Raw genomic sequence first — 72,089 nt, 5'->3', positions numbered from 1 at the left:
ATTGAAACCGCAAGATTTCGTTTCCCTTCCCGAAAGGAAATGGAATTTCCTTTCGGGAAGGGAAACGAAATCTTGCGACCCCGAAAAGAAAGACTTCAAAGCGCTCAGGAAAGGAGATAGGATGAAATGAAATGCGCCTGAAATAAACCACAAAAACCAGACAATTGGGACATTTTGTGACTACAAGAAAATGGTCGGGGAGGAAATGAGGTGCAGTGCAAAGGACCCAAACAGGCCCAAACTAACCTCCGAGATGTTGCAAAAGCAGGGGAAAACATCAAGGAGGAAGACAGGGCTTTGATGGGAAGATATGAGTGACATGGCATGGATACCGAAAAAAATAAAAAAAAAAATTTGCGAAATTTAGTGACTGCAAGAAAATGGACCCGGATTGCATGAGATGAAGTGCAAAGCGCCAAAACAGGTCAAAAGTAACCTCTAGATGTTGCAAAAGCAGGAGAAAAAATCAAGGAGGAAGACAGAACGCTGAGGGGAGGATAGGAGTGACATGGCATGAATACCAAAAAAAAAAAAAAATTTCATCGCCACAGTCAAAGCCATCCAAAGGCATGGGATGCCGGAAGCTGCTGGGATATGGACCGAAGATTGCTTTCTTGATTCCCATTGAAACCGCAAGATTTCGTTTCCCTTCCCGAAAGGAAATGGAATTTCCTTTCGGGAAGGGAAACGAAATCTTGCGACCCCGAAAAGAAAGACTTCAAAGCGCTCAGGAAAGGAGATAGGATGAAATGAAATGCGCCTGAAATAAACCACAAAAACCAGACAATTGGGACATTTTGTGACTACAAGAAAATGGTCGGGGAGGAAATGAGGTGCAGTGCAAAGGACCCAAACAGGCCCAAACTAACCTCCGAGATGTTGCAAAAGCAGGGGAAAACATCAAGGAGGAAGACAGGGCTTTGATGGGAAGATATGAGTGACATTGCATGGATACTGAAAAAAATTTAAAAAAAAAAATTGCGAAATTTAGTGACTGCAAGAAAATGGACCCGGATTGCATGAGATGCAGTGCAAAGCGCCAAAACAGGTCAAAAGTAACCTCAGAGATGTTGCAAAAGCAGGAGAAAAAATCAAGGAGGAAGACAGAACGCTGAGGGGAGGATAGGAGTGACATGGTATGAATACCAAAAAAAAAAAAAAATTTCATCGCCACAGTCAAAGCCATCCAAAGGCATGGGATGCCGGAAGCTGCTGGGATATGGACCAAAGATTGCTTACTTGATTCCCATTGAAACCGCAAGATTTCGTTTCCCTTCCCGAAAGGAAATGGAATTTCCTTTCGGGAAGGGAAACGAAATCTTGCGACCCCGAAAAGAAAGACTTCAAAGCGCTCAGGAAAGGAGATAGGATGAAATGAAATGCGCCTGAAATAAACCACAAAAACCAGACAATTGGGACATTTTGTGACTACAAGAAAATGGTTGGGGAGGAAATGAGGTGCAGTGCAAAGGACCCAAACAGGCCCAAACTAACCTCCGAGATGTTGCAAAAGCAGGGGAAAACATCAAGGAGGAAGACAGGGCTTTGATGGGAAGATATGAGTGACATGGCATGGATACCGAAAAAAATAAAAAAAAAAATTTGCGAAATTTAGTGACTGCAAGAAAATGGACCCGGATTGCATGAGATGCAGTGCAAAGCGTCAAAACAGGTCAAAAGTAACCTCAGAGATGTTGCAAAAGCAGGAGAAACAATCAAGGAGGAAGACAGAACGCTGAGGGGAGGATAGGAGTGACATGGCATGAATACCAAAAAAAAAAAAAAAATTTCATCGCCACAGTCAAAGCCATCCAAAGGCATGGGATGCCGGAAGCTGCTGGGATATGGACCGAAGATTGTTTACTTGATTCCCATTGAAACCGCAAGATTTCGTTTCCCTTCCCGAAAGGAAATGGAATTTCCTTTCGGGAAGGGAAACGAAATCTTGCGACCCCGAAAAGAAAGACTTCAAAGCGCTCAGGAAAGGAGATAGGATGAAATGAAATGCGCCTGAAATAAACCACAAAAACCAGACAATTGGGACATTTTGTGACTACAAGAAAATGGTCGGGGAGGAAATGAGGTGCAGTGCAAAGGACCCAAACAGGCCCAAACTAACCTCCGAGATGTTGCAAAAGCAGGGGAAAACATCAAGGAGGAAGACAGGGCTTTGATGGGAAGATATGAGTGACATGGCATGGATACCGAAAAAAATAAAAAAAAAAATTTGCGAAATTTAGTGACTGCAAGAAAATGGACCCGGATTGCATGAGATGCAGTGCAAAGCGTCAAAACAGGTCAAAAGTAACCTCAGAGATGTTGCAAAAGCAGGAGAAACAATCAAGGAGGAAGACAGAACGCTGAGGGGAGCATAGGAGTGACATGGCATGAATACCAAAAAAAAAAAAAATTTCATTGCCACAGTCAAAGCCATCCAAAGGCATGGGATGCCGGAAGCTGCTGGGATATGGACCGAAGATTGCTTTCTTGATTCCCATTGAAACCGCAAGATTTCGTTTCCCTTCCCGAAAGGAAATGGAATTTCCTTTCGGGAAGGGAAACGAAATCTTGCGACCCCGAAAAGAAAGACTTCAAAGCGCTCAGGAAAGGAGATAGGATGAAATGAAATGCGCCTGAAATAAACCACAAAAACCAGACAATTGGGACATTTTGTGACTACAAGAAAATGGTCGGGGAGGAAATGAGGTGCAGTGCAAAGGACCCAAACAGGCCCAAACTAACCTCCGAGATGTTGCAAAAGCAGGGGAAAACATCAAGGAGGAAGACAGGGCTTTGATGGGAAGATATGAGTGACATGGCATGGATACCGAAAAAAATAAAAAAAAAAATTTGCGAAATTTAGTGACTGCAAGAAAATGGACCCGGATTGCATGAGATGCAGTGCAAAGCGCCAAAACAGGTCAAAAGTAACCTCAGAGATGTTGCAAAAGCAGGAGAAACAATCAAGGAGGAAGACAGAACGCTGAGGGGAGGATAGGAGTGACATGGCATGAATACCAAAAAAAAAAAAAAAATTTCATCGCCACAGTCAAAGCCATCCAAAGGCATGGGATGCCGGAAGCTGCTGGGATATGGACCGAAGATTGCTTTCTTGATTCCCATTGAAACCGCAAGATTTCGTTTCCCTTCCCGAAAGGAAATGGAATTTCCTTTCGGGAAGGGAAACGAAATCTTGCGACCCCGAAAAGAAAGACTTCAAAGCGCTCAGGAAAGGAGATAGGATGAAATGAAATGCGCCTGAAATAAACCACAAAAACCAGACAATTGGGACATTTTGTGACTACAAGAAAATGGTCGGGGAGGAAATGAGGTGCAGTGCAAAGGACCCAAACAGGCCCAAACTAACCTCCGAGATGTTGCAAAAGCAGGGGAAAACATCAAGGAGGAAGACAGGGCTTTGATGGGAAGATATGAGTGACATGGCATGGATACCGAAAAAAATAAAAAAAAAAATTTGCGAAATTTAGTGACTGCAAGAAAATGGACCCGGATTGCATGAGATGCAGTGCAAAGCGTCAAAACAGGTCAAAAGTAACCTCAGAGATGTTGCAAAAGCAGGAGAAACAATCAAGGAGGAAGACAGAACGCTGAGGGGAGGATAGGAGTGACATGGCATGAATACCAAAAAAAAAAAAAAATTTCATCGCCACAGTCAAAGCCATCCAAAGGCATGGGATGCCGGAAGCTGCTGGGATATGGACCGAAGATTGTTTACTTGATTCCCATTGAAACCGCAAGATTTCGTTTCCCTTCCCGAAAGGAAATGGAATTTCCTTTCGGGAAGGGAAACGAAATCTTGCGACCCCGAAAAGAAAGACTTCAAAGCGCTCAGGAAAGGAGATAGGATGAAATGAAATGCGCCTGAAATAAACCACAAAAACCAGACAATTGGGACATTTTGTGACTACAAGAAAATGGTTGGGGAGGAAATGAGGTGCAGTGCAAAGGACCCAAACAGGCCCAAACTAACCTCCGAGATGTTGCAAAAGCAGGGGAAAACATCAAGGAGGAAGACAGGGCTTTGATGGGAAGATATGAGTGACATTGCATGGATACTGAAAAAAATTTAAAAAAAAAAATTGCGAAATTTAGTGACTGCAAGAAAATGGACCCGGATTGCATGAGATGCAGTGCAAAGCGCCAAAACAAGTCAAAAGTAACCTCAGAGATGTTGCAAAAGCAGGAGAAAAAATCAAGGAGGAAGACAGAACGCTGAGGGGAGGATAGGAGTGACATGGCATGAATACCAAAAAAAAAAAAAAATTTCATTGCCACAGTCAAAGCCATCCAAAGGCATGGGATGCCGGAAGCTGCTGGGATATGGACCGAAGATTGCTTACTTGATTCCCATTGAAACCGCAAGATTTCGTTTCCCTTCCCGAAAGGAAATGGAATTTCCTTTCGGGAAGGGAAACGAAATCTTGCGACCCCGAAAAGAAAGACTTCAAAGCGCTCAGGAAAGGAGATAGGATGAAATGAAATGCGCCTGAAATAAACCACAAAAACCAGACAATTGGGACATTTTGTGACTGCAAGAAAATGGTCGGGGAGGAAATGAGGTGCAGTGCAAAGGACCCAAACAGGCCCAAACTAACCTCCGATATGTTGCAAAAGCAGGGGAAAACATCAAGGAGGAAGACAGGGCTTTGATGGGAAGATATGAGTGACATGGCATGGATACTGAAAAAAATTTAAAAAAAAAAATTGCGAAATTTAGTGACTGCAAGAAAATGGACCCGGATTGCATGAGATGCAGTGCAAAGCGTCAAAACAGGTCAAAAGTAACCTCAGAGATGTTGCAAAAGCAGGAGAAAAAATCAAGGAGGAAGACAGAATGCTGAGGGGAGGATAGGAGTGACATGGCATGAATACCAAAAAAAAAAAAAAAATTTCATTGCCACAGTCAAAGCCATCCAAAGGCATGGGATGCCGGAAGCTGCTGGGATATGGACCGAAGATTGCTTTCTTGATTCCCATTGAAACCACAAGATTTCGTTTCCCTTCCCGAAAGGAAATGGAATTTCCTTTCGGGAAGGGAAACGAAATCTTGCGACCCCGAAAAGAAAGACTTCAAAGCGCTCAGGAAAGGAGATAGGATGAAATGAAATGCGCCTGAAATAAACCACAAAAACCAGACAATTGGGACATTTTGTGACTACAAGAAAATGGTCGGGGAGGAAATGAGGTGCAGTGCAAAGGACCCAAACAGGCCCAAACTAACCTCCGAGATGTTGCAAAAGCAGGGGAAAACATCAAGGAGGAAGACAGGGCTTTGATGGGAAGATATGAGTGACATTGCATGGATACTGAAAAAAATTTAAAAAAAAAAATTGCGAAATTTAGTGACTGCAAGAAAATGGACCCGGATTGCATGAGATGCAGTGCAAAGCGCCAAAACAAGTCAAAAGTAACCTCAGAGATGTTGCAAAAGCAGGAGAAAAAATCAAGGAGGAAGACAGAACGCTGAGGGGAGGATAGGAGTGACATGGCATGAATACCAAAAAAAAAAAAAAATTTCATTGCCACAGTCAAAGCCATCCAAAGGCATGGGATGCCGGAAGCTGCTGGGATATGGACCGAAGATTGCTTTCTTGATTCCCATTGAAACCACAAGATTTCGTTTCCCTTCCCGAAAGGAAATGGAATTTCCTTTCGGGAAGGGAAACGAAATCTTGCGACCCCGAAAAGAAAGACTTCAAAGCGCTCAGGAAAGGAGATAGGATGAAATGAAATGCGCCTGAAATAAACCACAAAAACCAGACAATTGGGACATTTTGTGACTACAAGAAAATGGTCGGGGAGGAAATGAGGTGCAGTGCAAAGGACCCAAACAGGCCCAAACTAACCTCCGAGATGTTGCAAAAGCAGGGGAAAACATCAAGGAGGAAGACAGGGCTTTGATGGGAAGATATGAGTGACATTGCATGGATACTGAAAAAAATTTAAAAAAAAAAATTGCGAAATTTAGTGACTGCAAGAAAATGGACCCGGATTGCATGAGATGCAGTGCAAAGCGCCAAAACAAGTCAAAAGTAACCTCAGAGATGTTGCAAAAGCAGGAGAAAAAATCAAGGAGGAAGACAGAACGCTGAGGGGAGGATAGGAGTGACATGGCATGAATACCAAAAAAAAAAAAAAATTTCATTGCCACAGTCAAAGCCATCCAAAGGCATGGGATGCCGGAAGCTGCTGGGATATGGACCGAAGATTGCTTACTTGATTCCCATTGAAACCGCAAGATTTCGTTTCCCTTCCCGAAAGGAAATGGAATTTCCTTTCGGGAAGGGAAACGAAATCTTGCGACCCCGAAAAGAAAGACTTCAAAGCGCTCAGGAAAGGAGATAGGATGAAATGAAATGCGCCTGAAATAAACCACAAAAACCAGACAATTGGGACATTTTGTGACTGCAAGAAAATGGTCGGGGAGGAAATGAGGTGCAGTGCAAAGGACCCAAACAGGCCCAAACTAACCTCCGAGATGTTGCAAAAGCAGGGGAAAACATCAAGGAGGAAGACAGGGCTTTGATGGGAAGATATGAGTGACATGGCATGGATACTGAAAAAAATTTAAAAAAAAAAATTGCGAAATTTAGTGACTGCAAGAAAATGGACCCGGATTGCATGAGATGCAGTGCAAAGCGTCAAAACAGGTCAAAAGTAACCTCAGAGATGTTGCAAAAGCAGGAGAAAAAATCAAGGAGGAAGACAGAATGCTGAGGGGAGGATAGGAGTGACATGGCATGAATACCAAAAAAAAAAAAAAAATTTCATTGCCACAGTCAAAGCCATCCAAAGGCATGGGATGCCGGAAGCTGCTGGGATATGGACCGAAGATTGCTTTCTTGATTCCCATTGAAACCACAAGATTTCGTTTCCCTTCCCGAAAGGAAATGGAATTTCCTTTCGGGAAGGGAAACGAAATCTTGCGACCCCGAAAAGAAAGACTTCAAAGCGCTCAGGAAAGGAGATAGGATGAAATGAAATGCGCCTGAAATAAACCACAAAAACCAGACAATTGGGACATTTTGTGACTACAAGAAAATGGTCGGGGAGGAAATGAGGTGCAGTGCAAAGGACCCAAACAGGCCCAAACTAACCTCCGAGATGTTGCAAAAGCAGGGGAAAACATCAAGGAGGAAGACAGGGCTTTGATGGGAAGATATGAGTGACATTGCATGGATACTGAAAAAAATTAAAAAAAAAAATTTGCGAAATTTAGTGACTGCAAGAAAATGGACCCGGATTGCATGAGATGCAGTGCAAAGCGTCAAAACAGGTCAAAAGTAACCTCAGAGATGTTGCAAAAGCAGGAGAAAAAATCAAGGAGGAAGACAGAACGCTGAGGGGAGGATAGGAGTGACATGGCATGAATACCAAAAAAAAAAAAAAATTTCATTGCCACAGTCAAAGCCATCCAAAGGCATGGGATGCCGGAAGCTGCTGGGATATGGACCGAAGATTGCTTTCTTGATTCCCATTGAAACCGCAAGATTTCGTTTCCCTTCCCGAAAGGAAATGGAATTTCCTTTCGGGAAGGGAAACGAAATCTTGCGACCCCGAAAAGAAAGACTTCAAAGCGCTCAGGAAAGGAGATAGGATGAAATGAAATGCGCCTGAAATAAACCACAAAAACCAGACAATTGGGACATTTTGTGACTACAAGAAAATGGTCGGGGAGGAAATGAGGTGCAGTGCAAAGGACCCAAACAGGCCCAAACTAACCTCCGAGATGTTGCAAAAGCAGGGGAAAACATCAAGGAGGAAGACAGAACGCTGAGGGGAGGATAGGAGTGACATGGCATAAATACAAAAAAAAAAAAAAAAATTTCATCGCCACAGTCAAAGCCATCCAAAGGCATGGGATGCCGGAAGCTGCTGGGATATGGACCGAAGATTGCTTACTTGATTCCCATTTAAACCGCAAGATTTTGTTTCCCTTCCCCAAAGGAAATGGAATTCCTACTCCTTTTCTCTCATCTGCTTCTTCTTATTTGTTTATTTTTAACCTTTTCTGTCTTTATAAAGAAGCATCACTAATGAATTTATCAACTCTAGGTTTGAGGTCTCTTCAGTAATCAGTTTACTTAATACAATTCTCTTAGGCAATCTTTGGATTATTCTTTATGAGATATTCTGAGTTAGAGAAAGGATGATGGTATAGGGTATTTTAAAAAGAGCTCTTTCACCTAAGACTTCGATTAGATGCTGTACTGAGGCAGATGCCTTTGTTCAGTACCCAGAAAATGAAGTTATTGCATTTATTTAACAGTAATTGTACAAAAATATATATACAATTTAATGAACATTTGCAATGACAATTGAACTGTAACACTATTTTTTCTCTGAGTCAATTAAAATATCTCATCTTACTCTGTGTCATCTCTTCGTCCAAGTAAATCCATGTAAATGAAAGGGGGTTTCCTTTCCATGCATTACTGCAGACAGATTCTTAGGAAAGCACAAAATCCCAAACCAAAAACAAACAAACAAAAAAAACCCCTAACCAAACCAAACCAAACAACAACAAAAAAAAAAAGCAATACCAAAACAAACAAAACAACAAAACCACCCACCCTGGAAATGTAATATTGAACAACTGCCAAAAATTTAGATGTGTGGCCATCTTTCAACAATTTCTGAAGGTTTAAAAGATCAAACTTGATTTAGTACCACATTGCTGCATTTCACAAAGGTTTTCATAAATTCATTTAGGCATAGGACAGAAATAAGCCTTAACAATTGCCAGTATCAAGTGTAAAGTGCATTCCTAAGGGTGGAAGGCCAGATGGTATGAAGTGCAAAGGCCAGTTAACCCTTCCATGTCTAAACTTTCCCACACATCACAACTGAACACTTGGGCTAGGTGATCTTGGAGAAGAAGGAATTTGAAGTATGTTTTGAAGGAAGAATCAAAGTGCTTGATTAAGAACATGGAGTATCCTTTATCTTTCAACTGTTTTGTAGATCTTCAACTTCCCTTCAATTCCTGCAAATCTGTGGGACTTCTCTTACTAAAGTTACAAGCCAGACTCTTAGGAAGGATAAAGATCCCTGGGAGACTTCTCACTTAGTTCACCAAGAAATAGGTCAATGAACAAATAATTTGCAAAAGAATGAGTAGAACCATTTTGTGACCAGCCCTGAATACACTTAGAATACTAAAGTTTTTTTCCCCCATTTAGTATTGCTTATTTATAGGAAATAAAATTCTGTCATCATTTTATAGCACTATTTAAGATTTATGGTATTCTTATTTCTTGCCATTGCTACTGTTATTGCAGGGTGATTGAAAATTAGTTATGAAACATTTTCCCCAATGAAAACTGAGCTTGATTTTTTTTTCTCTCTTTGGTGAGAAATAATCAATCGTTGCATAATACTTGTACTGTAACAGCATAGAAGTCAAACAAGTCTTTAAAATTTCCTGGTCTGAGATTAATACTAGGTTTTAGATCAATATAAATACTTACATCTTCTTAAGTGAACATCATGATAATGTAGGAAAAGCAAGGTGCACTGTAGGAGAGGTTAATTAGTTGGCTGCTGGACTGGGACTATTGTTTAACTAAAAAAACACCTCTATATGACACACTGGTTGTTCAGATTAGGAAGGAGATTTTAACCTGCCCAAATATGATGTAGAAGGTGTTTGCAATGAAAACTTTCTTTTTGAACAAAATCACAACTAAATGCTTAGGTGCAACTCAGTAAATGATTGTATATTTTTATTATTTTATATTTATATTATATAATATATTTTATATTTATATTATATAATATATTTTATTCCTATTTTTTGCCTTTTTTCTGTCAAAAAAAAAGGTCTTGAAGTGAAACCTTCTCTTGTGACAGAATTTTTCACTTTCAATAAAATCCTGGGTCAAGATGTGAAACAAAGGATTGTTTCTTTCCTGACAAAAAGTGGACAGGTTTGTGGGAAGCAGACTGATAAAAAGAAATTATGCTCTGTGCTAATGTAAATTTTACCTCTCTTTTGTATGCATGACTAGAATAAGTAAAAAGAAGCAAATGGATTTATGGCTTAAATTTGTAAAGTTTTTACTTGTTTTCTATTCAGGACAGTAATGTAAATTACATGATTTATTCAGTGTGGTTATAAGAATAAGTACATTTTTTGTAAAAGGCTGATTAAACTAAATAGCTTCATTTGCCCTCAGCAATGGCTATAATGAACAATAATAGAGTAGGCTGAGTTTGCTGTATTTTGCTTTGGAGGGTTTTTTGTAGGCTTTTTTTTTTTTTAATTGTACTTTGTGACAAATGGCTTTGCTTGAATAGCTTGCCTTGTTTGGTGTGATTGGTGTCCAGACTAAGTACATTAGGAAATGATGATACTTATCTGTGTGGTTCACATGCTAATTAAATTGATTTTACCAAAGCATACAAATGTCTCCCATTATTTTCTTTTCTCTCACCTTGTGTCAATACATTTCTGTAATAAATCAGAAAATCTTTATTCAGCAGGCAGATAGTATTTGACAAGTGCAAAAGATGTATTCATTTCGACAATTTTTACTTTTTTCAGAGACTAGCTTGCAAAGGCAGAAAAGTATCAGGAAAGAAAATCTTTCCTATGCCAATTTTTTTGGTTTGTACATCATGAAAAGAAAAGATAAACTGATGGGCTGCTTATTCATAAATTGAAAAGGTAGATTTATATGACAGCTTAAATGAGGTCTGGCAAAATCCACTTTTAAGCTTGGGTTTGTATATTGTGAGAGCTGTTTGGCTAATCAAACAGAGGTAAGCTGTTTCATGAATAATTCATGGTTCAGTGTCTGTGAAGGAGCAGGCTGTAAATACCTGCAGCAGAACTCCAGTGACACCATAATTAGCAGCTGGCATTGGCTGGCTGATGATGTCACCTTGCTCTGACGTTGAATTAAAACATGACCTGCTGATGAAGTTGTTGGTGTGTAATATTTCCCCTCTCCAGTGGCATGCACTCTTTTACACAAAGGAGAGGGGTGGGTGGCCCTGCCATCCATTAAACCCAGCCCAGTAACCCCTGCCTGCACCCCCCTTTACCTCTCAACACTCTTTGTCATCCTACATCCTCCTTTTCTTCTTTTGTTCACCATGATCATCCTTCCAACTTCCTACTAACACCATCAAGGGGGATGTCATTTTTGCTGTTCCCACAAATTTTGAGTGTTGGACTCACATGTAGCATGTCTGGTTTATCAGCCTGAAATACCTCCAGTCAGAATTTCTTTGGGTACAAAGCAGAGTTTACTGCTTTGTAAGCTTATTTTTGTTGACTATTTTTGTTTTTTAAGGAACACATTGCTAACTTTACTTGTAACTGATGTGGAAGAGCACAATATTAGCTCTCTAACAGACTCATGGTAATTTGTGAGTGAGTAATTTACTTTCTCTGAATCTCAGAGGTGTTTACACAACAATGAATTTCTCATTTGTGTAGTAGGAATTTTATTCACGGCAGTGTCCTGGTTGTTATCTCCTCAATGATGTCTTCCATAGGTTTTGGATTTGTGTTGCTGCTGGTTAGTCTGTGACGCGTGTTCTTTTAGGGGTGTAAGTATTGACCAGCGCTCTGTATTGTAATCACACACCTCTCTGAGACTGAACTCACAATCTTTTGCTCCAAAAGTGAGAAAGCTATCCACAGAGCCAAAATAACACATGGGCAAATGGCATTTCATAAAGCAGATGGAGTGATATCTCTTTGCTCGGAACATCTGGTTTTTTATGACTGAGACTCAGGTGTGTATTTATGTTTGGAAAGGAATGTTGGTGGCAAAGAAAAAAGAAAGGAAACTTTTTCCTTTATAAGACAGTCTTATAGAGATAAACATTACTAATAATTACACATAAGGGAGACACATTATAGCAGGGCCTTTTTTAAAGGTTTTGGAGGGGTCAGAGGCTTGCTTTCTGTGTTGAGCCATATCAGTCAGTACTGGCAGATAAGGAAGGCAGCAAAACCTCTTTAGTCTTGTAGGAAAGAGTAAAATTTGTGATTCATAGATGCTCCCTGCTTAGAGAACTGTGCAACTTCCACTTGCAGTGGGCAATGCTGAAGTGTGTGGAGGGTTGCTCTGCCATATGCGTGTACAGAAATATCCTGCCTGGTAACAAGGGGCAGTAACTAACTGGAGGAACTTGCTTCTTTAGTCCTACACACAAAATAAACCTCTGGCTAATTATGATTCTGGCAACAAAATTTTTGTTAATCAGTATGTTTTACTTTCTTTCTGTGATTTGGAAGCCTTGTAGCGCTTTTTATGAGAAGGTTTGTTACACTGTTTATATTATCATATCATGAGGAAGAGGCATGGGACCAGGAGATACTACCAGCTGCTGAACAGTAACCAATATTTCCACAGAAGCTAATTAAGTGGTCATAAAGCCAAATATTATCAATAAATTAAGGATCTGATATGTGATTGAAGAATAGGATTGAGAGTCACAGCCTCTGCCGGCTGAGGACTTCCATTTTCTTTTATGGCTTAAACTGAGCAAGTGCTTGTGTGTACTAGAGCAACAAGCCCTCCATGCAGTCCGTGCAGGTGTGAGAGGGACCTCTCCTCTCTGCTGAGATGCTCATGGTTGAATAACTGAACTACAGGCAGCCCTTCTTCTTGCATGAGCCACTGAGCTGCAAAATCGGAGAGTGTCTGCACAAACAAGTACATGATTGCATCTGACTCTTGCACCCAGCATGGAGAAGCTGCATATTGCCATTCTGTGGGATAAATGAGATCTAAGCCCAAGACATAACAATAAGGCAATTCCAGTGTTCGCATGTAAATTTTTATGGCAGTAGTACATTATTGCAAAAGTTTAGTTCTGTGGTTAGCAAAAATGAATAATGAATTCTGTGGGGATTAATTTTAAATTGACAGAAAACATGGTTTCCCAAAATATCTAATATTTTTCCCTCTATAATAAAAATTTAAAATTAACTCTTTCTATTTGCAGAATCACAGAACAAGCTGAGTTGGGAGAGACCCACAAGGATGGAGTGCAGCTCCTGCCCCTGCACAGCACCATCCCCAAAAATCACTCCACGTGTTTGAGAGCATTGTCCAAATGCTTCTTGACCTCTGTCAGGCTTGGTGCTGTGACCGCTGTCCTGGGGAGCCTGTTTCAGTGCCCAGCCACCTTCTGGGTGAAGAACCTCTCTCTAATATCTAACCTAAACCTCCCCTGACACAACTTCAAGCCTTGGGTCTTTAAAGATTCCTTTTTAAAACTAATGTTATTGTTATTATCCCTGCCTCAATATTTTTTCAGTTAATGAAAAAGTGAGACATTTTGCTCATTTATCTTGTCTGTTTAAAATGCTTTCCCACTTTTATGAAAAAAAAATTATGACTCAATAGCATGTTTTTCTAGAGTTAGGAAAACTCTCAAATTGTCAAATCTAAATGAGCTTTGTCTCTGTGGATATTTAAAGATAAAGCAAAATAAGTAGGACTAACCTGAAAAAACCCACAGCTTTTAATAAGGACAAAATAAGTTCATGCAGAGTAAGAGGTAAGATCTCAAATACCTCTACTCTTCCTCTCCCTTTTTTTTTTCCTCTCCTTCTTTACTTTGGGACTGTCATTTGCCAGAAGTGATTACCAAAGACAAAAAAAAATTGTTTTCTCCTGTATCTCAAGTTCTTTTTAGCACAGAGGTCTGGAATGTTAATTACAGAACTCAATTATCTCAAGTTAAAAATCCATTAACCACATAGGAAAGAAATGGAGTTGTCAAGGTAAAATGAGCTAGGCAAAATGAAGAGTGGTTGGGCTATGGTGATAAGATAGATACAGTGAGTAATGGACAAGTGCTTTCATATTTAATTTTGTGTCTTGTACAAATGTATTTTTATACCCATTTGACAATTTTCTGAATGGTTAAATGCTGCATCCATATTTTTTAAGAAAAAATGATTTAACTGTTAGACAATACTGCAACAAATTACAGATATATGTGAAATTAGAATGCTTACCACTCCCCAAGTAGTCTAATTGTTGCTTTTTGCTTGTCTAATGTGTCTCACATATTTTAGTTCTATTTTGATATATTGCTAAATCACTGGTTGTGCCAAAATTGTTTGCTAGTGATATTACTTATTTCTTTAATCTTTTTCTAACTAAAAGAAGGAAATAATTAGGCAGATGTTTTTATCACTGATGGATACACTGAAAAATCTACACCATTTCTAACATTAATTTTGTAAAAAATATTTTATTGAGACAATCCTCTACTCACTATTAATAAATTTAAAATTTATTAGTAACTCTTGTCTGTAATAAGCAATTATTATACTTCAGAATTTTTTCTCCTCTTTTGAAAGTAAAGGAAACAGTAAGGAAGAAGAAATGTTATTATCCTGGGCTTACAGTTTTCAGTTTAGGCTGTAAATATTGCTTGGGGCAATGAGAATAAATGACATTATGGGATTGAAGGTCATAGTTTCTGGAAGTAGATTTTTTATTCTGTCAAGCTTTGAACTGCTGATGAGACAGAATATACTATTTTCAAAAAACACCTAATTGATCAAGGAGATGTTTTTCTGAAGTTGATGAAACCTTATTTCAGAGAACATTGATGGAAATGTGGTTGTCTGATCTATTCAATATTTTTATAAGTCATATTTTTAAATGCTTTGTAAATTCATCTGTAAAGTTCTGAAATCACAAACTTCTGAATGCATTAACCAAGAATCTCCCCTTCCTTAATTCCACTGGACAATTTTTATTAGTAATTAGTTTTAAAAATCTCTAAAATTATTGAAACAAGTTGTTTGTTTTTTTTTTTTTTTTTGACATATCTAACAGCAGTAGTCTTCCAAAAAACTTATTAACTATGTGTTTCAGTACAGGTAGAGCCTGATTTTGAGAATGATTTTTAGTATGCACAAAATTGATCCTTGGAATACAGCTTTTACCGTCTGTACATTTCAGAATTTCTGACAATGATGGTATAATTTATCTATCTTTTATATTATTTTTATGTGGTATGGTACTTTTAAAATGGATGCATAGAAATTCAAAGAGGCATGTAACATTTTCTATGAAAAGTCATCAGCTCAAACACTACTGACTGAATTTTGAAGTGATATGCTTTAGATGGTGTAAATCAAAGCAGTTACTTACATGAAGTAAAGCTCTTGTCCTAATTAATTTCATCTCTTCATGCAGATTTTCTGTTAACAGATTTCCTGAGAGATAGCTACTTCCTTTCCATCTGTCTGGGGATTTCAAGTCCTACCTTTCCTAGTCTCTATAGAAAAATCAATATAGGCAATTTGTCATAGAAGGTATGACATGCATATTATATGACGGAGGTGTTTGCTTTCTTAGTGTAATGGAGCTTGATGGTGAACAAAATGAATTTGCAATTATTCCTGAAATTCATAAAATAAAATGCAAAATTTTGCAGGATAGCCCAAGATATTTTTGGTGAAGCAACTCTAGCATGTTAGTGCTAGCTATGGTTTTAAGTCAGACAGTCTCCACAATCTTGGCTTAGTCTGCAGAAATTATTCCATCGATGTCAGTGTTAAAATATGTATTGACTTCAGGACGGCCCAGGATTATTCCTCTTGTGCCCTTACTATCTACACATCAATGACCTGCTAATATTAGATAGATTATTTGAATAGGCAGTCATGTCACAGGTAGAGCTGTGGAAGTTATTTATAATTAACTGGGACTACAGTAGCATTTCATCTGACTTTAAAATCCTTAAGTTGCCCACAAGTCTTTGAAATAGGACACAGATTTTTAACCTTCACACCAGCCTTATTGAGAAACAAAAGGCAAATGCTAAAGCCCACAAAGATCCACTGGAAAAAAAAGTCAATGTAATTTAATCTAAAATTATATGAAGCTCCTTTCTTCTGGGTAACCACTCAGTTTGTCCAGCAGTGAAACAAAAATTGGAAAAAGAACCCCATTTTTTCTCTCCAAACTTGCCTCTGAACTTTTTTTCTCTTTTACATTCCACGTGCATTCCTGTTCCAGTCAAATACTCTTCTCATACCTCTTGTGCACCCTTTCCTGTGTACTCATTTCTCACTTCAGTGCTGTCAGGAGGCAAAACTAATTTGCTTCTATTTCTTTGTAATTATTCCTTCCTGATTGATATTATTTATTATCACAATGTTCAGAATAACTTTGTTCCTCGTTTCAGCTGAGACACAATCAGATTCAATTGATAGGAGAAATTATCTCTTTTCTTGAGCAGCAAAATATTGCAATCCTGAAATTTAAATTTTGCCTGCCACCTAGAATTCATTCCACAAGAGATAAAAAGTATATTTCTGAGTTTATTTCGCCCATAGCAGTCGACTTTCATGAGTGAGTAATGGAAACTGTAAGGTCAGCTAATTCAGGACAAACAATATAGGTGAGACAGGTACAATATTATCACTGAACATCTTTAAAGATCTGGTTTTTAGGAGACTTATGGAGGGTATGAAAAGAAAAATCCCACAGGAATCACTGCTATGTTGTATTATTTTACTGAAACCAAATAGAATCAAACTGGCTGAATATAAAACCTGTTAAAGTCAATGGAAATGTATCAATTTAGTCCAGATCTTGTGTAAATCTTGAGTGTTATTTTGCACTTTTTCTTTCTTATACAGTAATTTGTTAAGCAAAGAAAAAAAATTGGTTGCTCTCATTAATCTTTGATGCTACCTATTCAAATTGTGTAGTATTATCACAGCCACCTCTGAGATGGTCTCCTATGCCATTAGTTAGAAATTAATGACTGTGGCACTACCTGAAGAGGAAAAAAGCTCTATCTTCATCTGTGTGGTCACTGATCAGAAATGGATTTTAGAAAAAGACTTTGAGGGTGGAACAATAACAATACAACTTAGTAGCTTTGATTCTCTAAGCCTACCTTACCTTCAGTGTGTTTTGAAACATTACCTACTTATTTCTCACACCTGCTATAAAAAGAACACAGTAGCTTCAAAAGCAATAGCAGTGTAATTTGGAAAGAGGACAGATGCAGCCTCAAGAATTTAAGTACAATTGAAAGACTGTTCAGAGAGACATCTAGCACTGGTCACCCAGGAGAGGAGACCTGGTCTGTCTTACATTTCTGTCTGCATTTTATAACCATTACAGACAACTCAGAAAACCCTTGCTTTTCCCCACCAGAAAGAAAGCCTGTCAGTAAAGGCATTCAACATGAGCTGCATCTATTCTAGGGAGACCCACTGCCTCTGTGTGGGACTTAGTACAAGAAGGGTTTTGGTCAGCTAGGAATTAAGCAGCTCACTTTCTTCTGAGGATTATGTCTGCAGTGGTGAGAGATAAAGTTGGGTCCTACTTTCCTCCCTTCCTGGACTCTTCTCTGAGGATGGCAAGAAAGTATGTAAATTCACTTGGGAATGTTTTTTCAGAGAGAAAACAGTGCTTTTTTGGGTGCCGTTTTCTCTTGCAACCTGTCCTATTATTTGCATAGCACCCTGGGGGAGATAAAGCAGTCCTCCAAAGAGAGAGGAATGGGATGTCAAAGTTCAACTACCTCCTCTGCTGGAGAAAATGTCAAAATTTCAGTCTAAAAAGCACAGTATTTTTTGTTTTCTTTCCAGAAACTTCTCATACATACTAGATTATATGATCTATTGAAGGGAAACTCCATCTTTTCTGTTGGACCAGTGCTATAGAGCAGAAAAGTGCAGCTTGTAGAAAAATGCTTGGAAAGAAAGGCTGATCAATTGCCTTTTTTTTTTTCACGATATGTTTTGAGATCTGAGTGCTGGAGGAGTATTTCCATGACTACTTCTATATTAGCAATTTTATTATATGCAGGTAGAAGTTCATGGCTGGAAGGGACAATCATAAGGCCCTATTTAACTCCCTCTCTAACACAGGTGGTAAAAATACTCCAGTGATTGCTAAATAAAATCTACTGGCTCAGATAAAGCTAGAAAACCCCTTTTAGAAAATGGAATATTTGTGCTCTGACTATTTGTACCTATGAGGTAATTTTTGCACTGGTTCTTCAGGTGATCTATTGAACTTCATACCACTGGAAAATTTGAGCATGAAAGTTTACCGTTTTATCAAATAGTGCAGTGAAGCACAGACAGGTGTGACAGCATACCAATGTCTGTATTTTCTGGGAGTTGGACAGATTTTTTTTCTTTTAAAATATGGTTCCTAGAACCCTTTCATTGCCCTAGATCAAAGCAAATGTGGGTATTAAAACCAATGTCTCAAGCTGTATATATCAATGTTCAGAAAAGTGCTGTCAAAGTGCTCAAACATCTGGGAACATTAATAGCAAAGGAAAACATTTTAGCTGGATTTTCATAAGGTCTCTATGAGAAAACTTAAACAAAATATTGCTATTAATTTGCTATTTTTTATCAAGTTATTTTGGATAAGATTTTATTTGTCTGAAATGCTTGAAAATATCAAAAAGGATACCAAGCCTGTCCTTATACACGTCTTAAAAAGTCAAGTCAGTTTAGAGAATCACAAAATATTTAGATTATCCTGCCTTGTGGTGAAGAAGCAAGTTCACATGGGTTGACCAACCCCATCTCAGGTGAGAAATGGGATTAAGAAAAACATAATTCTCAATAAAAATGGTCACCTGAGCTCACCTCTGCTGCTCTTGGAATTTGAAAAAAATCATCTCTGTGAAGATGATCATACTCAAAGGACATATTAATGCAATCTGCATCATTATGCACAGTTTCTTCTTTGCCCTATTATCTTCCAAGCCCTCTTTATCCAAGAACAAATCTAAACTTTGCTCACCACCAGTGAATAAGACATACAACTACAGAAGCATGTGGGACCATAGGGGAATTAATAATAGCTTTCAAGCAGAGATGAATGATGCATCTTTCAAACTGAAAGACAGGAAAAGAAAAAGTATTTGGGACACAAGCCCCTGTTCCTAGGAAAAGATATTCAATGTTGTTAAAATACTTATGATTAACATAGCTTTTAATTTAATTTTCATTTGTGGAAATGTTACACTATTGTTGCTATTTTATTGCAAAGGTTTCCTACCTTCTCAGTGATAGCTCGTGGGCAGCTCCTCACAGCACTGAGTTCTTCTTCCTCCACACAGCCAACAAACTCCAGCTCACCTCTGGACCAGCCAACCTGCTCTTTTATAATACCCCTCTTAATTGGATCCAGCTGTGGCCTATTAAGGGCAGGCTTGTTCTTAATGCTTGATAATTGGCACAGCTGTAACTCCTTAGGAGTGAGACTACCTACCTTCACCACTATCCCTATTCTCCTACATTTTATCTATCCACACACTATGTTTGCAGTTGTTCTTGGTTAATGAGAGGTAATATCTTTGTTAATAGGGCTTAAAAGGAATGAACTGCTTGGGTTTTGTAAGAGAACAACATCGATTTCACCTCACCTCACATGGCCAGCCCAATATATGAAAACAGCTGAGCTGTAATAGAAAGCACTAGAAAGACTCTTGGTCTTAATTCAAGCTGTCAATCCTGTAATTCAAACAATAGTTTGGCTGGTCTGTGGGGCCTTGGAGACTTTTCCACTCCAAAGTTTCAATGGGACAATAAGCCACCAAGACCACAGCAGTGTGTGACTACTGCAATGCTTCCCAGACACTTCAACCACCTGACCCCCTCCAGGGCTCTGACTGAAAGGTGCAGTGGCTTTTAGCCCACCTACAAAGGTGTCCTCTATGCAGATGAGAGCAAGGGGAGGCATGGTTGGAAATCACCAGGGAGTGGAGGGCTTAAGTGCCGTCCTCTCCTTTAGACATAACTTGTGAAATCCAGGGAAACCTGAAAGCCGTTAGGCAGGAGGAAAGTGTTTGGCTTCATGCATGACAGAGAAACCTGCCCAATTGTTTTCTGGCCAGTTTGTTTCCACTGCACATAGACCCCTCCCCAGCTGGTATTTTCTTCTTTAACTCGCTCTTTGAAGCTGTGTACACTGGAACCCGATACCTGATGTGTATGCGAGGGAGAGCTCTGCTGCACCAGAGGCACCATAAATAACTACTCACATCAGAGGTAAGGCATATTGCTGGTGCGGCTCATAATGTTAATACTGAGTGTTAATGTCCTGCCCTTTATCTTAATTAGTGTTGCTTTCAATTAGAAGTAAGCTGTTCACTTTGGAATAGAAGAACTGACCCACACCTCTTCCCTAAATTTGAATTATCCCCACAATTAAGAACTAAGTATCTTTCTTGACACTTACAGACCTTTATCACCATCATGTCTGAATGACTGGCAATGAATTGCAGCACTCATTCATCCACCCATTCCATAAATTTTTCATATAAGATATTAAAGATGTCTTCTGTGATGCATTTCAAGACAGCATTTTATGTGAATTACAACGGACTGACAAAATTCCCTTATAACCTAACACTGTCCTTTGTACTCACTCTTTGATCTTTTAACAAGCTTCAGAAATTGACAATTTTGTGATACTGAATTCTAAGCAACTTATTTGCATCCCCATAGACTACTCTACATTCATACCTTTAGTACTGATTCTGATTGGGTTTACAGTGAAAGGGTCACTATAACTGGAAAAAAAAGATGGACAGATATTTGGAAAGAAACCTTTTCTGTTTTATGTGTGCAATGCAACAAGCAATATGTGTTTGGTTTTCTGTATATCTATGCACATCACACATACTAAAACAGCTGCTAAACTATTTGAACACCTTATCCAAAAGGGTCTTTACTTTGAATCTGAAATTTTCTGTCCACTCCTATACTGATATTAGTGTGTTGACTGTAATCTGAAGGCTTGTGATCTTTAACTTTCTCTATGACATCTGACCCGATGAGTTAGCAACCTTTGGAAATGCTATTTATCTTACCTTTGGCAAAGAGTAGAGAACTGTCGGTAACAGAAAGTAACACAAAAGATCCACTTCTGCACATGCCTGTGCCATAACCCAAAGGAAGGATGGTTTCCGATGTCTTCTTGATGCTCTGTGGTTATTCATACCTTTTGAACAACTGAAGGCAAAAGGGTTGGATGTACAAGTATGGTGCAAAAGTGTGTTATTTTCACAGTTTCAGGAATCTCACCTTAGATCTGACATGGCCAGAGGAGATTTGTTTCTCATTTACTCCATGAATGTAAGAGATGTCTTTACCTACAGAGATGAGCATATATGTACAGAAGGGGGTGTGGGAATAGTGGAAATTATTCTGTACATTAATTTCCTTCTTGCACTATACAATGTATAATAAAACACATGCCAATGATTGTAACATGGTTTTATTTGAAGGTAAAAAGGGAATACTGAAAGAAGTGTAAAACTTACAGATTTTTTTTCATGCTTTTCAAAATTATCTCTACTTCTCATGAAAACACATATTATTTATTGTGTTAATCACAGATGTCTTTGTACAGTCTGTATGAATTATGTTAGTGATTTGAACTTGTCTTTTAACAATGCAACTTTATATTTTTGTATGAGACCAGTCCAGGCGAATGCTATAGAGATTCTGAAAGCCATGTGATAGTCTATTTATGACTGCAGTAATTTTCTTTTTGTAGAGCATAACAAAAACTAAGTGGACAAAGTTGGAGAACAATGGAAAAAGTATAACTGTTTCAAAACACTTTGAATTTGGCAAGTAAGAATAGAAAAAAAACCCCAATAAATTGTGCCAAAAAAAGTATTCACAACAGGCTGAGTTAGCAAAATATTTCCTTTACTGCAGATGTTCCACTTCTGGGAAAAGAGGAGAAAGTGAGTCCAAATTGATCTAACAGAAAATCTTCAGTACAGTAAAAACCTTCAGTGAAATGGGGGTTTGTGCAGTCACAGGCAGTTGTATTTTGCTGTACTGTTCACAGCTGAAAACTATCCAGTACTGATGTGGACCTGGCAGACTCATCTGGAAACTGTTTCTGCCAACAAGATGTCTTTGGAAGGCTGAAACAAATGAGAAACTAAATTCTTCACAGCTTGCTGAGATAAGAGGTTCCTGGGAATTGCTGAGTGTTAGATTGCTGCCCTAAACCCCTCAATTTCATGCTCTCTTTTTCTGTGCTGCATATTTGTTCCAACTGGCTCCCTACCTTGAACCCTACCGCATCCTGCTGGGTTAAATGTGATGGACAGTCTATATGAAAACCAATCAGTTATTTTGACAGGAGACTTAGAGAAGGTCAAGGCCACCTCCTCTCAAAAACCTGTCTGCAGAGTCTTGAGCTGTCAGAGATGAAATGTCTCTGAGGCTCTTCTTTGATCTGGGCTGTGTTTTCATTTTGTCCCGAACAATCAGGATTCCAGCTACTGAAGGCCTTCCAGTGCTTTCATCACGGTTTTTATTTGACTGGTATTGCCCAGATTTAGAAGAGGGAAATTGTGACTCAAGTAACACTGAGTGTATAGTGTGCTGCCATACCGTGCATATGCAGGAGGACAATTCAATTTAATATTCATGTGATGTACTCTCAGTGGTAAAGCTCTGTTGGCACACAAATGTCCTATTGTGAAACAATGCTTCCAGAGCTTATCTGATATATGACTGATACATGGTTAAAGGATTATCTAGGAGCCAGTCTTGAAAGATACTTAATATATAATATTTCATTTAAAAGCAGACCACAATGAGGCTTTAAGCTAATTTCATTAAAATAAGGTTTATGCTTAATATGCAAAGAGATGAATTTTATTTAAACAATATATTTTTCACCTTGTTCAAAATTCAAAGGAAAAAAATGTTTATTTATTTTAAAGTCCATAACAGTATGTCCTAATCTCACATCAAAGCTTATTTTAAGCTTTATGAATTCTACAGGATCCATGTTTCAAGCACAGATGTTCAGATCTAGATGCTTAATTTAATGAAGGTACTTAATAACATTTAATTACAACTACCCTCATTTCTTGAGGTTTCTAATTCAGCATTGCATTGTTCAGGAAGAGGCACAATTCTGATTGTAGTTGCAGAGAAAGAGGAGAGAAGGAGTAATAATTTCCAGTTCTGTATTCTATAGAGATTTTGACAAGTGGCATATTCTGTATCTGATGAATTTTTATTCTTAAAGGTTTCTGAGAAACCATTAATTCAGTTCAGTCTTGTGACCTAAGACTACATTAGGAATTGTAAGGGAGATCTAATTTGGTAGTTCCTAGCATTTCAGGTGATGCAGAGTTTCCAGAAAAGTTCAAATGCTTACAGCTATCAAATTATTTTTATTTTTGATGCATCCATGTAGAGCATGAGAAAAAATTGACCCAAGTTAGTTCAGAGGACTTGGTCTAAACTGCGCTAGAGAAAATCAACATCTAAATGCAACAGCAGGACAGGACAGAACAAACCTACTACCATCTTCCTAAAATGTTGCATACGTTTTATTAGAGCTTTGCTGATCTTTTTCTTTTGAAGGGCATGTGTTAGCAGCTGTACGTGGTCATTTGAAGTAGATAAAGTTGGTAAATGAAGAATGGTATATTTATTCCAAGTTCTGTTGAAATACCCTGAGAATTGCTTAGTCAGGATGGTTTATCACCACAGCTACTAACTGGGAATGAGCCCAATTTTTAGTTCATAAATTCAACATTCTTAATACAATATTCATTACGGTCATTATATCAGATCATTATTGAACTTATAGGCAACATTTCTTAATCAAGAATTTTAAACAAGGAACCTGGGAAAATGATCTAATCATGACTCCCTAATTTCATGTTGTGTTATTGAAACATATATCATTTAAAGAACTTCCAGGTTTTTCTAATTTATTGAGACCATTAAAGAATGACACAGGTAATGCAACTGCAGCATATACATATGGGAAAAATGATAGTAGATATCAACCCACTGGTTTAATTACAAAAATTATATCTAACTTAGAACTTGTTGGTGGGGTTAATTATGTTTTGCCTAAGTAACAGCTGTATACCACAGACAACACAGGGTATGCTTATGGTGGTGTTCAGGGGCAGACACATGAACCAAAGGATGACAGCAGCTAAAATATGTTTGGTCACCTGAAGAGCACTTGGGTGGCTTTCAGAATAGTATGGATCTAGAAGATTTTGTGGAAAGAGCACTAGGTCCTTATACTGGCCAGGAGACAAACCCATACAGACAGAAAGTGAGGGAGAACTGTTGTCAACTCTGTACCAGAGCCAGGACTGGACTGACTTAGCTAAACAGCCCCCTGGTGCCATCCAAGACATTCTTAGGTATGGTGCCTGGCCTCTGGCTGTTTCCCCAAAGGGCCTGCACCACCTGTAGGTGCCTGATTCTGTTAGCTCTGCCTCAGAAGCCTCAGGACACTTCATATGCTCCAGGTGCTTATGCATGGAATTGAGCCCCAAAGACCGCAGTCCCATGGGTCTGTTTCTATGAAGACATTTGCAGAGGTTCTAACTTTAAAAATCTATTCTGTGCCATTTATTAGGTGTTTGTATTTGATAGTCAGACCAAAACAAATCTGAAATGTTTAATTTTTTCTTTCACTAAGCCCCTGTAATTTTCTTTTCCCAAATCTCATTTTTCTTATATCCTGTATTTAAAATGAGTTACCAATGATAATATATTAATCCAGATGAGCATGAACCTTTGTGTTGGGCAATAGCATGTTCCCATTCAATTTTATTTCTATTGTACCCTTCTTTTCCCTAAGCCAAGAGAAATAAGAATTCAGGGAAACCAAAATATAAAGGAATAAAAAGGATGAAGTCTTTAGGATATTTCTGATCTGCTTTCCTATTTATCAGAAATGAGGACCTCAATGATTGCAAACCTACCTTCTATATACACACAGAAATAGTGTAAGAGAACATGAAAAGTACTTAGAATAAGCACTTGAACTTAAACTCAGTATTTTGCTGAGCTTCCTAATCAGTAATTCTGACTGAATTATCAAGTAACATTGATGACTGTAAGTTATCTACACACATAGAACAGCATAGCATTTATCGTGTCAATGCCTAGGCTGTTTCAAAAACCATTAGCAAAATTACACAAGCATCCATTTTCAATCTGTTTTTTTTGTTTTGCTTGTTTATGGTGCTTCTTAATAGAAACAATTCCTGTTGAAGGTAACAGGAATGAGTTAAGTATCTTGGAGTAAAATGGAATCCTTAGTGTTTAATTTATATTCTAATGTATTTTTTTATTTTGCAACAGTATTAATTAATTGTACAAATAGTATTAAGTATGAAAGGATTTAATGGAAGCACTATGTTGATCGCAACCTGGTTCTGTCAATTTCTTGGTTAAATACCCATCTATGTATTTAAATGGTTCTTCTGATGTATTTTCTTGCCTTGAGAGACTGCTAGTAGATGATAGACTGCTAGCAAGTGAATAGGTGGTTGAAAACCAGTCTTTGTCTCAGAGGGGAGATTCTGACATTTCTGAACTTGTTTTCATTCTGAACTGGAACAAAGAAAACAATAAAAATGTATGAGAAAACTTTAAAAGAATTCATATAGAAATATGTATGTACAATTTCCTTTCAGACAAATAAAACTAGATTCAGTGATGTGGAAGGTTGCAACAAATATCCTGTGTATGTGTGTTGTGATATGTTTATATTAAAATTTACATTGTTGAAATTTAAATGAAATTAAAGAAAATGAGTAAACAAAGATAAAATTTTATTACTTGTTTGGACAAAAACTATTATTGCATTATTGAAAGAAACTTAGAAAGCTGAAATAATTATTTCAACATTTCCTTGTGGAAAATTTCTTACCCCTCCTGAAATGAAAATCATGAAGAAATTATCAAGTTTCTGATCTGATCTGATCTGCTCTGACACAGAGGTGAATCACATCCCTTACAACATAATGCTCTGACTGCTTCACCAGGCAGGACCATGATGGACATTAGTGGTTTTCCACAATAGGCCTTTCCTTAAATGCAACCACTGATTGCCTTCTTAAGTTTGTTTTATTTTCATATGCATTTCACTCTATCTATAAAAAAACTAGCATATTTGGTTCAAATGTCTTTCTTTCAGCCAGGTTTGTGGGTGAGAAAACAGTAATTAATGCTGAGAAAATTTTTAAGATTCCCTATAATTTTTACTCTGCATTTCAGTGAAGGGAAAGCCTTCTTGAGAGCTGTTAGAAACCATCATTGTGTTGAAAGGCCATCTCTATTAGAATATTTAGCCTTTAAGAAGGATGTTTGGTCGTCTAAAATGGTCTGGATTGTATGGTTAGGCAGTGCTCTATATAATATTATAAAACAAGGAAAGGTTTTTCTGAGTGGCCAGGAAACATGCAGGGAAAATGAAGCATGGCAAAAAAGCTGAGTTAGATATTTCAAGGACATTGAACGAATAACAAAAGAAAGGAAGCGAGATGATATGGGGCAGCAGCATAGTATTGATGGATAGGGATGAAAATGCAGCTATGAGTCTACAATACACTGCAGCTTAGTTCCTACTCGCTGAGCATTTGAAGGCCTGATGAGAAAAATATTTGTGGAAATGCAAACAGCTATACAATCAAAATGGAGACAAAAATGAAAGGGTTTTTAATGCTCAGTATGTCCATAACTTAGAAAACAAATGGCACATGAAATCACAGGCATGACAGCTGTATACAACTAAATCAGGGGTATCATCATTTAGCTTTAGGGTACATAAGAGCTTTCAACAAATTTAATATAGAAATTGAAATAAGCTTTTTCTTCATTAGAGAAGTGGGGATTTAGGATGGTCTTTCAATTGGCGGGGAATTTGTCTTGCTTTAAGATGAGTCTACTAAAATTTTCCTTTGGCATAGATGACCAAGATTACAGGGGAATAATCCTGGTGACATAGAAAGGCCATGCCAATTGTACTGTGCACACTAACTTGTTTCTTTCCCAACAGTTTTCCAGCATCCAGTAACTGTTTCTTTTTTTCTGTATGCCAGTTCTACATTAATTATCATGCGGAATCTTCCTCTTTAAGTATAAGTCTTTCCATTAAGCAATTAGGGTCCCATAATCTTTCCTTGTAAGTCATTCCAAATCTTGCATAATTTTTACTGCCTGACTTTGAAGATTTCCTGTGGAGCATATACTGAAGTTCAAATATAAGCCAGCTTATGCCTCTTAATAACTTATACATTTAGAATTCTTTAAGTTCAGTTTCTGGGGTCAGTATGATCAGGATATTCAAATGAACATATTTCACACCACATAACTCCTTTGAAATCTGCATCCCATAACACTCTTGGAGGAATGTTATGGTTCTTGATTTGAAAACCCTTTACAGTTTCTAGTGCAGTGTTTCCTATCTGTCCCAAGGAGGGGGGATTCATTTCACTTTTTACAGCCATTGCAAGAAATCGGTGGGTTTAGAGTGGGATTTATCTCATCTCTTTTAGTGTAGATGGATGGCCCAGGTTTCCTGTTCTGCTGCAAAGTTAGGATAGAGAGGACCCAGGTGACCAGCACAGATGAAAATGTTTCACTTTTGATTTAGTCAATTTTACCACAGTTTTTTTACCCATCTTATTTTGTCCTTATCCCAACAGAGTACACTCAGTTTTCCTGCCAACTTCAAGCCTTGAAAAAGCAGGTGTATACCACCTGCTCAGCTGCCCAATGCACTGCAACTGTAGCTTGGTAAGAGTTGTAATATACTTGTCCTTGGCATGTTTAAAACATCTTCATCTGTCCCATTTCAGATATCAGACTTAGGATTGGATGAAAGGTTCCCTAAAGGGTCTGATTCTCTCATTTAACTATTAAAGAAGCCTGTAGTGGCTAAGACACAAGCAGAGGGCTTGACCTCTAGATCTAACTCCTACCCCATTACCAACTAAACACTAGCGTTTGCTTCAGTTACATGGCAGGACAATATGAATTTTGAAGAACTGCATGTTAGCCATTAGCCTGTATTTTCTGTGTGCTTGGTCTTTACAGGGGTAAAGACTGGAGGAACATTTGGTTGAAATGGAGAATTAGAGTGCTAAGATCCAGTAATTGTGAAAAGTGCTGTACATTTTTGTTTTGTTGGGTGTTTTTTTTGTGGTTTTTTTTTTTTTTTTTTTTTTTTTTTTTTGGTGGTTATTTTTTTTATTGGGGAGGGACAGGAAACCATAGTGTTTCTTTCTTGAGGGAATCTGGGAGAACCATCTGCCCCATATCTGTATGTCCTTCTTCAATGAGACTGTTCAAAGCAGAAGAACTTGAGGTTCTTGCATTCAAGCTTGAATCATCTGATTGTGAGAAATGGCAGGACTTTTCTCTAAGGGATGTTGCAAAGCAGAAAAATGAGTGTAGGAAGAGTGAGCAAGAAAGAAAAAAAAAAAAGATCTGGTCACTCAACCTCAGGAGAGAAACATATTTTAGGCTTACTTTGTATTTCATTGTTAATAAAACATTGTTTCACTACATAATTTTCCTGTCTTTGATTTTCAATATTTGGATATGCAAATATATTGGTGACATATAGTCATATGTAAGGTTGTATTTCTTGATAAAATATCTGTTATTCACAGGTTAGAAATTATTAATTTATTATCTTATGTACATTTTAAAAGATACGTCTCTGACTTGTATAAAGGGAAAAATTTTCTAAAAGCAGGGAAAGAATTTCAAAATTATATGTGTGCCAAAGACTTGAGCCCTGCAATTCCAAGTTTACAGCTGAAATGTTCCTTTTCTGCAGTTTTTAACAAAAAATATTTTACTTTGGCTTAGAGCATCCAGGAAAAATCACCTTAGAGATATAAAAATTGATAAAAAATGGGAAGGTGTAAAATTTTCATTGATCTTACTCCATTTTTTTTTCCATGGTTTTGAGATGTCAATGTTTCATCACTTCTGAGGGCTGGATTGGGAGTTTTCTCTCTTCTTTTGAGCAGCCATTTTCTTCAGGTTTCATCTTTCAGGAGGTGCTTATCTTCCATTACAAGAGCTGTCTGGGAACAGATTTCAGTCAGGCAAGGGGGCACAGAGAGCCGCAGTCTTCTTTCTGCGTGAACGCTGTGAATGGATTATGAACACAGATGCATCTGCACATCTCATTTCCATCTCTATATTCATTTGGCATTTGGATTCAGCACTGAAACATATTTTAGTCTCTGCAGAGTGCTGTCAAGTATTATAAATAAGACTAGAAATCTAAGTTAAATAGCTCAGTTTTGAATTCAATGGTCAAGAAAAACATGAAAAAATACATGAGTCCATATAATCTGCCACCTCTGCCTTTACCTCCAGCTGATTCCTGACTTACTGGCCTGAGGTGAGTATTTTCTTGCTGAGCTATCTACCACTGGTTTTCAAACAGTGCTCCTTTAACCCTTGAGCTCTGTGAGTGATAATTGAGAAAGTGAAATCTACAGTCAGTGGATTTAAATTTTCCAGTCAAAGTTTTCTGTGCTCCTAGGAAAAAAGGAATATTTAAGGATCTTCAAAATGAAAAAAGGTCTAAAAATTTACTGAAATATATTTCAAGTGATATATTCTCAGGTCATTCTATTTTATTTAATCCTTAAGATTTTATCTTACAAAACAGGTCAAGATCTTCATAATAGTCAGTCCAAGTAGGACTACTCATCCAGTAACTCATGAAGGAAAGAAATAGCACGTGTTATCTCTTGAGCTCTGTGTTCAGCACTGGGACAGAGCAGGCTGTGTGATCTTTGACTGTGTGTTATGGCTGGGGAGCAGCTGAGCCCAGGCCAGCAGTGAGCCTTGGCCGCAGTCAAGGCCAGCAGTGCCCTGGGCTCCATTGGCAGGAGCACAGCCAGCAGATCAGGGATTCTTCCCTGTACCCAGCAGCTGTTAGACCACATCTGGAGACCTGTGTCCAGTTTGGGGCTCCACAGTGCAGGAAAGACACTGAAAAACTGGAGCAAGCCCAGGGCAGGGACACTGTGGTGAGCAGGGATGGAGCACAAGGAGACCACAGCTTGCTCACCTGAAGAGGGAATATCTTTGCAGGGACATGAAAAGGCTTACAGCTTCACATCTACAGCTTATGTCTAGAATCACATGACAGGCTTCATAAAAATATATCTCAATTTTTACTGGCAGCAGTTTGGCCAGCTGATCCTATTCAGTGTGCTAGAGCCAGCAGGTTGAAGGCTACATATCACTGCTGGCAACATATTTCCATCAGTTGAATCTTATCTTCATGGTCAGATGCTTTTTGTGCTTTGACCGCTGATAAATATTGCACTTGGAGAAGGTGGATAATCAACCATCTCTGGAGACATTTACTGAAACACCTTCACAAACTTGCCTTATCATTAAAAGTTAAAATGACTTCATAATCTGAATTGTACTTTGAATCTTTTCAGTAATTTTTGTTCTTTTAACCAGATAAATATTTGACAGGTAAATTTTAAGTTTCCTCTTGCTGATAAAATTAAGTATAGGTTCCAGTTTCCTGTCCTAGAAAAATAGTTTATCCCTCAGGGTAAAATTTTTCCAAAAGCAGCATGCTTATTTTTTCTTGCAGTTATTCCTTGAAGGTTGTACTTTCAAACTACCTAACATTGATTTCACCTGGGAGTTTTATAGAAAGGTTGTTTTGGCATTGTATTGAATTAACTTAATCTCTATTCACCTTATTTAATCCCTCTTTTCACTTTGCCTGGTTTGATTTCCTCACATCAGTGGGAGTTTCCTGGTAGAAGCAGTACTGAATTTTTATTATCACTTTCTCTAGATGTCTTCTGCTGGATGTCCAGAATTTTATTTTATTTCGAGAAATGTTCTAGGAGTATGGGGGTTTTTTTGTGTGTGTTTTTCGGGTTTTTTTTTTGGTTGGTAGTTTTTTTTCATGGGGCATTCATTAAAAATAAACATAAAAAAATGTGCAGGCATTTAGGATGGAATTTGAGTCAGCACTAGCAGAAATCAGGGGAGCTCAGATAATAGTTTCCTTAAACCTGAACATTTCTTAACACAATAACATTGCTATTAGAATGTGCTAGTGGACTTTGTGTGTGTGACAGGCAAATATGCTGTGGTACAGGACATATAACCATCTCCCTTTTTTATGTCTCCTGAAGCTGATGTTTTCTCTCCTCATCGTCCTCCCACAGGAATATATTTCTTGTCTTACTCTTCCAAGAACCACTTTGCTAATGGGGCTGCACTGTTCCTAGGCTTTCTTCTAGATTTCCAGCTTTCAGTCCCTTTCTGCTCTTCTTCATGCCAGACTCTTTTTCAATGGTTTTTGGGAAAATGGGACAACCTGACAGTGATTAAGACAGAGATTCTTAAAAATATCTCAATTTCTGTGTCATGTTTGGACAGAAGCAGTAAATAGAAATAACTAATTAGGAAGGCAGCTTTTTATCTGAACAAAGCACTTAAGTACGTGTTAAAATCTTATCAATTTCAATAACATTTAGGAATATGACTGTGCATGTGTACTTTGCAGAATAAATATAATAGTAAAAGCTAGAGAGAAAGTTTCATACCCGATGAAGTGGGAAGGAAAGACCACATTACCAGCCCATCCTATATGCTTCTCCTCTGTTCCACACTGCTGCTTTTACCTGCTAAGGGAAATAAGAGTAGCAGCAGCCACCTTCAGAACAATGAGAAGGGATAACAAACAGTTTGACAAGATAAAAGTGTACAGGTAACCAGTATCAGACCTGATTTACCCCTGTTAAAGGAGGTAATTTAATGAGGTTACTTTTGAAATGAGTTTTAGTCATCACAGTCCCAATAGGTGACAGCAATTTGGGAAAAAATTCCAAAAATTTTCAAACATCATGAATGCTTAACTCATGATGCCTTGCACAACACTTGAACACTGTAGAATCTAAAAGTGGCATCCAAGTGATGCTGTTGATGCCAGGAAACAAAATGCAGATCTTGATTTACGATGTCCAACTTCCAGGCATGTCAGGAAGAAGATCTTGATGGAGCTGTTTGTCAAAATCCCCCTGGCAGCTTCCTGGTCCTGCTGAATGTCCCCACCAAAGTGCAGCTGTGTGCAGTGCTTGCACCATTGCTGTCCTCCATAACTTTGGGAAGTGGACCTGAAGACATTAGTGCTAAAGAAAATTACATCAGGTCCAGATTTTAGAGTGTGTCTATAGACAACAGTTAACTAGGCAAATTTGCAAGAGAGTTATAAATTGTAGAACACTCAAGGAAACCTAGAGTCTGTAAAAATTATATCTAAATGGAATTCAGTGCTAGATATAGGTTCAATTTTTGCTGACCTCAAACATGGAGAAGCCATTTGACACCATCTGGGGTGCTTTGTCTTGCATCAGAGCCATGATAATATTCAGTGCCTTCCTGTTTATGGATGTATGCACAAAATAACTCAAAGAACAGTTCAATATAGTTGGCACTTTTGTACAAAGATTTCTGTCTTAAAAGGGGGATTATTTTTACATATATTTCTCCTCAATAGGATTATTTTTAATTCAAATGGCTTTAATTTCCAAAATCTAATTAACTTATATTAAAAGAATTAAATGTTGAAACAAAAAAGAAATTAGAAGAGCTAAATAAAAATTTTATTGAGTCAATCTGATGCTTTCCTTCAATAGAAATTATTGGCATTTTTAGGATACTGTTATTTTGTACCAATATGGTCAAATCTCTGAAAAAGTAGAGCTGAGGAAAACCATTAAGAACTACATATACAGTTACAGATAGCAGAAATAATACAAATTAGATTTAGTTACACATGCTTTGGTAAAACAAAAGATTGATGATAAACTTTTATTTGAATGGAAGGAAAATATCCATCTTTAAATTAAAATTGTCATGTAGGCAACAAAAATGCAACTAATAACTCTTGCTAGCATGACCTAAACCATGGAGATGGAAAATATGAGCCCTGCAAATGAAACAATAATTTGGTCTTCTATATTTGTCAAAAATATTATAGAAGTATCTATTAGGTGGCTGATCAAACAAAATCTTATCTGAATCCTTTTTTCCCATAAATTATATCAGAAGAATATAAAGAATTAGGCTGTTTTCCCCTTCTACATTTGTCTCTGTCTTGGAAATAAACAAATGAAATAAATAAATGCATTTGCTTAACTAATTTAAAAGGTAGTGAAGAAAAGAAAGTATTTTTCAATTTTTTTTCTTAATCCTAGCTGTTTTTTGTGCTCTGCAGATTTTCTTTGCAGGGTCCTATTTGCTGCGGATAAAAAACATGAATGAATAACACAACCAGCAGAGAGAGAAGGTTATTAAACCACCAAATGAAGAAACAGCACAAAGAATAAGAACACCTTGCAAACAGATTTCTTTGCCTCTAGAGAGGAAATACAGCAGGGTTGTTTGGCTTAGGGGATATGCATATGCTCAGACATAAAAGGCAAGTGGCTTTAGTAATGAAAACTCCTACATAAAGAAAGTAAGAGGATCAAATGTCACGTGTACCCTCTAAGGAGCTTGCAAAGATACCAGAGCTACAACACGTGTAGCTGTCTTTGAACTAGTCATTTCAGGCCTGTATCCTTCAAAACATAATAACCACAAATAATAGTTTTGTTGTGACTGTTTTGTTAGTTTCCAGTAAAATGGGAGGAGGAGATGCTGTCAGGAGGAGAATGACTGACTGATGAAGCCAGGTATAAAGCAAAAGTTTATCTACCAGACAAAGGTGGATATTGACTCTGATACTTAAAAGGTACAGGGGCAGCCTTTGGCTCTTTTATTTCTTTAAACTGAAATAGTAATAGAGCAAAGTCAAAAGGGAAAACCAAACCACATATAGATGAGATTGTAGTGTAAATGCTAATGTTAACATTTGTTTTATTTTCTGATGGTTGTTCCAATACTTCAGTGTGATGATTTTGAGCAAGCTATTTATTCTATCCTCTTGCTTGAATATCCTCTGTCATATTGCTGAATAACCACACAGAATTTCTAGGGCATTACTTTGCCTTCCATGGAGGCAAAACATGACTTCTGCTGTCCCTCTGTGCTGGGGCAATTAGTGTCTGTTGAACCACAGAAAAAAAAAAAAAATCATAGAAACATAGAATGTCTTGACCTGGAAAGGACCCATAAGGATTACCAAAGTCCACTCTTGCTGCATATATCCTCAGAACTACCTTACAGTTTTGAAATGCTTAATGTATCCTCCTTTCTTTTGTAGAAATATTCTCTAAGATGAAATATTTCTCTTTTTCATTGATTCTGTGATTTATATGGGCTTTGTTTCTTTCAGATTCTTTACCTCTTTTCTCGATTTTATACTCTGAATACTAATGCTGAAAATCTGGTATGAAGAGGTATTCTGTATTTTTAAAGCTGGAAAAACTTCACTTATGACTATCTCATTGGAGGATGTTTGTGGAAATGTATTCAAATAGTTTATAGGGATGACAATATTTTACTTATTAGAGGGCAGTTCAGACAAAGTAACATATGCCTCACAGGCAACCAGAGGAAGTAAAACGCACTCTGACAGTTTGGAAAAGAAGCAGAGAGAGAGAAAATCTATCAGTTTATGATTAGTAAATAGTGCTGAAGATGATGCCCTCATACAGCAAAAGAATAAATTGTTTCCATTTTTTGGGGGGAGTAGCACAAGTGCCTATGCATTATGAGGAGAACCATGAAGTGTTTTTTAAAACATTTTTGATTTTGAGAAAACCTGCCATGCATTTGTGCTAACTTCTGGAGCAGAAACTAGATAAGAGTATGTTATGGTAAGTTGGGTCTGATTTTTCTGCCATTACTAACATTCTGTCTAAGTCTGAGTTTAAACAGCCTTTGGGCATTTAAGGAGTGACATTTGCCAGCTAAAAATCAATTCTCATCAAGATCTCTTTGGCTTATACACTAGAATCTGTGCTTTGATGCTCAGAGGAATTACTGAGAAGTTAAATGGGAGAACAGAGAAAAAGGGACCAGAGCAGAAGCTCAGAAGTCCAGTGGGGAAATAACTTCTTTTCCCCATCCACTATACATTACTGGACTGTGAGAGAAGTAATGAAACCAAGGGAGACCTGAGAGGAAGCTTATGATTAAGCAAGGTGTATGGCTTTGGTCCTTTGAGAGCCAATTTAGATGCATCTTCAGGCTGAATCTTGGAGACATTTTATTTACTGAATGCTCTTGAACTGTCTGATAAGAAAGCAAATCAAAACCCCTCTACTGGTGATGCTATGAGAGAAGTGGGCTTTCTCTTTCTAGACAGTACCACAGAAAGAAAGTATCGAAGCAGCAGGTGGAAGGGTTGAAATAGTGCAGCTGAGCTCACATCCTAGCAGATGCAAGTTCAAAGATAGTCCCTGTTCCCAGGAATTTTTCATCAGTAGACTAAGCCCTTCCTTCACCATGAGGTCAAATGACAGCAGCTTTGCAAAGATAAAGGGATATAAAGAAGGCAGGATTTGATTTGGTGCTGAAGTTTGCTGTCTCTTGTGTGACGAGGATTCATCATTTTCCATTTAAAAAAAAATTCTTGAATGCAATTGCATGTATCACAATCACCAGTGGAAGAAAAGGTCACTGGTTTAATTCTTCTTTCAGGCACAGGGAATATTAAAATGTAAGAGGTAATGTGAGATATCATATAGGATAATTAGGACATAACTATGTTCATATATTTTCCTATAGATGAAATTACTTTGTCTGCCCTTCTTCTTTAAGAGATTACAGTGGACATTGTTCCTATGGTTACTGGGAGGCAGCATTTACTGAGAGTGTGGATTTCTCTAAAAGGAGAAAAAAAATCACTGCAACTGGAATGGTCTGCTGTGTTAAAAAGTCACTTTGCACTCCAATTTTTATAAATTAAGAGGATGCTGAAGATTTTGTTTCTAATCAGGTACAATGTGACTAATTAAACATTTAAGATGAGCAATACAGTGTAATTAATTTTGTCAGCTTTTATTGGCTTGCCCCTCCTCCAACCTCCCTCCCCAAAGGTTTGAGATTTAGAATGTCAAAAAACATCAAGAAGATTTTAGAACAGCAAAGGACAGACTGATCTCAAACATGGTCAGAATAGAATACCTAAAAATAAAAATCACTACACATTGCTGTATGTGTTACGACAATCTGATCTACATTTGAGGTGCATTTGGAAATACTGACCTCTTATAAAACACACTCATTGACCACATGTTAATAACAATCTACATGATACATTTTCTCCTTATTTTTCTTCCTGTCCATATCTGACCTGAAGGAAATTTGGAACAGTTTATATTGGGACATGAATTGTTGTTCTTTTGAAAGCTTAGAATAAAATAATCTTCAATGTAACTTTACTCATTTAGGGGAGGACAAATTAAATGATTGTGAAATGTTTTATGTGTCTGAGGCAAATGTTCTGTCAAGACAATATAAACTGTTTCAGAGAGCCAGATGAGAAATAGACTTCAAAAAATTTTCAAAATTTTCAACTGTTTTTGACAGTGTCAGCAATTAGTCAAATAGAAGTGAATAGAAGATTGTTTATTTGACTGAGATCTGTTTACACTGCCCTCATGGGAATTCTGTTTCAAAGAAGTTTACACTCAGAGAAGAATGCCTTTGTTATTATTTTGGAGTAGAAGTACCTCAAGAGTCAAGCTGGAGCAAATGTCAGCTTTTATGTACATTCTGTGGGGTCACAGATAAAAAACATCTTATGATCATAAAGTTTGTTTCTCATGACATAATGTCAAGCTGAAAGAATATTATCTTTTTAATTCTGCATTGTATTTATAATTTCTGTAGGAGCTTCAATTTATATTTTAAAAGAATATTCAGTTTAGACTTGGGAAAAAGCCCCACATAATAGATAAAAGAGCATCTTTTATATTCAAATTTGTTTTTCATATCACCTCTTTCTACTGTTTTTTCTGTTCTGTTTTTCACCCCACTGGATTATTTTATTTTCACTCTCTATTCATTAGCCTAGCAGTAGAAAACAATGAAGTAAAGAAAAATAAATCACTTCTCCATAGTCTGAAAAGCCAAAACATTGTCATTCAAGACAAAAAGTCATAACTTTGATACTTGAGTATATTTCAAAATTAGATAAAAGTTACTTTGGTTGTTCTTATAGCTCTGCATGGCTATGATTTCAGAATTTATTTATTGGCCCAACCAGCAGACTGATGATTAGCTGAACACATTGCTCATACCTGAATATATCAGACTGAATGTTTTTGGGGAATGCAGTGATTCAGTTTTGTTTTAGCTGGGGCTGCAACATTCCTTGCCTCATTCTGGGCTGTTAGTTTTGGTTCATATGTGGATGTACACTGTCATTCAAAACAGATCCCTGGGTGATATTTACAGAGAATATTGACCATGTCAATATTCTCACCACCCACCAAAATGTTTAAATGATGATGTAACAAATCTCATGTCTAAATTATGCATTCTCATAAAATGTGAATGTCAGAGCACAGCAGCCCTCATTGGTACAATAAAGCTCACTCCCCAGGCTCTCAGAGCTGACAAGAAAAAAACAAACAAAAGCAGTCTATGGAGAGCTCACATGGTGACAAACTTATGCAAATGAAGTAATTAAAGCTTGGTAATTCAAAGAAATTCACTTGAACTCTCTTATGAATTTCCTGGGTCTTTTGGTCTGAAGGATCTGAAATTTTTTGTCTTTCAGAAAATGTCTTAGGGCATGTCTGGCAGCAAAATATTGTCCATTAATGAACAGGCAGGATCATTTTTACTTTGGAGAACACTAAATTAATCACTGGGACAGGTTCTGTCATCTTCCTTAAATCTCCTCTGGACTGTTCAGAAGGCAGTTACTACTGCACAGGACTTTTAAGAATACCGAGAGAATAACAAACAGATTCTGCCACCAGTACTCACTTGAGTTGATTTTTCCCTCTTATACCAAATTGATGGGTTAACTCTTTTAACTGGTGTAAACTAGAATAGATCCACTCGTTTCAGTGAAAATGTATAGGTGCATAACAATTGCAGATATGTCCTAGAGAGATAAAATGAAGCATAATGTTTTCAAGACAAAATCTGTTTCTGTGCTGACTTAGGATCAGAGTTTCTCCTGAAAAAAAAACAACAACCATATGATGAAAACAGGAAACAGAGTCATCAGATCTAAAATGTGTATTGTGCATAGCAATTACTTTACAGTAATAATAACATAGGTGAAATTTCACACTTCACAGAATCATGGAATACGTTGAGTGGGAAGGGACGCACAAGGATGATTGAGTCCAACTCTTGGCTCTGCACAGGACACCCCAAGAGTCACAGCATTTGCCTGAGAGTATTTCCCAAATGCTTCTTGAGCTCTGTCAGTGTGTGCCGTGACTGCTTCCCTGGGGAGCCTGTTCCAGTGTTCAAGCACACTTTGGAGGAAACCAGAGTGTGTTTGAGCACTGGAACAGGCTCCCAGGTATTTCCTGATACCCAACCTAAACCTCCCCTGGCTCAATTTCATGCCATTTTCTTGAGTCCTTTCACTGGTCATGAGAGTACCTGCTCCTCTGCTTCCACTCATGAGGCCACAATGAAGTTGCCCCTCAGTCTCCTCTTCTTCAGGCTGAAAAGAGCAAGTGACCTCAGCTGCTCCTCATATTGCTCCCCCTCCAAACCCTTCACCATACTCGTTGCTGTCCTTTGGACCCTCTCTAATAGCTTCATGTCTTTTTGATATTGTGGCGCCCAAAGCTGCACACAGGACTTGAGGTGAGGCTGCTCCAGTGCAGAGCAGAGTGGGATAGTCCCCTTCCTTGTCCAGTTAGTGATGCTGTGCCTGAGGCACTTCCCATAGTCTTCCACTAAGTACAGTGTTTTGGAGAAGAAAAAGAGAGCAGAATAGCCATAACTGCATGGTATTCTGCAGAGAAGGTATGGTGGGAGGATTCTCAAACTCTTTACTTATCATTCCAGTGAAGAATGGCAAGAACATGTCATCATTCAAAATCACCTATCTACAACACACATTGTCCATTAAAATGACTTTAAAAAGTTCAACTCCCTAAATGAAAGCTCAATCTGAGCTTAGTGAAGTTTCTTGGTAAAAGCTGGCAGCATTTTTGTTAGATAATATGTGTCCTGGGTGTGTATTATCATATAAAGATCCTGTACAAGGAGAGATGGCAAACTGCTTTTTGCCACTTATTTCCACATGAACTGTGCTTTCTAAAGGTGATTTGCTGTCTTTTCATGCTTTCTGAGAAACATGAAGAGAGAAAAAAAATAACCCCCAAACCCTGATAGTATTGAAAATACTCCCAATCCAAGATTGGCTATTGCACTTGTTTACCTACTATCCATTAATATTTAATCTGCACATGGATAAAATGTCAGCTGAGCTGTCCAGAAACATCTGGATGTTATGATACCTAACAAATCTAATAGGCATAGCTAATGAGCCCAAAGACGGGGAATGCATTATGTGGTTGCTGGTACAGCCTTCACCCAATGAATATAAATAGGCTTTCGTTGATCTTTTGTCCTACTAAAATGTAATCCAGTTTATTGAACTGGTGAATTGCATTAACCATTTTGACATTATTTCCTTATAAATCTAACAGAGTGTCCTTGTTCTGTTCTTTGTCAGTACATAATATTAACCAAAAGGAGAGGACAAAATCCCACAGCAGAGAGGGGTTCCAAACCACTGATAGATGTTGATTTAAATGGGAAATGTTTTTTAAATCTCAAAGAGAATATCACGTATCTGCAGAAAAGATCTGGGAAGTAGGTTGGAGGGATGCATTAAAAAGGACATATTTCATACTTGGAAGGCAATGTGTTATAGGCTTGGAGCACAAGTAAATGAAGGTTTGTAAGTAGAACTCAGAAAAGGCATATGTGTCTGAAAGATTGCCTACTTTTACACTGCTACAGTAGTTTATCACATATTTAAAAACCTCATATCACAAACCACAACTAAAGTGACATGAAATAAACAACGGGGTTTAATTATCAGTGACTATTTTACCATTCAATTTTAAAATATTTGAAAACATTTAATAAGCTGCTGGTAAGAATATGGCAATCAAAATTTCCTGAAGTTGGGGTTGTATGTTTAAAACAGTCTCTGCTGTTTCTGTGCAAGTGACTGAAAGGGTTGAAACCACAGCTGTGCCTCAGAGACAAAACATAAACTTTTTCTTACCTTATCTAACTTTCCTATTCAGCTCACAAAGGACACTGTCTCATGAAATGCCATATTAACTCCATTTTTGATGTCACTAGTTTATTGCACATAGGTTAATATGAATACAAAATAAATGCTTCTAGTACCTGGATTTATAATAGCTGTAGACAATATCTAGAGTGAGGTTTTTTTATAAATTTGCAGTTTGTGAATCTGAAGAGCTTGACATATAACCTTTCTTCAGATAAACAATTAGAACACTTTAAAGGCAGATTTTATTCTTTCTACTGTATTTACCATCATACTGACCAATGACTTCCTTCCATTTTAAAAACACTTACTGGTTTACAGGTCACAGCAGTAAAAAGGCTGAGAAAAAGACAGGTTGCAGAATTTTTTGTCTAGCATCTTTGAAGAAGTTATGTGCATACCCAGAAATCAGACTGCAAAGGCAGGAAATCTTCCTACAGCTCCTCTGAAAGAATAAGGAAGTGGTTCATCCAAATACCTGAGTCCAGGTAAGTCCTTTCATCTGTAAATTTGTTTTTGTCAGTATTCTGTGCATTTTCTTTTCCACAGTCATTGCTCCTGCAGCTCTGCACATTATTCAGCTAGACGAATATCCAAGGTAAAATTTCCATTATTTCCTCAGCTTACCAGTCACATTCAAACCTTGCTTATATGAGAGTCTCAAAAAATGTCAGACTACAGTTAAGAGCAAATTTTGGAGAAAATATTTATCAAGGAGATGAGAGGCAAGAAATTAATCCCAAACTTGACTAGGCTCATCCAAGAGAAAAACAAAGAGAACAGGAGAAGCAGAAACAGTTATATATTTCTTTGCCTTTGGGTCTTCAGATTTTAGGAAAAAAAAATATTCCAAACCCTGAATCTTCACAAAGCCACAGTTTTGATAAAAAAGTACCCAAATCTAACATTATTGCAGTTTTCTATGTAAACATAACTGTTGACAGTAAAAATTACTTATTACAATTTTGCCCCTATAAATACTAAGTAGAGCTTTCCAAATGTGCAGAGAGGATCACAGAAAGATAAGCAGCAACTTGCTGTATCTGGCAATTTTTTTTTGGTGTTTGTTTAATGTTGCAGGATATCCTAAGGACTTGCAGTTAATACAGTACAGTAGAAGAGATAGCAATAGATCCAAGCATCAGAGGGGGGACACAAACAAAGGACATAGGAGACGAATGAGCAGCAAACTGCTACGGCTGGGAAAGCAGCATGGCTCAGAGGAACAGCAGAAATAGCTTCCTGCTTTCCTGATATCCTGAGAAGAGGAATCTGTAATTAGGATATAAGGGAATATTCTTGCAATCTGTTTCTGACAGTGGAAAAACAATTTCTCTACTATTTTAATGACTCATCTGTTTGGAAAGCATGATGAATATCGACGGATCTGACAGCATCCTGTCTGTTGCATAGGAAACAAAAATTTGAGAATTTGTAAAAAAGTTAAAAAATGAGAATAATGAATGTCCAAAATATGGAAAGAAATCAAATAAGAAATCATTGATACCCCTCCAGCTACTAAAACCTTTAAATGATTAATCTTTTCTAAGATTTATTAATAAAAATTAAAAATTGAGTAGTGGAAATTCAGTCTCTTAGATTAAATAAATACTGCACTAGTAAAAGCTTACACTGAACTGAAAAACAAGTGAGAAAATGATTGCTAAAAACTTACTGAGCTTTTCTGTAAGTGCACATGGATAAACACAATTATTTTGGAATTTATAACTTTGGATGTGCAGTATAAAGAGAAGAATGAATATTTTAAATCATTTTCCCCAAATCTCTGTGGCATGTTAACATTTCTAAGGAATTTTATAAAGAAAATGAAGATAATAGATATTTGCTATGCAATTCTTTGTAACAATACAATAGAAGCTCAGTGCTTAATATTGAGCAACTTGGTGGAATTGGAATACATTTTTTTTCTTCAAAAACATAGATATGACAAATGTGTGTCTATTTAAGACAGCTTGAGAGCCAACAAGAGATGACAGCAGAACTGGCCATCTTCTGTCAACATCATCCTTGCCAGATTCAGTCTGCAAATGAAGCTCACAACTTAGTGTCTTAGTGTCTACTGTGTTTAAAATGAGGACTGAGAAATTTGCATTCCAGTATGTATTGCAAAAACTGCTGATGAGATATGAGAAAGCAAACATGTAAGAGCTCAGCTCTTGCTGCCCTTACTAAATGAACATGTCCAATTCTTGGCATTGTAGATCATAACCAAAGGAGACTTTTTCACCTGGCAAGACAATTCATGTTAGGGAAAATTTGTTCTCTTTCTTTATTTCACAGCACAGCAGAAGCTTGAATAAGTGGGATGTGACAGGAAAATCAGGTCTTTTTGTTGTAAGTTGTGATTTTTTAAGAACAAAACTTCACAAGTACTATTAAGAATAAGAATATTAATTTACTGCAGAGCAATAATTTTTTAAACTTTTCTAAAATAATAGGCTACATCTCTACTTATATCTGGGTATTTCTTTGCTTCTCAGAATTATCTGTACCATACTGCAAGTGGCACATATTTATTTTCTCATCAGATTTTTTGGTAGTTGAAAATTAACTTTGTGAAGGTCAAAGATGCAATGTCATCTTCAGGTGTTTAAATTACAGTCATTTCAACACCTCCTCATTACTTGTTACTCTTTGGTCTTTTTTTCTCCTTTTATTTCAACATTGTTTACTTGACACTAAATTTGGTCATAACAGTAAAAAATACACCTTAAATAGGATAATATACATCACTTTTTCAACATTTCTCTGCTTGACAATTATCATTTTGGGCACAAAACTCTTGTTAATTTCTGCTGTGCAACATATGGATAATTTCTTTCTATTTCCACTGCATTTAGTATTGCAATAACTGCTGATAGTTCTGCCACTGTTTCCACTTGTCCCTTGAAATGCAGGAATCTTCTCTGCATGCTTGATGTAATATGGTTGTTTTCTGCAGCATAGCTGATGAGCTCTTCGATTGGATTTTAAATATATAAATTATATCATATTGTTTCAAGAGTTAATTACTTCTTTTAAAAAGTTCTATAGTTTCTAATTACAACTAGCTTTCAGTGCTGGATAATTCCTGCTTACATACAATTTGCACTATGATCATACCCTGCACAGTCAAAAAGTCCTGCAGGCTATCCTGCAATATTGTGGAATCTAAAATAGTCCAGACATGGTATTTGCTCTGACTACCATCATTAGAGGTGGTGATGCTGAAGGTATTTATGTTGACAAAGTTTTAGAAAGGAGGTGCAAACAACTGTGTGAGTTCTGCAAACACGTGGAAGCTGCTGGTGAAACTTGGCCCACAATTTTATATGGGCCAAGTAACAGGGGTCCAACCTATAAGGAGGATGAACTGAACGTCATGGGACAAACACAGTCCCCAGCCCCAAAGTCCAGAGCTGGTTGCAGATGCTTATCCACACAACCTTTGTAAGCAGCCTGTGCTTTTTTTAGCTGTTCAGAAGGAAACAAATTATATGTTACAAGCACCAAGCCAGATTCCTCAAGGGAAAACTTCTGGAGAACTGCCCCAGCACAGCTATCTGGTCATGGGACTGCAAACCCTACTGCTTGTACAAAGAGGTCTGCTGCTTGGAAGAGCAGGCACTGATATTACAGACAAATTTTGCCAGTGGCAGCAGGTAAGCCAGCCATCCACAACAGTTAATATAACAGGCATATGGCTTCAGGATCTGGTTCACTTTCTTTGTCTGATTATTAGACTGTGTGTGATATGGGTTGCCAAGCCTACATTGCACCCCAGCAGGCCCAAAAGCTGCCACCAGAGCTGAGAAGTGACTAGGTGTCTCCATTCATCTCCACAAAGCCCAAGGCGGCCCATGACACTGAAACGCGTGTGTCAAAACCAAATGTGTGGTCCAAGGGGCTGGGGGCAACCTCTTATTGAAACAAAACCAGCCGCCTTGTAAATGTGCTCACCACTGCAAGCATTACTACATGGCCCTGGGATGCATACAGGTCCACAATTAAATCCCTTAGTATCTGTTCACGTGCCATAGCCATGCAGGAGGAGGTTTGAGATAGACCCTGCAGGCTTCTCGTGGCTCTCTTGCCCCAGACATTGACACTGCAAGCCTGAGCATGGCTCGTGCCATCTGTGTGGTCCAAAGGCCATGAGAAGGTGGGTAGGACTCCCAGAGTCTTCAGACAGCCACTGTGCTCCACCTTCAGCACACAACAGCAGCACTGAAGGACCTGTGTTCCCAGTGGGGCTGTACAGATGTTCACTGCCATACCACTCTTCTCCATCAGGTATTGCAAAGTATGCGCTTACCAAAACTCTGTGGCCAAAGGATGGATCTCAATATGCTTGGAACTTTAAAAGTCATAGGTTTGTACAGCTACAAAAAAAACCAAAAACCATTGCTGAAAGAAAAAATATTAGAGGGGTGTGGATCCACATCAGTGACACACTCAAAATGAGACAAAAAATACATGGGTCACAGGGTGTAGCCAACAACAGCTGAGAGAGGTTGACAGGCAATAGAAGGAAGAGGTAGAGCTCGTCTGCCAGTCAGTTTTATAGGCTCTCCTGAAAACCTGCCAAGGACATACACTGATATAATATTTATAAAACATTTTCTCTGAACAGATATCCCATGACCCTGACAGGAGCACCACCTATCCCAAACTTCCAAACCTCACTCCACAGATTTTTCAAAGCAAAACTCCATAAAGAAGCAAAAGGTTTGGACAAGAATATCCTCGCATAAAGCATGGATAAGAGGCATAAAAATATCGAATAGAGAGAGATGCGTCCAAGCTAGGAGGGCATCTACAGAAAGATTCCAGCAGATGTAATCAAGAACAAAATTCTATGGAAATGGGACCAAAAACGTTAACATATGTTATGATGGAAACTGCAGCACTTTGCCTCAGGGGAAGGGCTGAGCTAAGGCATCTCTTGTGGAGAGTGTTATATAAACATGAACTTTGTGAAATGGACTCCTTTCACAGATGTAGCTTATGCATGTGCCCTGATTATAATTCTCAGCTAAGGATTTGTATTTATCTAACAACTAGTAATTATACAAATAGTAATTATCATGTATCTTTTTTTCCTACTTATATTACTTTTCGGTTGTCACCATGCCTATTAAGACAATCCATCTCCTTTGGAAGGAAGTGAGCTTTCTAAAATTCCAGTCATAGTTTTTGTAACATTCATATTTTAGCCTCACTTTCCAGGGCTAAAACTTTCTTATTTTAAGTTTTTTGTGTTCTTTTTTTCCCCATTGCAATTTGTCCAGCACTGCCTGTACTGCAGCAATTTCATGGACGAAAGCCTTCCACTGGGGGTAACAGAATATATGTAACAATTTATATTGAGTTTCCATCGTGTTGTACCACTTGCCACATACGAATGAATTTAGGTTTGCAACACCCTTGTGTGGTAGAGACATATTGATTTTCCTTTATTATAGATTGGAAAACAAAGACTTTATGCAACAAAGCCTCAGTCAGTCACAGAGCCAAGAGCAGATCCTGGCTTTCCCCAAAGTAGACTTGTGTTGGCTATTGCAAGACTATTTTCCTTTTTTCAAGATGGTGTTATTTTTCAGACAAAAAGGGATAATAATGTTAATATCAGACAGCTCACAGAAATATAGTAGTGAATGTACATGTGGACATCCTTTTAAGGTAGTTTCTATAACTAAAAAATGTTAATGGAAATTTTGAAATATTTACTACTGGGGTCTATGAATGGTTCATTGGATTTTGGTTTGCTGGTTTGTTTGTCTCTTCAAAGTAGCAACTATTTCTGAAACTTTCCCTTACATTCTCATTTTTCTACTGAAAAGGGAGTTTTATCATGATTATCATGAGCTATATTTAAAAGCACTCTTGAGCTTCCCACATCTCAGGGAATTAAAGAACAAAAAGTTGCTGGTAATAGCAAAATTACAACTTTTTCTGGCAATAAAAAGTTCTAGTTGTACCTGTAGTGGAACATATAAATAAAGTCAATAAAGAAAATTTTAATAAAATTTCTGAAAATTTATTGCAGTCATTAAGACCCTAAAGTTCCAAAGTCATTATATTTCATTTAATAGAATCCTTTGTACTTGAAAGTTCGTCCTGCAAACATTTTCTAGGACATGTTTCTAGATCTACGTAAAAAGTCAGAAGTGTTCTCTTAATTTCAAAATTCCTTGGGTTTTCTTCTGCTATATAGCTTTCCTCTTAAGAGTTAATTAAATACTCTAAAAATCTGCAGCTGAAAAAATTATAGTTCAGTACTAGGTTTACACATGCCGTCAAATACATCAGAAGTGTTCTGAAATGCTGCATGCGTATTGACTATATTTTAACAGTCAGTGTTCAAACAAATCCTTGATTTTCAAATGTTGGCTGTGGAATGCAACAAAAAAAAATTGTATTTGATCTGGTCTCTCCATGTGAGCCTGTGCTGATCTTCTATATGAAAATGCAGGTTTATAATAAAACAGGGAAATAGAGACAAAAGTGAGAAAAATGGCTTGCATTTATCCACTGAGAAATTCCTGATCCTTGTAGCACTAAGTTCAGTGCTTTGACTACAAACAGTTTATCCTTAGGGACCAGCATGATGAGAAAAGCAGGGGAAAACACAAAGTAGAAAATAAGTGGCAGAGAGGAATTAGTCAAATACATGTTGTTTCACATTTTGTTGTTTTAAGTAAACTACAGAACAGCAGCTTTCTTTCAATAGCGCAGCAGAAAAAGACAGGTGAAATGAACACCATTAAATGTTTGAAACATAGAGGATTAATTAATTACACCTGTTTTGATAGATTTGTAATGGAATGACTCTGTGGGCCAACGTGCTATGGTCAACTCAAGCAGGACTAGAGTTCTGGATTGTGATGGTTATATCCTGCCATCAGAACATCATGATACTATGTATGGAACCCTGCCACAGGTAAAACTCAGTCAAGTATGGACATATGTACCCAGCCATAGCCTGACACACAGATTAAATAGCATCTATTTCATGTGCATTTTGTTCAGAAGGTAAAACCATCCAGAACAGAGCAGCAGTTCTACGATGTACAAAGAGTTCCTGCTGTGCTGGGAGTTAAAATAATTTAATGGTATCAAATAACATCTCTTATCAAAATTGCCCTGGAAAAAGGTCCTGCACAGTAAGACTTCTCACTACAATAAATCACACTCATTTCTAGGCCTGATGAGAAATTAATGGGAAAATGGGTCACTGAGTTAAGTACTTGCTATAAGCAGATACTCATTAACACGGTAGTGTTTCACACAATCCCATGTTTTATTATCACACAACACTACTATGAACAATTGCATTCTAAGAACATCATTAAGTTTCCAAAACCAGTCTCCCCAAAGAAAAAAATGTCAGACATCTGCTTCTGCAGCTGTAGTGTAATCTCATTTTCACTGCCTCTGCTGATAATTTTCAACTACATTCCCATGCTTTGATCTACATGATCAAATACATGTTTTCATCTACAGCAGAACTCTCCCCTGTCCAGTGCATAGAAGGGTTAACACTTGGCTCTTATCTCAGTATTTTTTGGGGGGTTGTTGGGTTTTGGGTTGTTTTTTTTAATGTCTGATCCACATTCTTGAGTCAGAATTTTTCATTTCTCTTTGGCTGGGTTATGGTGCTGACCCATATGCACTCTGCAGTCTCTGAGATCTCTTTGCTTCATCATCAGTTGTTGATGGGAGCTCTCAGAGCTGGCTCAGGCTCCCTCTGAGTGTACATGAAATTATCTTTCTCACAGTGCCTCGTTTAAGGGATCAATGGCAATTCCTGAGAGGCAATGTAAGGCACTCTAATTTCCTGTCACAGTGACATCATCTCCCTTTTTCTGCCTTTCTGCTATCAGCAATAGTTCGCATCAACAGATATCTTGCCTCCTTCAGCAAGCAGGCCTAAAAGTACTGAGAGAAGTGGAGCCCATGTCCCCAGCTCATAGAACAGGCGTGCTAAGTGTCCAACTCCCCTTTTCCTTTCCTGGGAGAGATGTTGATTCATACTTACTCTTCCACACTCTTCAAACAGCATATTCCTCCTCCTCATCTGGGGAGGTCCACGTTTCATTGCTTCTCTACCTTTGAGTCCTCATTCAAAACAGCAGGTGTGGCTACAAATATTTACACACTTCACAGATGGAGTAACAGCTCATTGGAAAATAGATGCACACAGTTCAAAATGCAAGAGAAGAAAAAAGGAAGGGAAAATTTAATGAATTTGTAGATAAGATTATTTATTTGACCACCACACATGCAACACTGAATATCCACTCCTATCATTTCTGTTTTACCCTTGAAGGGGAGTAGTTGGAGTGCAGAGTACCTTAGGGGACCTAGACCTGGAAGGAGACATCCATTGCTGTATCCCCAGTCCTGCCTTGTATGCCAGCTATGGGCAAAGAAGTCAGGCTGCTCTTCTGCTATCATCTTATGGCTCCCATCATCCTGCACCATGTCTCGTAATTACTTCTGTCTCTATGCTTGTGAATCCAAAGGTGCTGGGAGAGATGGCATGAAATACAAGAGAAATGGAAGCAGTGGTTACTAGTGCAAAACTCCACACCATGGAGTCCTGTAGCCTCAGGACATAGAAACTTTTCCATAAAACCAAAGATTTAGAATGGTTCTCAAGACTGCCTATGAAAGACAGACCCTTGTCTCCTTGCTTCTTCCACTGTTTATCAATCTGTGCAAGAATTGAGCAGAGAACATGCACAGACCTATGTTCCTTCACTTGGTTTTTAGCCATCTTTTCAGGTCAAGTCCATTATGGGCAGTGGTTGGTTCTGAAAATTCTGAAAGAATTAATATTCCTGACAGAAGCTCATTCTTCTTTCTAACAGAGTTCCAATGAAAATAGCCAGGAATTAAAATAAGGATATTTCCTTTCTGAAAATGGTTTTGTTTTGTTTGTATGAATTACTCAGTTGCTAATTTCACTCTTCAGAACCTGCACTGATTGTCAACACAAAACTCAGAATATTTTATGAGCCTACAAATTACGAAAAATCTGCTTTTTCTAGAATGGGAATATAAAAGTGTTCACAGAATTCTACTGGAAGTGCTCATGCAGTTTTATCAAAGCTAAAATTAAGCCCAGGGGTGATTTTAGCATTTCACAAATTTACTGCAAAATTCTGGAGAAGTTGAATGTCATTATTTATGAATTTCTGCCACGTGAACTGAGAAATGGACATAAGAACCTTCAGGAGGTATCAAGGTTTGTTTGCTTTGTTTTTCTCCCCTAATTTAATTAACTTACATTTAATATAGCACAAATACCAGCTGTATGGCGAAAAACATTACCATTCCTTACTTTTAAAACTTTATGGAATTTCCCTTTAAATAATTAGCAGTTAAGATTGTGGAGCCCTAAATCTGTTTTATTGTGGCCCTGAGAAACAGATTCAAACTAAGAAAACCTGGGCGATTTTAGATTCTCTAAACTTTATTGCAATTTCAAAGTTAAAAAAAAAAATAAATTTTTGACCTTCTCTTTAGAAAGTGTATATGTACATGAGGTGATAGACTGGAATTGACAGTCTCACAGAGTAAGAGTTTGTCATCCAAATTCCCTTCAAAAATGTATATGGGCAGGTGATATGAAATACTGTCCGTGAGAGTAATTGAAGACTGCTCCCTTTCATTTGGGACTTGTCTTTAAGTCTGGAAAATAGTTTTTTAAGATGAAAATGGATAGATTTTAAAAATATTATAAAGATATTTCTAAAAAAGCTTTTTGCATCCTGTAGCTTCGCAGCATTTGGAAGACAGCTGGCAGCATTGTAAGTTTTGACAAGACGTCTGAGACACTTAAAAATACATTGTTAGGTGTTTGAGTAAATATCTTAAAGCACTGACTGCTGCATAAAACTATCTCTATGTATATAATCTCTTCCTTACTTCATTGCTTTTAATAGAAAGTGCTGTGTTTTGGGGCTATCACCATGTGGTGTGTAACGCATTAATGTATTCCACTGTCTACCCCTCATTTTACATAATGATCCCTTTATGTTTGTACAGTATTGGACTTCGGTGTATGATGTACAAAACAAAAAGCTAAAACCATCATTCTAGTCAAATAAATACTATGCTTGCAGTAGTCTTTAGCACTATCAAGTGGCAGTAGATAATCTGCTGCCACTTTGCCTTATACTCAGTAGGACGAATTATGGATCACAATTTATTCTTTAATGTTTGCATGCACTTAAAATGTTAATCTATCAGACAGATAGCACAACTTATTTCTGAATGTGCATTTCTGAATGGGCTTTTGACTCCTAACACATTTGATGGTAAACAAAATGAAATAGGTTCCTTTAGACATTACTCATGTGGGGATTACTTGTAGATAGAAATGAACATGCTGGGCATTCATCTCCTATGAGAGTATGTGACTTGTGGATTTCTTAAATTTTCAGATTCTCAGTCTGCAAAGCACCAATTCATCACCTAGTCAGACATTTACTCCGTTGCTAGCCCTGGAGTTTAATCCAGTTACCGAGGAGTGAAATCAGTACTTTGGATTTATGCTGCATTGCAAAGAGACTTTCTGAAACTGCATTCACTCTTGACTCACTCAAAAGAGAAACTGTCCTATTGCATGGGAAATTTCATTCATTGATTCATCATCTCCACTGCTAAAAGCATTTTAGCATGAGCATACTTAATTCTTACCTGTGTTTCTAAAATGTATGGTGCCCTTTTTCCCACAAAGCAAATATAACTATGTCACAGTTTAGGGCAATTGAAGAGGTGGACACTCTAAAATGAGTCTCTTCCTTTAGTTTCAACCAATCCATTTCCACCAACAGGGAGAAAAAAAATAGGAGCTGATATAAGTGAAAAAAATAACAGTTTAATAACAAGCTAAACAGTAAAAGGCAAAAAAAAAAAATCCTAACAAACTCTGAGTAGTCACTGGACACAAAGGAGCTAGTTTGCTGAGTTTAATTTATGCCATGATTTGAGGAAAATGTATTCTTCTGAGCTTACCCCTGCAGCTATGCAGTCAACAGGGAGTTTTCTTGCTATAACACATGTGGTTGTACACTTTTCCTGCTACTCCAAATATCCAAATGCAAAATCCAGCATTCAGAGACATCATGCGGAGTTTTGACATTCCCAGGGTACCCAAGGTCTGGAAGCTGATGAATGGATTATAATGAGATATAAATACACAGTATTTTTAACCCTGACATATATGAACTAGTCTCAATAACATTTCTCATTTCTTCTAAGAGAAAACAGTATGAGCACTGGTCTACCATAGAAGCTAAAACTTGGCAAATACAAGCAGCATGTCTTAGGATTTATTAAAGAGCTTTTATTGTCACTTTCACTAATACAATAGAAAAAGTAAATGTTCAAAACACAGTCAACTTGAGAAAGTTTTTAACATCTTCTGAAATTTCAGATTGATAGGTTGAGTAAAATAGGGATAGCCCTCACTGTTTCTAAATTTGAACACCGCGTTGGGAAGTATGTAACTGTAATGAAATTACTTTTATAAAATGCAGCTGTGGATTGCAGCTCTCTGTGGCCTGTGCCATCCCTCTTTGTGAACTGAGAGGTGTTATATAATGGCTCTCCAAAACCAGCATTTTGTAGAGGTGGTCATATGCTGCAAACAGGGAGCTGTCACATGTTGGACCTTTCAACACACACTGCTACAAATGTTATAGTTACACTACTGGATTACTCATGTATTGGTCTCCCTAATGTCACTGCAGGATTATTTGGAGCCGGGTGGGGGTGGTGGTATGAAGCTAGAACATCTTAATTTTGTTTTTTATCTTCTGGGAGCACATAATAGCTAAAAAGCACCTAGCTAGACCTCCTCATTGTAACAATATTCACAATTACTACAGTAATTTTGGGGTGATGCCCTGGCAAGAAATCCAGCCGTGATTTGTAAAACTGTTAAAATATGTGGACAAGCATATAATATCCTATACCACTCAGTGGCATAGAAGCATCATTTCTGGCCGAATTTATGAGGTTTGGAAGCACGCACCACTATGAAAACTGGCATCACTAGATATAGAGGCAGAGGTATGCTGTGTGTGGACAGAGCTGCTCAAAAAAAGCCATTCACCTGTTTCACTGCTGTGATGAGGAAACTTCTCTGGGAAGAAAAACTCTAGTAGTTATTTTTCTGCAAAAGCCGGAACCAGTTGTCTTGTTAATAGATAAGACAAGTGTTAGTGAATTCATTCAAACTTTAACAGAAAATCTTTCCATCAGTCTAGCTTCTGTAGACAACAGAAGTGTTTTAGAGTGAGACATATTTTAAACTTTTTCACTCATCCAACTCTTTTAACAAGCTTGTTCTTATGTTCACATAGTTTGAGATGCAGTGAGAAAATGATAATTAAAAAAAACAACAAACTCAAGTCTAAGTTCTTTTCTTGTAACATAAGGGTTCCATAAAAAAAGAGATTATAATTAGCATTCAATATTATGAGTGTATAAGAAATAGATGAAGATTTACATTAAGCAGTGAGACTACTCAGTGCAAACTGAGCCATGTGACAAATCCAAAGTCCATTAGTCTTTCTGGATTCTGTATAACTACATCTTCTCATCACTGAATTTGTTTCATTCCTTATGCAAAGTCTTTTTTTGCCAGAGAATTTCTCCTGTCATACACCTTGAGCGTGCGATAAATCTAACTTCTAATTATGATAAAAATTGAAAATATTATTATTACTTAAATTGTTACTTCACTAGTTCTGATTCCCAGCTGGCTCCATTTTAGACTGACTCCATTGTAATAATTATGCTGATGAACAGAGAAAAAAAAAAGCCTTTTCTGCAGAGAAGAGACTTCTGTTTAATTTATAACAAGTTTTAATAGATACTGTTGCAAATACCAGGGAGTGAAGGGAGAAAAAGCAAAAAATATCCCCTGCACTTATAATGGTTGGTAGCTGCACTGCTTCATGCTTCTGCATAAGCTGAATGTGTTTTTAAAATTATATATCCACAATTTCCAGTGGCCTTCTATCTACCTGTTGTCAAAAATGATTGATTTACTGTAAGAAATATGGTGTAAGACACAAATACCAATGAGAATCTCGTCTGATATATTAATTTGTTTCATTTTGATTTCTTTTGTACACAACATTGCTTTTTTATTATATGAAGAATTATTTATGATTTTCTTTTTGAAAAGTATATTTGGAATGAAAAAAACCTCAAAACAAAAGTACTTTAAAGGAATGACTTCTAACAAAAACCCTGAAATATTCGCTTACTTTTATGTGGTATGTTCATGATACAATTGATCATGAACAAGGCAACCAAGAAACTCTGTTCCAGGGCTGGTTATCTTTAAATTTTTTAGTTTACCAGATGACAGATTTCTTTGTCATTCTCTGTACAAATAACATTTTATGAGCTAAGATATGAATAAAGACACTGTCTAAATGAAGAATTTTACTGACTATTTATCAAACACTAAAATGTATTGGTGCCATGCAGAAAATAAATTAATGAATCTATCACTTTTTTAAAAAACATTATTGCTAATTATTATCTTATACCAGCACCCATGGGTTATTGGTACTTCCCAAGCTTGATGGGACAAATATCATGTTAGGAAAAGTGGCACGTAAAAATGGGACAAAATATTTAATACCCTGGCAAGATAATAAGCATGAACTTTAGAAGGGATTATTTAACTTAGAAGTTTTTTCTCATTTCCTTGGTTTTGACACCCTTTTTCTTAAGTAAATAACCTCCACATTGATCAACTGTTATGTCTTGACTTCATGTCTTTCTCTCATTTACAAGCTAAATTTTATCAATTGGAAAAAGGACTGGGGAGAATCCACTGACTGAAAACTTCAATGATTTTGCAGCCATGGTGAAAGTAAAAAAATAGTATGTACTAGTGAACATGTGCTGTGGTTTACCCAGACAGAAATGCTAGGAAAGCAAGGCTTGGTAAAAAGTAGGACAACCATCTGAAACAGAGCAAGTAACAGATAAAGGGGGACAGGTAAACATCCAGAAAACTGTCTGGAAAAATGTAATTAAGCAGTCATGTCAGTGCTCTATTCCCAAATTGAAGGAGTCTTTCCAGTGCCATTTCTATCCAGAACTTAAATAAATGACCTTGGAAAGTGAAGTAGAGAACAAAGAACACAGATTTTAAAACTTGCGAATCACTCCATCTTGGGAAGGCTTGCAAACACTTTGAAGAACAAGATTAGAAGTTAAAATACTTTTGAAAAATTGGAAAAGTAGATGCAATTTAATAAAGGCCAATTTAAAGTTTTATACTATGTGGAAATAATCTTGACAGACAGAGGATGGGGAGCACCTGCCTAAACTCTGAGAGGTATGGTGAATGGCAGAGTGAATACATATAAAAATACAATGGTTTTGTAAAACAAAAGAAATCACAACAAAGCAAAAAAGAAATAACCCATGAATATCACTCTTGTATGTACAAATATCTATACTTTAAGATTTGGAATAGTTATTTGGATCTGAATGCAGTGAGAGAAAATTGTAGCACAAGATAGAGTTGGAAAACGGATAAAAAAGAATGATCAGAGGTCTAAATAATATGATTTCTGAAGAAAATCTGAAGGAGCTGAGTTATCTAGTTTAGAGTAAAGAAGTCACAACAATAGATTTTAAATGCATGGAAGGTTCGTTTCCAAGATTATGATGATAAAAGGTCTTGTCATATTCACTTTAGCTGAAACAAGAAGCAATAAGCTTAATTTGCAAAATGGTCAGGGGTTAGGAAATGAGTTACAGCAGGCAGAATAGTTGAATAGTAAAATGCTGTATGTGGTAGTTTGTGGGGATTTTGTTTGGGGTTTGACGGTTTTTTTGTGGGTTTTTTTGCATTTTTTCCATCCTTGAGAGATGGCTAGAATCAACTGAGTGGCTTTCTAAGGTCTAGAGATAGGTAAAACACTCTAGTCTTTCTGTAGGGTAGATGATCTCTTAGCCTCTTTTCCAACTCTATTTTCTATTATTCTACCTTCAGTCCATCTACTCATAAATCCTATACTTCTCTGTTGTACATGGTTGGCTGCAAAATGTATTGATGGACACAATTTTCCAAAGAAAAGAAATAGAGGAAATAAAGTGGAGGTTCCAGGTTGCGAAGTGAACACTTTCCAGTGGGACCGGGAGTGCAGAACCAGGGCACAGCTCCAGCTTCCACCATGGTGGAAGATAGCCATAGCCACCATGGAGGTAGGTGGAGACCAATGGAAAGAGCAGGGAGGACAACAGATCAGAAAACTGTGATAACTGTGCAGATGGATTAGATGCCTTTAGGAAGGAAATCTGATACAATTAGGAGTCATAAATATTTTATATAAAAAACCCTTTCTCTATTAATAGATAGTAGACATATGTATCTCTTTAGATTAATAGTTAAAAATATGTTCATGGTGGGAGGAGGGTGTATATGTGTGTTTGTTTGCTCAGACATAGGAATAAGGAGCAACAAGACATCTCTCTACGAGGGATGATAGGATTCCCCATTTGTGTCTTCTTACATGAACAATTAACAGCAAATCTACTGAACAAAAAGCTTTACTCTTGCTCTCACCTAATTAATCTGTTCAAATCTTTACTCATAAGTTCCAGAAAGAACCTTTTTCTGTTGAGGTTGCCTCTGGCTGGAAATTTTCCAGTAGGAAGTTTATCTGTCCTTAAAATTAAAGTCCACCAAAAACCAGTCTTAAGTGACTTAGTGCAAAGTCTGAGGTCCAGGATTAGAGTGTTTTGGGTTTTTTTTTTTTAAGTCGGAGACAGACAGGAAGGACAGGAAACATTACACTCTAATTTGAACATGATGCTTCTATGACAGACCACTTTCTTTAAGTTCTTACTTTCTGTTTTCTCATGTTGCACAGCTCTGCCCCAGCTGCAGCCCTTGGCACACCCTGATGCTGATCTTTCTTGCTCTGCTCTGTTCTGGACATTGGAACAGCCTTCCCCTTTGTCTGTGCAATGGAACATTGAGTAGAGAAGGGCTTGAGTCTTACACTAAGTATCTCTTTTCCCAAACTTTCAGGATATAACACAATTAAAAGCCTAGACAAACAAACCAACAACAACAACAACAACAACAACAACAAAAAACCAACCAAAAAAAAACCTACTAAAAAAACCCCCAAAAAATCCAAAAAACAACCCATTATATAACCCAAACCAAACAAAACCAGAAACCTCTCAGAACACCCAACCAAACAAAAAAACCTAAAAACAACAAAAAAAAAGAAAATACCTAACATGAATGAGATCTTGCCCTTCAGCACTCCATTCCATGTCTTCACTTGTGTTACCGATTTGAGGAAATGGGAATGTCTGAGATTTTTATACTTACTACTTCATTTCTTTCTGACCAAAGACTTTCAAAAGAAAACTATTTTCACTTCAGATATGTAATAAATACCTCTGTGTTATATATGTGTATTTTAAATTAAAAATAAAATCCACAGTTTTCCTCTAATTTTCTTAACCTGTGTTAAATCTGTTCTTACAGTTCATGTTTCTCTAGGCTCTCTCTTTTCTACCTTTCTTTGTATTTTGGTTTAATGATTTATCTTGAATTCAATTAACTTTATATATTAATGTCTCTTTCTGGCAAAGCCCCAGATGACCACAGGACCACTCCTCTTCTTATTTAAGCACATGACAGCAGTCATATTAAATTCAATAGTGCAAGATACAGTTTTTTTATGGATTCAGATCACCAGAGTTACATTTTCTTCAATTTCATATTAGTAATATATTAATTTTCTTTAGAAAATTTAGAGATAAACTGATGTACAGGGATAATATAATAGTAAAATGTCATTTAAAATTGAGTTCTTATATGTCACAGCTGAGTGTAAAAATAAACATGATAAAAAATAAATACATTTAGTGCATTGTAGCTACAAGATTGAATGGATGCATAAAGTGGTGACTTCTTTATATGGCACAAACACTACATGCATATTCCCACTTCATTTCATTAACCAATTCAGACAAGGAAAATATTTTTTTATCATTCCATCCATAAACAGAGAAAGAGAAGTTTAAAAACTGGGGAGAAAAAGACAGATAAAATGACTCTAAACTGCTCATCATGGGACAAATTTTTCATTATCTTACTTTTTCCCCAGCTTTTCAGTGATAGAAAGCATTCTACTCTATTTGTCAAACTGCTGTTTGGAGAGCTACATTAAGCAGCGAAAGTATATAAATATATTTGAAAGCACCAACCAGAAGCAGATTTAAACAGGTTTGATTGGCATGACTCACTGAGACCCTGCATTCAAAGGGACCTGCTGGGATTACCATTTATGTTATTTCCTGAGAAATAGCAGGGATACAGCTCTGTGCATGGTCAATACCCACCCCAGATATCAAAGTGTGGAAGGTAGCTGTCCACACTGAAACTAGTCACCCTGGACTCTCACAAGCACTAGATCCTAATTCTTCTAATGTTCACCTAATGCTATAAAAGATGAAAAAGTCAGGACGGGGGTGCTCCTGGAGTTAATTCCTTGACTAAAAAGCAACAATTAGATGCCTAAAGGAGCTAGGGCAGTACTGAGAGCTCAGGTGCCTGGTAATAAGCTTTATCTCTCATCTCTTTCCCTTTTTGCCCCAGGCCAAAGTAAGGAAGCTGTGAACAGCTGTGCCCCCTCTGCTCTGCTCCTGCCCCTCCCAACTCTCCAATTCTTCCTCTTGCACCTCTTGTAGCTGGCTGCAGCAGTCAGGTATGATACATTTCTGTATCCAGCCTTCTGCTCTTTCACTGTGCAGATTGCCTCCTGCATTCACTGAGTAATATTTTGGCATCTTTTCTGCTCTGAGACCAGCAGTGCTAGTAGCAGAGAGATGTCTGCACAGCAGTAAAGAGGAGACAGGATTTCAGGTCATTGGGAACGTGCTTTTGAGTGGGATTGGTGCTTGGAAACATTTCTCCTGATAGTGACATTAGCACCCAGTGGGCTTTGTGCTGCAATTTTGTGCCCGTGGCAGATACTCAGGCACAGGACAGCTGGCCTGGCATGATTGGAGAGAGAGTTCAGCTTAGAAGGGTTGGGGCATTTCTGCAATTGCTGCTGAATTGTTTTTTTTTTTTTAAACATAGGAACATATTTTGGTAGTTGCATTAAATGCTAAAAGCATACAGCCATACAGTGTAGAGAAAAGTCCCTTTTCAAGAACACACTTTAAAAAATCAATGGCTGATTTTCTATATAATTATGACAGGATAGAGTCAAGGTACTTCCTGACTCCAAGAAAACATAGAACAACAAACCCTCTAGATTCCCTTCAGAAAGTCCATTTGTCACTGTCACAACTTGTCTATATGCTGAACAATGCCAATAAATCTATTTCAGACTTGTGTTTCTGACACAACAAATCATATTTGTCCCTTTTTCCTGCAGCTTTTTCTCTGTTTCTTGGGCAGGAACCACATGGCAGATAATAGTGATCTGACCTTTCTCTTGTCCTGGTATGTAAAGTTTTTTCTCTTCTTTTCTTTATCACTCTTTATATATACAACTAGAATAAATGTCAGGAGCTGACAAGAAGTAAAACAATTTGTTCATTTCCAACTCTTGCATAAGACAGCCAACAGAAAAAAGACATCTTACAGTAAGATATTTTAAAGACAAATATTTTATTCAATGTTTGTGAAACAGTGAGTGACACTGCTGCTCACACCATCCTTTTCTATAATGAAACTTAAAATACAAGTAAGGAACACTCTTCTGAAGTGCAGAAATAAACCAGTGCTGTCTCAATGCCATACAGCAATCATGTTCATCCCACCCCTTTTAGACAGGTCTTCCAGAGCCACCTACTTCTCCTTAAAGCCCAATCCCTTTAGAATGTTTCCTCTATTTCAAAGACTAGTTCTAATATACTCTTTTATTCAAAATAACAAGATTTGTAAATGTTGTACTTTGTTCAATAAAACAGAAGATCTTCTTCCTTTCCTCTCCCTCCCATTACAACCAAACACCTGTAATTTTTATTAGAATTAGTTAAATATGGTCCTTTTTTAAGGTAAGTGCTCAATTTATTTTTTTATTATAAGTTTATTCTATCAGACTTTTAATCTAAGAATACTTTAAAAAAATGTGTATAAAGTTAATAAATTATTAATATATATTTCAATAAATTTTTAATGAGCTGTTAAAAATCCCAGCAGGCTGTTAGGTTGCTTACCACTCTGGCTTCTAGCTCATAGCCTTGAGGCGGTGGGCATGTATAGCAACAAAGCAAGTATTGTTCCTACCTGCAACTCTTAATTACTTTTTAACACTTCATTTTTACAAAGGACTGCATGAGGTTTTTTCCACTCATTCTCTACCTATTCAGTTTCTTGGCTAATGAAGTACATTGATGCCTCTTGGCCCCAGGGAACCAATATTTTTGGTAACGTCTTGCAGCAGGGGTAGGAATTTTGCCACAAAATTTTCTTCTGAGTAAGAGCTTTGTGTTTGATGACTGGGACATAGAAGGACTCAGAACAGGGGCAGGGAATGAAGCAGCTCACAGCTTTGGTTTCTAGGACTTTACTGACAGCCTATTGACATTTCTAAAATATTCCACCACTGCAACTGCCTTTCTCACTTCCCCCCTGTCACTTGATTCAGAAAGACTAAAAATAAAGTGGAAAGTTACACAGAGGGTGTGCCGAGTCTTTCTTCTACAGTCTTTCTTCTACAGTTTGTGAATATCAGATTTTAAAACCAACTGGTTGAAATAATGTTAAACTTCTCAGAGCACAACACTAGTGCAGCTACTGGAAAGACTTCCTGGAATAAGCCCTTACACATACATCTTCTCTTCTGCTTTACTTAGATGTAAAGCAGTGTTTTTGGGTAGGCTGTTTTGGGCAGAATGAAGCAACCTTTCCTATTTAAGAACAATGAAGATCAGAAACAAATCCAAAAGCAAACCTCTTCAGATTGGGCTGATAAGGTAGGCTCCCATGTATTCTTCTGCCAACTTTTCTTTTTCTACTTATGAATGCATAAATACATTATTTAATTGTTCTGTAACAGACAGGCTGATGCAGTGCAGATCTGCCTAAGCTTAATATAAATTTTTGTTTTCCTTTCTTCATCCAGAGAGGGGAAAATGGGAATGAAGGGCCATGGACACAGGGCTATCCATGGAAGTGACTGGGGAGGTCAAGTACTCCAGTAGCACAGAAAGATCCCATCTCACAGGCAGAGATGTTTTTCCAAATAAAGGTAATTCCATCATTGTAGAATTGAAAAAAGGTGGAGGAAAGACCTCCTCACCTTAAGATGTACAATGTCTGATTATATGGAGATGTAAAATATATGTATGTGTTTTTCCTTTAAGAAAATTTGCTTTTTTTTCATAAGGTAGTTGTCTTAACTTTGAAGATATAAATTGAGAATGGGAAGTTTAGCTGCCAAAAACCTTCCTGCAACATACCCAAGTAACCTATAATTTGCTGGAGCATATAAAGGATAGAGCAACTGGATGGCAAAAATGGCCAGTCTTAGAAGTCTGGCACCACAAAATCTGCCACTGTAGTAACTCCATCACCTATGAATATCTGTGTTCATCTTCAGAGCCAGGAGCTAAGCGCAATCCTCTCCTGAACCCAGGGAAGATGAAAGTGCATAGGGTCCTGCAGCTGGCTGCTCACAGCCAAACAGCTTCAGTGGATGCAACCTGCCTGTCCTAACTGAGCTCATTCCATCCCTGTCTTACTGCTGAAACACTGACCACCTGAAGGTACTGCAGGAAATGAAGCTTCACTCCTGGTCTTTGTTTTAATTTTCCACTATGTTTTCCATATGTATTTACAACAAATGTGAATTGAAAGTATAACTAGCATAGTCATATTGATAAATAAATTCAGCAGCTTACAATGAGATTGATAACCTATTTCAATTAATTTGTTAAAACTGTGAAATATTGTTATGTTTAAAAAAATTTAATTTGCGCCCAAAATATTCAGGGAGGTAGCAAGTTCCTAAATTGACACAAACTGAGAAAGGGATTAACACATCAATGAAACACATGAACTCTAATCTGGCTTAAATTTTTATGTAATTGAGCTGAAAGCTATTTATAAGACATTCAGACACACTGGAAGGGAAAATTATGCCAAAGAACTCCTGATCAAAAACATTCTATTCAACTAGTAGTCCAGCATTTTGTGACATTACAGAAGACCAAATAAAATTAAACTACTTCTTTCTGGAAATGAGAACACAATAGATGAGCTAATGTGGTGTAGAAAGGTCATGATAACTCCATTGTCACATATTTTGGGGGTATAACATTTGATTTGAGTGTTTAACAGCCACAGCTCCAGTATCCTCACATCATATATCACATTCATCTCTAATGTCACCCAGCTGATATCTGTCACAATTTTGATTTCACAATCTTTATGTCACTTCCATCTACAAGTCATGCCCAAAAGACTACCAGAACTCTCAGTGTTTCCTCTGCCAAAACTCTTCTTCATGTTCCAACTGCGTTTCAGCTTCATTGCTATCATTCCTAGTCTGCCTAATCATAGCTACCCACAAGACAACATACAATTTACCCTACCCCAATGCAGAATGAATGTTTCTCCTCCAACTTCATTAATTTCATGCAAGCTTTGGATTCATTTTCATATTTCACCTCTTGTTGTGAGATATCAAGTCTGTGAAGCTCAATCTGCTCCAGCAGAACCATCTGTTAAAACCCCATTTCTAGCCAGCTCCCTCCTTACTGCTGCCTCAGGGTTGTCTGAGGGATTTGCTGTTGATGCTTTGCATGACATGCAGCCTGCCCTGATCCTTCAGGCTTGAACCATGAAACGTTTGCTGCAGGTTCTTTCTCTTGCCTTTTCTCCCTTTTTCTCCTTTTCTTTCACTGAGAAAAACAAAAAACAACTTAGCTTTGTACATTTCAGAGTGGGCATGTGGACATATACAGGACTTTTGTCAGTGGTCGCTGGAGAAGAGTGCCACTCAAAGGAGATGTAGCCTTGGGAGAGATGGGTTCAAGGGCAAGAGGAAGGGAGCAATGCCCAGTTTGCATAAACCAGAAAATATTTATTAGAGGTATTTTTTCCCATAATAATTGTGTCTCCAGAATTTTGGTTGCCAGGATGAACAGCATCTTGTTGGTATTCACTATCCCTATAGTACACCAGTTTTGCACAATTTGATGTTCTCACTTGACCTAGGGTAGCAAGGAGATTTAAGGATCCTACACATGGGAATATTTTATAGTCATTTGGAGATTATTTATAAGCTGAGAGCAGCAAACTTTTTAATGTACTTTTCAAAAAATCTTGTTTCAGGAGATACGGGAGAAAAAAAAAGGACTCTGTCTATTCTCTGCTTACACCTGTCATGGACAAAATGAGGAACTTACACATTCTGTACACAGAAAGGTCCTTGATCCTGTGTAAATACTATTCACTTATAGCTAAAATGTCCCTGTGTTGTCAACACTGTTTTGGACACAAATCCTAAACATAGTCCCATACAAGCTGCTGAGAAGAACATTCGCTCTCTCTCAGCCTCTCACTCACTCAGTATCAGTGCTGTGATACAACCAGCTTTGAAGTCCTCTAGGGACTTCTGAAAAAGCCCTTTGGCTGCTGCTGAGAAGGCAGCATGCTTCACCTGTTCATGTTCATGTTTTTGACAGTCCCAGATGACAGACTATGAAAAAAACTTCTTTGTCCTGGGAGCTATTACAGTATCAACAGCCCTACAGGGACGTCTCTGCACCCTGTTCTGATTTCCAAGCAGGCAAAGTTTTTGAGAGATGTAGAATTGGGATACTGACAGAGATTGTTATTGTTAGATTTGGACTTTAAAGTTTTTATTTTATTCCTTGCGTGAATAAATGCAGCGAGGATTACTTTCTGGACAGACATTTCAGAACTCAACCTCTTCTTCCTATCCAATTCTATTTGATCTGGTATGATTTGATCTCATTTCATTTTGTTCTATTATGTAAAATATCAGGGCATCTGGAAACATTCACTTCATTTACCAAGTAAAACTGGTCTTGCTCAGTGTGACACTGTTGCATTGAGTAATACAGTTTATATGACCACAATGGAAATATTAGTTTCAGTTTACAGAAAGCTGAGGCAAAACTAGAGGCAGATAAAAATAGTGCTTGAAAAACATTGATCTGGTTGTAAATCCTTAGCACAATAACATTGGACCACTGAATTGATGACCTGGAAAATAAGTTCAAATTAAGAAACATAATACTATAAGAATATTGGAGGCACAGCAACAAAAGCAGAAGTATAATGCATCATAAAAATGAGGAGACTGAGTAATTCTGAACTCCTTCTAGATGGTACATCAGTGTGTTGTAATAATGAGAAACCTAATCAGATAATGTCTTGCCAGTGCTTCCAAGATGTGTGTCTGCTGGAAAAAGGCATCATGTTTCTTAACTGCCACATAAATTTGAGTCTAATTTTCAAGGTTCAATACTTTTATTGACATTACTGTTTTTCTCTATCAATGTCAGAAATGTATGAAAGCATTTATGAACATTAAAAAAGGAATGAAAAATATATGACCTTAGAAGGGCCACTGCTCTATCCTGCCAGCCTAGCAGTCCATGATGGCAGACTAATGGGCGCTGAATTCATGTCACATACAGATGTCATTGCATTTCTGGGAAAGGTAAAGTGTAGGAAGCTGAATGGAGGGACCCTACATAGAGAACTGTACCCCAGCATTGACTCAGCTATGTCATATTGCCATCACTCTAATTTTACTGTATCCTCAGCAAAGGACACTTTTGGTCCAATGGGTTGCTGTCCGACCCAGTAGTGATGTGCATTTTGCTGATGCTCTCCTGACTTTTGTAACTTTTACTCTATGCTGTTCTACACAATACTTTGATCTTTCTCCTGGTGTTGGTCTCTTCTGTATTATTCCTTAACTTTTATCTTTGCCATTTTTCATTATCATATGAGGTTACTCTCCAAAAATTACAGGCAGGTACTTCTGGATCATAGCCATTATCATCTTAACAGTTGGACTGAAAAAAAAAGCTGAATATTTCAAAAGATGTAATGCTGGGTGCTTTGATTTAAAGATTTATATATTTTAATGTTGGACTTGGTTTTCATTTTGGATTAATTCATAGCAACAAAATGTTTTGTAAATTGAAAACTAAATAAATGATATGGTGGGAAATGCTGTCCATTAGACAAATCACCTATATTTACCTTTATTTGCTGTGTTACTGCACTTAGATAAAGAATTTCTTAATAGATTTACTGTGATGTTCTGGAAATTTTTAACATTTTTCTTAAAATTTTAATAGATCTAGTTATGTTCTGCAACTGCTTTCTTGTGCCCTAAAACTGCAAGTTTCCATCAGACAATAAACTGATTCCTCATCATTCAATTAGATGAAATAGACTATGTGGAAAAACACATAAACTAATACAGATTTCTGTCTTTTTCTGATATATAATTCATTAGGAGAATAAGGTACTCTATTACTTAGAAGGACAAGGAAATAATGTCATTTGTGCAAAAAAGATAAGTTGTTGAAGTTGTATACAGATGCAGTAATAGCATCAATCAGTAATGCAAATGTGCAATAAAAACTAGCCACTGAAATGACCAATCTTACTTTTGATACCCAGGCTTTTGTCATATAAAAGCTGTATAAGAAAGAATGAAAGCCAAACTGAGACAGAGTTCACACATGAAAAGTAATCTATCTGTATTAAAATTGTTGCTGGATATAGACTTCTGCACAAATCAGGTCTATTTGGTAGTTTCCCAATGCTTATCCCATTAAATGACTTTGATCTGAAATTCCTGCAATGAGTATTAATAGATTTCTTCACAGAGAAAATTTTCAAATACCAGAATGTATGCCCTGCTGCTGCTACTGCAGTCTGGGGAGATGTTGCTCAGATAGTCCACAGCAAGGCTGAACAGCTGGGTTTGACTCTAACTGTTCTTCAGAAGGACCTTTCTTTCATATGAAAGAATACTTGAGTTATTGTGTGCACAATCATAAAAAAATCAGTGTTTCAGTACCAATTAAAAATGAGAAATAATAGTATGAATTAATGATGTAAAAAAAAAAGCCTCAGAAAGCTAAACATGAATTGGTATAGTGAAACAATTTCTGCATCTTGATTTTAATTTCTAATGCATCTAATTTTCCTCCTTGCTAATCAATGCTGCTTTTAAACTTGAAGTACTGAAGAAAGTAAAAAAACCTAAACCTTTTCCTTCTGCTTGTTCGCTTGCTTTGGTTTTTGTCTTGGTTTGGTTTGGTTTTGTTTTTGTTTTTTTCTGCTGGGTTCCTTACAACTTAGCTTATCCTATGACTCTGAATTTAAGATGTTTGAGATAGCCACTCTTTAAAAAAAGGAACTTAGACCTCTTCAGTTAATTAAAATCGTTTCCATGACTACTATGGCTATTTAGCTGAAAAAAAATGTGCATATATGCTGTTATTCACAACTGCTATTCTCTAGGACTCCTGAGCCCTATATTGTCAGTTATGAAACATAATTGCAGTGCCTGATCCTAAAAATAAAATAAGTGAGAAATGAAGTTATTTCTTGTGTGGGATAAAAAAAAGTGTTTTGCAGCTGCCAGATATATACATATAAATAAATAAATATAATGATTATATATAATATATATAAACTATATAATATATAAAATTATATTTATCTATCTATATAATATGCATAATATTCTATAATAATATAAATAAATCAATAAATATAGTAGCTGAGCACTGATACAGTAGTGGGTTGAAACTCAGCATGTATCAACCTGTCCTGTACTTTCCTTTGCAAAGTATCTCTGGTGCATTGGCTGAAAAAAGAGCAGCATGCTGTAACACTTCCCTGATTTCCTACCTCCAGAATAGACAGCCTCAGGAGGAAACTAGCCTGGCAGGAATCCGAGTTCTGTATGAAGCCTGACCTGTTTTGATGTATGTGTTTAGGGAGAGCAAGGGCAGGATATTGATCTGAGCATATCAAGTGCCTTTCACTCTTAATCCACTCGCTGGTAACTTGATCTTACTATAATTTATAATGTATACTCCAATCCTACACTGATCTCAGATGTGTGCTTGTCCTGGACAAAACATAAACAGGAGTTTTAAATTGTTGTCACTAGTACTAAGTGGATTTTGTGACTATGGTAATATGAATGGAAAACTAGTGCATTGTATTTTCCCAGATTTCCTGCAGCAAACAGAATCCCATTACACTCACTCCAGTGAACATAATTTTTTAGATTCTTCTATTTTGGGTTTTCTCCCCATAAGCAATGTGATACAACTCATATGTGTAAAGCAAAATTTTCTTCACTTAGCCCAAGCATTTTTATTTATTTTCTGCTTCTTTAGCCACCTTATAACTCTCCCTTTGCAGTTAAATCTGTGTCTCTTTATAAATGAATATTTTGGAAAAACAAGTCTATTTCTTCAGGCTCTTTATCTTCAGTATCCAATGACCTAATGGCTTTCTGAATCTAATTTCCACATTTGCTATTATTTTGCAACTGAACTTCTAAAAATAGAAAGACCTCAACATAGAAACAACACAGTTGCATTTATTCTGATAGGTTCTTCCAATGGAGGACTCTGACTGCCCTCATCCCCCTGTTTTCCTTCTCTTGTATCTCTTTTAAGCTGAAACTTGCATCAAGCTGAATATTGAAAAGGTGCAATGTTTGAGAGGACTTGGGGAGATGCCTGAAACTACAGAAATAGAATAGAAGTAGATGTGAGAACCACCCACTCCTGCAGATGCTGAGCATCTTGCTTCTTTTCTGCAATAGCAAGGGAATGGATGTACTCACCTCTTATCAGAAGGTGTCAGTGTTGCCCCTGGCCTCCCCTGTGCAACAAGGCTGAACAAACAAAAGCCCATGGGTCCTTTGTGAAGTTTACTTTGCCCTGCTAAAATGCCTTTCAACACCTGCACATACGGCTGCAATATTTCAGGCAGTATTTCTGGATACCAGTTGGTCTCTGGGAGATGTACAGTACTGCTGGTAGAACAAGATGGGGGTGTCAGCAGTGAGGGTGAGAAGGCTCCATTTAACAGGGCTGAATATGCTTTTTATACTGCTAACTTTTGAGTTTTCCAGAGCATAAAAAATATTTTAAGTACAGTTCAGGTACCTTTTATTTGTCAAATAGTAATGGTGCATATATGCAATTTTTAAATTCCCAGGTGTTGAGAATAAGTTATGGCTGCCCAAAAAAATCCACTAAGTATACAAAAGGTAGCGGAACACAATCTAGAAAACTCACAGGTGCCCAGTTCAAAGATGTAAATGTCTGGGAACTCAGCAACACCTCACTGAAGCCTCCCAGACGGAAAGGAGTTCTGTTATCTGTTGTTTTCATACTTTGGTTCTTGTTGGAAACATTACATTTATGTCTATTATGCTTTATCAAGTTTACCCCACACACACATAATATTTAATTAGGCAAAAGGCAAAAAGGCTTTGAATGGGTTTGATTTGACTTCAGCCCTAAACTAGGAAAATTTGCAATGTTTGACTGGGATTTTTAATGAATAGATAAGATATTTAAATTAATTCTTGTATTCACTTATGCTGAATAAAGCTTTTGCATTGAATTAATTTTTCAAGGAAACAAATAAAGCAGAAAGAGGCTTTTTATGCAGATGTTTTGACTTTGGATGGATTCTTCTCTTCCAATTCTTGATCAGATTATTTCTAAAACCTAAGAGAATTTTCAGTGAATTGCATTTTAACATTGGTATATTCTTATCACGGTTTGAATGCTTCCAATTAAGTGTCTTATTCTTTTGCCACTGAAGTAATTGGCAAATTTTCCATCAGCTTCAGTGACTGTAAAGTGAAGCCCAAATTTTTCTACTCTGCTAGATTAATTAGGTCATTTTGACATTTTTGAGCTCCTCATGTAAATAACCATCAAAGAAAAATGCCAAACCCAACCGCCAAAACACTAAAAGTTTAGGCACACGGTAGTAGATTTTGTTTTATTCTCTGCCTCTTGAAGCAGCTAGAAAGCTGCTTCAAAGGCTTCATTAATTATATTTAACTAACAGAATTATGCAGCTCATGGATTGAGGCATAGAACTTTTTCCTTCATTCTTTCAATAATCAGTTTATGCCTTGCAGAAAAAGTTATGATTGCATTTAAGTGTGGTTTGTGAAAAAAACATCAATTTATGTTTATTTATAATGACATAGAACACATCAATAATGAGAGGTTAGATAACTGGATTCTGGACTCCTGTAACACAGAATCTCAGCAGAAGATCTCAAAGGCTTGTCTTCCCCTGGTTTTGTTTGACTCCTGCAACGGGAACTCCTCTCTCTATTCACTGACAAAACCTTATGCCTAAGTAACTGTAATGTTAGTAGAGATGGTCATCCTCCCACTTCTGGCAGGCAGTTCCCCAGGAAAAGAAAAGAACACTTGAACTAACTTTTTGTCTGCATAATATTCTGCTCAGTTGGAGGAAGGAGAAAAAGGGGGGACAGATTATTTTTATACCAACCCTATGTAATCTTGGGCCAACACCAAGATGTCATAGGGCACTTGACCATATTGTCTAACAACACTTGTTGCCAGAATAAGCTCCAAGCACAGCAGATAATGAATGCATTTTCAGTGGCAGTGGTAAAAATCGGTTTTGCTGTCTGTTATATGGTACTAGCTTGCCACTATTGTCATTAGGGGACCTTGGAGAGAAGTTATTGGTGGGAGAGCAAAAGGAGTAATGGCTTCTGTTTCAGGAAAGAGATAAAAGGTTCAGTGTGTTTAGTCCAGGGGCAACTTTTGATCTGCTACATCTGAGTATCTGTAACCCACTTGCTCTTTGGCCCCCTCTTAACACCCCCCTACGCCATGGCTCAGCTCAGGTCTAATATGGCCCAGTTGCATAACCTTAACTTAAGCTGGTGAAGAAATTGTGTAGTGCAGAAGGGCTGTGAAACAGTCTGGAGAGGAGAGCCACATGAAATAAGAAAGGTAAAATTGAAGAGGCTGGATTGTTGAGACAAGAGGATGGATTGTTTAGAGATTAAAGAGGCAAAATGTGAACATAAAAAGCAAAAAAATACTAGAAAGGGTTGGATTATGACACATCAGCCACACTGAAAATCAGCTCCAGGGAGCAGCAAAAGTCAACCCTTTGCCTCCTAAGAGACCTTTGCCTGGTTTCCAGAAAACACATGGTGAGGTTTCTGCTGCTGAGATTACCAGTGGTTCCTCAATCCTAGCTCTGCTGGGTGTACAGCTGATAAATGATATATCCATAAATACAGGCTTTGTACTTTTAATTAGCATACACCTTGCTTACAATGCTTGTTTGTGCAATGCTCAAAGTGCCCAAACAAAAGGCTCTAAACAGGGATGGTTATAAGAGAGAACTTTCTGGTGCAGATTCATGCATGCCACATACCCCATTTTCTTCTCCTGATATCGGCAGCATTCAGCTCATCTTTTCTGGGAGCTGCTGTGAGTAAAACAGAGCACAGGACCATGTGTTGCTATCATCAGCTGTCTGCTGCCCTTGACAGTGTCTGGCTCTGACTGTACTCTGCATGAGCATTGCCTTCAAGCTAGCTAGTTTGCATGCTGCTGGCAATGCAGAAGCTGGTTATCACAGACTAGCAGGGTTCCTTTGCATCTGTCACCAGAGCCATCCACTGGACAATCAGCATGATTGTATTACACAAAGTGAAGCTCAAGTGCAAATTAACATATAGCCCCTGCTCCAGGCTCTGGACTTTATTCGGATTGATTATCAAGTTTAAATTGATAAAACTTGGTATTGAAATCGGCAAGGATACCTGGGCAAGCAAATGGGAGTAATAAAAGTATGTACTGTTCAAGTATCTTGGTGAGGTACCTCTGACCTCAGGAAGCTGAGCTGCAAGCTGAAGAAACCAGCAGCTCCTCTCCTCTCTACCTAGATCCTAAGCCTGCTGTCTTGATTCTTATTTCATTCCCATCTCAAATATTTCAGGTACAGCAAAACTGTTCATGATCCTAATTATCACATATAAGTGTATACAATCTATTTCTTAACATCTGTGTGAAAGGTTGCTTCCCACACTACCTGCATATTAACTGACTAGCTCCACCATATTGGGGACATTATTACATATTTTCCACCCTTAACAGATGGTTGTTCAGGAAATATTATTTCACTACCTTATAATTGATATCCGCAAATTATTGAAAAACAAGCTAAATGAAGAATTCTCTTATGCAAAATGGCTAATAATTTGTGCTGTCTACTATGGTGAGCTCTTTACTATTTTCCTGTCAAAATGGTGAAAGAGATCTACACAGAAAGGGAGAATTGGTTGTTGCTGCTTAAGCAGAACATAAATTGATTGAGAGTAGACTAAATTTCACACATACCTCTTATTTTAACTCTACTGGACTACAACAGTAGAGGACAAGTAGGACAACGCCGTTGTCTAGAAATCAAGTCCCTGCTGTGTTTGGAATTGACTATGTCTCTGCAAATTTAATCAATTTACTTCAATAGAGGTATCACTAGAAAGGGTGAATACAGCAACACATTTGTGCAAGAAACATTTCCTTTCCACTCACAGACTAGAGGTTTATAACAACACTCAAAAAATATTGAAAGTGCAAAACTAAACCAACACTATCAAAATCTAAACTAAGGATAGCAGTGAAAATTATAGATTAGAAGAAAGGTAGAACGTGGTCGATTTGTGGAATTTTTCCTTAGGAAACCTTTATAATGTTGATTACTGTGATGGAAAAATACTTGAAATTAAAAAAAATCAGGCCAAGGTTTACTCCTTTTAATTCCCACACTCTCACTGCTGAGCAGACCTTTAATTGCACTTTATTGAATGTGTGGTCAGGCTAATCAGGAATAAAAGAGTCCTGAGTGAGATTTTGCCCTTTGGAAACTAGTCTACAAATTGTTTTAGTGCAGCTTTCTAATATGTCGGGGAAGGGGAAAGGCAAAGGAGAACTATTTGAAGGTAATTTGGTTTTAATATGCATTAACTACCAGCACAAATACTTAAGGGAGGATATGTTCTCTTTTCTGAAACCGTATTTCTACTTCATCAGCAATGAGAAGCCAGCTGAAAAGGTGAAAGAGAAGATGGGGCAGAATGGAAAATGGAAAAGAAAGAGAACTTCTGCTCTGATGTTGTCTCAGATACTGTGAGCTTCCTCTTGTTTCAAGGTGGCTAGCTAACACTGCCAGTTGTGGTGATAATGAAGGCTTCATGGAGGCCCATTTGCAGTCAAGGCTTTTTGGATGTCAGGAAAACCAAAGAGGAATGATATCAGAATTTGAGAGGATGCATACTAAAGAGGAGTGTAGTTATACAGAAAAAGAGCTAATAGAAATGACACAAAATAGAAAGCAAGTGAAGAGAGGATGCTGGGAATGAAGCAAAACTCAGAGAATTCTACCTGATAAATTTTCACAACCCCTGACACTCAAGTTCTTCCCACAGGAGTTTCAAAAGCTGAAATTTTAAACAGTAAAAGATGAAACATTTTAGTTATCAATAATTATTTTTTTAAAAATACGTTAAAATGGAATGGAAAGTTTCACTCAGATTTTTTAATGCCATTTCCACCTTTCTGAATCATTACTAGTTTCAGTTGGTTTCTTTTTCTCTCCTCGGTACAAGTATTTAGAAATTGTAATGACTTCTGTCATCTCTCTCCTATGGGAAGGTATGGTACCCTGCTCCTGCTACCTGGTGGTAATGGTGGGAGATTGGCAGCAGTGAAGCTTACATACCATTTTTCACTTCACTAATATTTCAAATCCAGTGCTGCTGAAATTCAGAGCAGTGTTATAAATGGAGATACAGATACGGAAGAACATTTCTGACTGTGTGTTCTGTACAGTGACCATCTCCTCCACAGTGATTATAGTCACTATCCTGGAGATCTTGTGCTAGAGAACAATTTTTACTGACAGAAGGAGGATTAAGG

At 37.4% G+C, this 72,089-nt stretch overlaps 2 long non-coding RNA genes across 3 annotated transcripts; both read left to right on the top strand.

Moving 5' to 3' along the window:
• The first annotated feature begins 19,343 nt into the window (after positions 1 to 19,343).
• On the top strand, positions 19,344 to 43,494 carry LOC135300257 (uncharacterized). Its single transcript, XR_010362124.1, has 3 exons — positions 19,344 to 20,044; positions 40,365 to 40,531; positions 41,124 to 43,494. It is a non-coding gene; the product is annotated as an uncharacterized LOC135300257 (long non-coding RNA).
• Positions 43,495 to 57,720: 14,226 nt separating this feature from the next.
• LOC135301330 (uncharacterized) lies at positions 57,721 to 60,979 on the top strand. 2 transcript variants are annotated; one of them, XR_010363078.1, is made up of 4 exons: positions 57,721 to 57,823; positions 58,502 to 58,569; positions 60,197 to 60,322; positions 60,674 to 60,979. It is a non-coding gene; the product is annotated as an uncharacterized LOC135301330 (long non-coding RNA). The 2 variants fall into 2 exon arrangements; XR_010363079.1 differs by lacking the exon at positions 60,674 to 60,979 and adding an exon at positions 60,461 to 60,667.
• The last annotated feature ends 11,110 nt before the right edge of the window (positions 60,980 to 72,089 follow it).

This window comes from Passer domesticus, chromosome 5, assembly GCF_036417665.1.
Source record: "Passer domesticus isolate bPasDom1 chromosome 5, bPasDom1.hap1, whole genome shotgun sequence".
Taxonomy (NCBI): Eukaryota; Metazoa; Chordata; class Aves; order Passeriformes; family Passeridae; genus Passer; species Passer domesticus.
Note: the sequence above shows the minus strand (reverse complement) of the source record. Positions and strands in the feature narration are given on the sequence as shown.